Below are 60,000 nucleotides of genomic sequence, written 5' to 3' on the forward strand. Positions count from 1 at the left end.
AGTTCTAATAAATATAACCATATCCTATAGTTATTGAGGACCAACTGACTGGAGGAGCCGGGTCATACAGTAAGAACCATTAGTGCTTCTTCATTAGAGCAGAAGCTTCTAGACGCCAGTTCCCAACTTCCCTCAATTGAAAACGTGAGGAAACCTTTTCAGATTTCCTTTCTTACAACAATCGCTCGGTCTCTGTTGGTTAACACGGCAGCAGGAGCGTCACACCCCCACCTCAGGGGCCCGACGTCATGTCACCGGCCCAGGAGGAGGTGACCTCTGCTGGGGTCTCAGGCTGAGAGGCAGAGGCTGTGCTCCAGCTCCTAACCGTCTGGTTAGAGGAAGGAGCAGGTCTGGTAGCCTTGGGATGACACATTACTATTCACCCAGATAGAGAACCTCCCTGGCCTGACTGACTTCCCTGTTTGTCCCCCCCAAGATGAAATCGGGGAGGGGACTGTGGATCGGTCTCCCTGTCCGTTAATTTGGTCATACCGTAGGTTACACACGATGAATGTCAGATGAATGACAATAAAAAAAAAATACAACCTGTCTCCGTCTGTTCGCCTGTCACAAGTGATGTCTCAGACACCACTGGGACAATTTGGACGAAACTCCGGCATTTACAAAATGATACTGATTGGCCCAAGGATGCTACTACATAATTTGTGGAGGACATGTTTACTGATAGTCTGTAGCTCCTCCCTTCATCTCCCTCGAACGCCCCTCCTTATCCATAACGTCTCTAGACTCCCTCTAAGTGTGTGTGTGTGTGTGTGTGTGTGTGTGTGTGTGTGTGTGTGTAGGTGGCTGCCAGTGGGAGTGTCCTGCGCAGTGAGATCGTGGGCAGCATCAAGCTCAAAGTGTGCCTGTCTGGCATGCCTGAGCTCCGGCTGGGCCTCAACGACAAAGTGCTTTTCCAGATCACAGGCAGTGAGTAGAAACACCTACAGTGGAAACAGAGTGTCACAAATGCATGCGTGCGTGCACACCAACACACACACACACACACACACACACACACACACACACACACACATGCCCCCCCTCACTCATCCCCGTCTCAGAAACCCCTCAACCTCTCACTCTCCTCCCAATCCTTTCCACCTAAGTCCCCCGTCTCCCCTGTCTCCCCTGCCTCCCCTGTCTCCCCCCTCACTCTCATTGGCTTGCTGTCTCTGAGTCTGTAGTGTCTGGTGGATTACTACTCCTCCTCGGTCTAGCCTCAGTGTTAATCCCCCCCCCCAGGCTACTGGAGGCAGATGAAAGATGTCCTCTGTCTGTTCACATGTATGTGTATGCAGCCCACAGCTTTGAGATGCTGGGGTGGGGGGGGGGGTGTGTTTTCTGGAGGAGAGGAGGGGGAATCAGACAAATAATATTTAGATAAATACAAGGATTGTTAAAAAACATTCTGCTGCTCTTAACCATGTATTCATGTCTTGAATTAATGATAAGTATCTTTTCAAGTGGAGTCATCATTTTGCAACAGCTTGCAACACATGTAAACAGACAAAGAAAGTGGGTTAAATAGTGCCCTCTGCTGGTCACAGCCTTTAACTGTTACTACATCAGGAAGAGTCAGTGGAATTTGTGTATGAGGAAATCATGCTGATATGAGACATCCGTGAAGGCTGGTGGAGGTAGAAATCGGAGGACGGGCTCATTGTAATGCATTGAACGGAATGCAAAAAAACAAAAACTGTTTGATGCCATTCCGTATTCCATTCCATACACTACAACAAGCCTGTGTTTGCGTCCCGGGTGAGACATCAAAAAGAAAATACCAAAACAATTGAGCCTAAAGAGTTTTGAAATAGACTTTGAAACATTTACCTTTGAAAGTCCGCTCCAAAATACCGTCATATTTTTTGGTGAGTTGACAGTTGCCTCATGTGAATGAATGACAGGGGACAAGGCAAGGCAAGTTTATTTGTAGAGCACATTTCATACAACAGGGGCAATTCAACGTGCTTTACATATAGCATTATAAAATACAGAAAAAGGAGGATAGTAAGAAGAAAAAAAAAGACAAGAATAGATACATATAATAGAGAAAATAAATAGACAGACATGGACAACCTAATTCCTGCCTCCTCTGGGTACCTGTCTGTCCCTCCACCCCCCTAAGGTCCAGAGATAAAGGACTGTACCTCCTGGTTGACCTTTAAATGGTCACACGTTGATGATGCAACGGGGGGTTTAACACCTCCGCTGATGAATTGCGCTCCAAAGAGCATCACCACTGGGATGTGGGCTGTCTGCTCTCCAAAGACTAGCCTCTGTGTTCCAGCTCTCTCTCATATCTTTCTCTCTCTCTCTCTCTCTCTCTCTCTCTCTCTCTCTCTCTCTCTCTCTCTCTCTCTCAAAGGGAGGTGCTTTTCATAGAAATTTCATACACACACACACACATACACACACACACGCACAAAAGAAAAGACCTTGATTTGGACAGGGTTCCAATCGGAAGAGGAGTGACTGGGTTTAGTTCCCTGTGTGGGATTTAAGTGAATGCCCAAAGGCCCAGAGTCATTCTAACCGCTTTTAACAGCTGAGCTTTCCCCATTTACTTGGTGAAAAGAGAACATTAAGGCCTTTTTCACCAGAGTACACATCCACCTTGCCATGACATTGGTTCCCAACCTGCCGCTGAAGTGCGTGTTCTTCCTTTAAATGTTCCCAGGCAGCTATGATGGATTCAACGCTTATAAAGTACTTAATTCATGAACACGATGTAATGGGTGTCAGGTCTGTTTTTGACAGGTTGCGATGCATACATATCGTGTGTGTGTGTGTGTGTGTGTGTGTGTGTGTGTGTGCGCGCGCGCATGTGTGTGTTAGATGAGTGAGGAGGAGTGTTTCACTAACCCTGTCTTCCTGTCTGTCAGGAGAGAAGAGCAAAGCGGTGGAACTCGAGGATGTCAAGTTCCATCAGTGTGTGCGTCTGTCCCGCTTCGAGAACGACCGCACCATCTCCTTCATACCGCCCGACGGAGAGTCGGAGCTCATGTCTTACCGCCTCAACACCACGGTCTGCACACACACGCACACACACACACACACACACACACACACACACACACACACAGACACACATACAGGCATGTACAAACACACACACACACACACACACACACACACACACTCACTCCTCCACCCCATGCCAATCTGACCTTCTGTCCCTCCTCTCCCCCCTGACAGGTGAAGCCCCTCATATGGATCGAGAGTGTGATCGAGAAGTTCTCCCACAGTCGAGTAGAGATCAAGGTTAAGGTAAACAACGGGGCTGCCTTTCACTGTCAACCTTCCATGTTGATGCGAAAACCATTTTCTTTCCCCCCCCTCCTACCTTGTGCTATTACCATCGTGATGAGGATAGAAAATAGCTTTTGGGGGGGTTGGAGCTCTATATCCTTTAGCCCTTCTCAGATTCTGTAGTGTCGACGATTTCGGTGGTGGGGATGGTTGTAGTAGCAGGGTGCGCCACCTAAAATGACGCCCGCCCCCCCCTCTTCTCTCTATCACTGCAATGTCCCTGCTGGTGAACCCTGCCACCTTTGACCTCCCACCAGGCCAAGAGTCAGTTCAAGTGCCGCTCCACTGCCAACAATGTGAGTATTCTGGTGCCGGTGCCCAGTGATGTCGACTCACCCAAATTCAAGACGAGCACGGGCACTGCCAAGTGGCTTCCGGAGAAGAACGTGGTGCAGTGGAACATCAAGTCCTTCCCTGTGAGTATTACACCCCCAGGCTAACACACGTGTTCTGATACCATTCCAATGGCATTACAATGAGCCAGTGGCGGACTCAGGCTGTTTGAAGGGCAGGGGCGAAAAGAAAAAAAGGGCACCTACTGCACAACATGGGACCCCATCAGTGCACATGGTCAAGTTTAGACCATTGGAAGGGCAGCCAATAGGGCACATCCTCTAATTTTGCCACTCAAAAGGGCATTTTTGCCACTCAAAAGGGCACTTTAGTGCGACGTTTTTGAACTGTGGGGGCACTTGGTCCAATTTAGACCATTGGAGGTGCCCCCCCAATAGGGCACATCCTCTAATTTTCGCCACTCAAAAGGGCATTTTTGCCACTCAAAAGGGCATTTTTGCCACTCTAAAGGGCACTTAAGAGAGACGTTTTTCAACCGTGGGGGCACCAGGAGGGGCGGTCGCCCCCCCCTGAGTCCGCCAGTGCAATGAGCCCAGTCCTCCGATTTCTACCTCCACCAGCCTCCCTTGCTGTTCATTCAACCCCCCTCTCCCCACTATTGCAGGGTAATATACAATGTAGCCGTACAATTCTGATGCCATCATATTAGATACTGTATCGTGGCTGTGTTTAATGTGTATAAATGCATGGTAAATGGGTGAAGATACAGTTCTTACTCCAAAACTGCCTCCCTGTCAACCCGTAAATGCGTTCTCCCAGGAAATAACACTTTCCTGTGTAGATATCTTTTTTATTTATTTTTTTATATTATTTTTTTATCACAGTCACCAGATTAGCAAAGAGACGCTTTGGCACGTAATGGCTGATAAGAGCTAAGGGAAATTGAAATGGACGAATGCTTCACTTTGATAAAGACTGATAAGGAGACTTCACTCATCCCCATCGCCAGTGTGTTCAGCATGGCACTCTGTACTCTGCTGCTGCAAACCACACATACTGTACTTCCTGCTTCGGAGAGAGAACAGAGCCACACACACACACACACACACGTGTACGAGGAAGGTTTAACTAGGACATGAGAGCACACAACCTATATATTCTTTGATAAAAAACTGTTTTTTTTAGGACTTTTGATAAATCATGGGAGTTGACAAAAACCAGATATGACAATAGACTTCAACTAATACAACAGTCTCAAACAGGTCTTCCAGGAGTAATGTAATTTGTGTGTGTGTGTGTGTGTGTGTGTGTGTGTGTGTGTGTGTGTGTATGTTTGTGTAGGGAGGTAAAGAGTACATGATGAGGGCCCACTTTGGGCTGCCTAGTGTGGAGAATGAGGAACTGGAAGGGAAGAGGCCAATCACTGTCAACTTTGAGATCCCCTATTTCACAGTGTCTGGCATCCAGGTAAGCCCCCAATGTTACGCCAAAAAGATTGTCACTATAAACAAACACCAAAATGCAGACGTGTGACTTCCATTGAATAATGTATGCAAGCAGCTGACTCACAATTGTGTATGTTTGTTTGTTTATGTGTGTGTGTGTGTGTGTGTGTGATTACACTGTTTGTAATGGTCCCCTTGCCTTTCCTCCCTCCCCAGGTGCGCTACCTTAAGATCATTGAGAAGAGCGGCTACCACGCGTTGCCATGGGTGCGCTACATCACACAGAGTGGAGGTGAGACCATTCAATCTTTTCCTCAGTTGCACTCTCTCACCTGATCCTCCCAGCAGCCACCTCTGTCACCTGATCCACAGCAGTCGTCTCTCTCAGGGCTACTCACCCTCCGTAATGCCCCAGCAGTGAACTCACCAATCGCATCCATTCATCTCTCTGGGTTGGATGCAGGGGGGCATAAGGGATTTGAATGAGGCCTCACAGAGCCATTAGGTTTCTCTGTGTGTGGCTGTGTGAATGCCAAGGTGACTATCGTCTTTCTGTATGCTCTATATGAGAGAGAGAGAGAGAGTGAGAGAGAGAGAGAGAGAACGAACGAACGAACGAACGAACAAACCGTACCGCACCCAGATCCCTTTCATTGGCAGTGTTCACTTATTCATAAATAGATATGCATGGAGAATGGAGATGCATGAGCATAACTGAATGTTCGGCAAAATATTTTCCCCATTGACCTCGACGAGTCATGAATGTGAAAGTCAGATTCACACAGAGGGAGTCTCATGTTATTCCGGCAAAGAAAACTTAAGCTAACTAACTGTCATTTTAAAGAATAACTACTGGAGCAAGAGCAACCCAGTGTGATCCCAGTAACCCTGCACCCAGCTGTGGGCTAATGATCACTAATTTGGTTGTTGTAAAGCGATTGCCATGATGAAGGGGAGGGTTGATGATGGGCTAGAACGGTGCTAATTTATTGCTGTAACATCTCTACTTTTGGCAGATTATCAACTTCGGACAAACTAAGGGCACGCCTGCTGCCAGACGGAGGGACGTCTCCTCCTTCCTCTCCTCCCTCTCTTCCCTCGCTCCGTCTCTCCTTGGCTCCCTGGCAGAGAGGGACAGCAGAGGACAAGGAGAGGGGAGCAGCACTGCTAACTTCCAATACTTTCTCAACGGGGGGAACAGGCGGACATTTTGGCTCAAACCTCCCAACACTCTCAAAAGGGGAGCAGGTGGACATTTTGGCTCCAACTTTCAACACTCTCAAAGTGGAAACAGGTGGACATTTGGCTCTCCGGAGCCACGGGGCCTCTCAGATTGTGCTTCCTTCAGAACATGACCGTCGTGTCACCTGTGACCTTCTGTTTCATGGTACCTTGAGGAAATGTTTTTAGCAACATAGAATATTGAATGTAGGGTTAGGGGGGTTTGGGTATTAATCACTGTTAAATTGTTTTTGTATGTTAGCATGATTTTTTTAAGTTAGTATGTATAAGAAGGATTCAGGGTAGACGAGAGATTATCATAGTTGAAAGTCTGTGAACATTGAAACCTGAGGCTTTGTTTACAGTGTAATATAAAAATGATATGAGTATGGGTACTATCACTCCCTGTGATCTCATTCCTGTAAGAGCTGTAAGCCTAATCCCCCACTCCATGAAATAAACACCAAGATGACTTGATCAATGATTCATAAGGAATAACATTGTCAGTCACCATGTAACACAATAGTGTTGTCATAGAGAATAGAAGATTAGTGTTCTCCATGGTCACAGTCCTGTAGCTCTGTAACCACAGCAACCTTGTCCTTGTGTTTGCACTCAACTGGCACCAAGGAGGAATCGACTGAAGCATTTCTCTCTCTCACACTTTTTTTAACAGTCCAGGAATTTGATTTCTATCAAATGTTTTCCATCAACTACTTAAAGATACAAGTGTACAATGTGATTGTCAATGTGTGATCAGTGTTTTATTTCTGTGTGTCCCGTCCTCCACCAAACAGCCAGCCTTTCTCCTGCAGGTGTCGATTATGGCTAAAAGGTTCCGTCTTCTTGTGCATGCGTGGCACCACCCCTCCCATCAACCCTGGTCACTGCCAGTGGAATTCAGTCGTTGGGGAGGTTCTTACCCATGCAGCGTTTGTTGTGTATATGGATTCCCAAACACCTATTCCATGTAGAATAGGAATGTGGAACAGGACTGCTTGCCTACTTTACTGTCTGATTGTCATTTCAAGTGTGTTCAGAATTATTCATTTGTGTGGTTTTTTTCAATGGGTTGTGTAATTTATTAACCACTTCTTATCAATGGGAGACAAAAGGGAGCTATTTAGAGAATAAATGACTTTGTACCTTATCTTTGTAAATGGGTATTTTAATCTGTCAGTCGGTCAGGTGCGTGTGCATGTGGCATTCAACGAGAGTGGGATAGGCAAGACCTGCTTACAGCCAACAAGGCAGACTGAATCTGTTCACGGTTGGGCTTGTCTCTCTTTTATATACTACTGTTTTTGCCTCTTTCTCTCTCTCTCTCTCTCTCTCTCTCTCTCTCTCTCTCTCTCTCTCTCTCTCTCTCTCTCTCCATCGTCTCTCTCGCTCTCTATTCCCCTGGTCTCTCTCCCACCTCTCTGTGTCTCGTTCTCCTTCATGCACACACACACACACACACACACACACACACACAGAGTACTTGGCATCTCGTGGACTTCATGTCCAGCACAGACAGAGACAGCAGCTCAGAAAGCAGTCCCTCCTGAATGAGGGTTTACACACTACTGGCACAGTCACTCCTGGTTGTGTGTGTGTGCGTGTGCGTGCGTGTATCCTGCGTATACAGTATGTGTGAGTAAGTGTCAGCGGGTGGTAAGGGTAGGCCGTGCTGGCTGATGCCAGCTCCAACCAACCACAGCGTTGCCCATTGTCCCACCGCCCCCGGCTGTCCGTCACCATACAACAATGGCCGACTCTGTGACCCCATTGTGGGCGCATATGCACAACCCGATAAGGGGGTGTGAGAACCGCACACACACACACGCACACACACACACACACACACACACACACAGCCCTGTCTTTTAACTGTGACAACAATGCTGGACCTTTTACTCAGATTCTTAAAACTGCAAGGCAATTCTGACATTGAGTGACAGAGCAAAGCGAGGGTACCAATCAAGGAGGAGTGTGGTGAGACGGGACAGATCTGAACATCGGAGGATAATTTCCATTTAGTTTGGATCACTTTCATTTAGTTTGGTAATGCAGAAACAACTGTAATGTGTGAGCAAATGGACACTCAGTTACAGTACAATACAGTACATGATTTGGTGATACAGTATGGTCTAGTTCATAGAACTGGTATCTATGGTCTAGTTTCTCTCATACCAGGCTGTTCTGAGCAGATCCGTCCCCCCTACAGCTGTCGTGGATGGAACATTAGGACCACACCGTGTATCTCAGGCTTCATACTGGGCTCAGTGTCTGTGATGTTGTTCTCTTTATTCCAGATCATTAAGTCGTGGTAGGGCTTCATTTCATATATAAAGTGCTGTCCACGGGCTTCATATCCGAGACACAGGATTTGATGAAACTCGGCTCTCTGTCCCATAGGAGATTTCATGGACCTACAAAGAGCAATGCACGGCAGCAGCACAATTAAAATAATAATACTGTGTTGCTTTGGGACCACACTGAAATGTTTGACAAATTGAACATTTCAAAGTGGCTAATTTCAACATTTCAAATTTCAGACGTCTATTAGGTCATTGTGTTGGGTTTCTTCCTCTGTCGGTCAGTGCGCAGTTGACCGCGTGTTTGACCCGCTTGTAAACATTCTAAACCCAACGGTCAACTTTGGGAACGTTGGGATGTGTGGGTCTGTGTTGTGGGTCAGTGTGCAATCCGCTTTCAGATGAGGTTGGCCAGACTGGAGGTGGTCTCTCTCCTGGCCTGGTGGTCCATCTGTCCTGAGATAGTGAACACCCCCACGGCCCTGTCCCTCAGCCTCTGTCCAGGCCTCGTCCTCTCCAGCAGGACCGACACCCCCGCGAACACCCCCACCCCCACCACGGCCACCCCCCCTCCGGCCAGCATCACCACCCCGCTGATGTACATGTCGTTGAGGGCCTGGCCCGGCTTGGGCATGTGGTTCACCAGCGCCAGCTTCAGCAGCACCGCCCCCACCACCAGCAGACAGAGCCCCGTGATCAGGACCACCAGGAGGTCCAACAGCCCCCCGCTCTTCAGCATGTCGATGCGCCTCCGGCTGCGCACGCAGTTCATGTCCTGCACGGCGGAGCTCAGCAGCTGTTTGAGCAGCACGCCCAGCGCCAGCAGGCAGAGGGCGGTGCCGGCGCCCAGACGCCACTCGCTGGACAGGCTGGTGGTGGTGGAGAGGAGGCCCACGCCGCCCAGGCCGCAGCCCAGGATGAGCAGCACGGCCACTGTGTAGCACAGGAGGGACTTCCCCGGGTCACGGAACCACCAGAGCTCCACCTGCTCCTCCAGAACGCTGCGCTGGATCTGGGCCGGGTCAGGGCTGGGCTGGCCCCGCAGGGGGGGGAAGTCCTCCAGCTCCGGCATCCTCCTCCTCGTCCCAGCCTGACGGCCACGCTCACCGCCGACGCAACACTCAGGGGGAGACCAGGAGTCACTGGATCACACGGGGGGTCGGTTCAGGCGATCACAGAAAAGCCGCAGACGACCACACAGACCAGGTCAGACGATCACAGATCCTCCTCACTGGATCCACTGCCACCTCGGTGTTACTTAATAAAGCTGGATACCTGGGGGAGAGGAGATAAAATGGAAAATAAGTTATACACACACACACACGCACACACACACACACACACACACACATATTGCAGCATCTTCAATCTTTACAGTATATCTAATCTGACTGAAACACTGGAACACCATTACACTATGCTAATATGTACCGAGGCATTTGGAGGAAACCACCAGTATCAGCTGCAAACAATGTCCCAACCCTCAACCCACACACACACACGGCAGGATCTCCACAGCATATCTAACCTAATTGAAGCACTGCTGAAGTAGCAACCTGGAAATCCTTAATTTTCACTATGCTAATGTGTAGCGAGGCGTTTGGATGGGACCAGTGTCAGCTGCTAATCGAATTAACAATGCCCACACATACACTCCTCTCTTTCTTTCTCTTTTTCTCTCTCCCTCTCTCTCTCATTCTCTCTCTCTCTCTCTCACACACACACACACACACACACACACACACACACACACACACACACAAGCTCATTAATCGTGGCCTCTCATCTTCTCATGTGACAGTAGGTTTACACTCAGCGGTCCTGAGTGTGCTGCTAACCCCTTCCCTCGTCCTCTGTGCGTACGTGTGTGCGTCCTCCTCTGTTCTCCCCTCAGAGGTGATGTTGTGAAGATAGCGTTGCGCAGCGCTCCCCCCTCTTCTTGCCACAGGGCTCAAGTATTAATCCCTTTATCAATGGGCCGTCCCTGTAGTCCCGGCGACCCTCAAGGTTACGACGCAGACAGCTTCTCTTTAAAAGCCTGTCAGCGCCTTTACTATCAAAGTCAGCAGCGCGGAGCGCGAGGCAGGCACTCTGACAGGAATTACAACTGTCCTCGTGGGCCCCGCCGTGTACACACAAACACACACCCGTTCGGAGCACCACCGTGGCCAGGGAGAGCAGCACTCATCACACAGGGATATTATGACAAGACACGGACAGAAGGTGTGAAATGAAGGGCTATTTAATTACACTGACTATATTGTGTTCACTGGACACATGCTGCTGCTGCTCGCGATGGTTTCATTTCGTACCTGTGATGTGTGTGTGTGTGTGTGTGTGTGTGTGTGTGGGGATGTTCAGAGAGAGAGAGAGAGAGAGAGAGAGAGAGAGGGGGAGAGAGAGAGAGAGAGAGAGAGAGAGAGAGAGAGAGAGAGAGAGAGAGAGAGAGTGTGTGTGTGTGTGTGAGTGTGTGTGTTGTTGGTTCACTAATTAAAGCCCAGCAGGTTTGGACCTGATGTCACTGAGGGGAAGGTAGCACACAGAAATAGAAGCAGTAATTGAGGTGGCATATGAGCTAGAGCAGACAAAAACAATAAGTGTGACACACACTGTCGACCTGTCACACATCGATAGACACAAACACAGTCTTCTTTCTTTCACCATCTCGCTCTTTGACATTCTCTCAATCTCTGTGACATTCTCTCAATCTCCCCTTCTGTCTCTCTTTCTCTCTCTCACACACATGCGCGCACACATATGCAAGCACACAGGCAGGCACGCAGGCAGGCAGGCAGGCACATACACACACACACACGCACAACCCTGAACCACAAGGCAGCATAAGCCACACTGCCTTCACCCTTATCACAGAAATGACCTCTCCATCATATCTATATCCATATCTATAACAGATTGCACAGGCCTCATTAGTACCTTCACCATCAGCATCAGCGTTGATCCTTTCCGGAAGCAGCTCTTCTTCAGGTACAAGATAATGGCTTCCCTCCAGTGAGGCTGATGGTTATGAGCAGGGCAACATAATCTGTTATGCAAATATCCTCTTTAGATGAACAAATCCCAGAGACAATCAGAAGGCTTCCAAATCAATAAATCTAAATGAGTCGGAGATCTCCTTGTTTCCTGAGTTTCTCAGCCTGAAGGTCGATGGTTGGTTGTCGGAGTTTGTGCTTTTTAAAAAATCCCATCTATTCTCTTCTACAATTACCTGCTCTGCTCTTAGGGACTCTGTATTTTCCCCCTCCGTTATCTTGCCCTCCCGAATTCATTTCACCAGCCATTAGTCTCTCTTGTCATGTTGATGTGCCGAGCGTTTTAAAACAGGGAATGCTGTATTATATGCTTATCACGTCGTAGTAATCAAATTCGGCTCGGTTCAAAGAGGAAAAATAATATCCAGTAAAAATGAAAAGTAGCAGCGTTTTTTTCTCGGTGGTTGTTTTTACTTGGCACCTGGCGGGGAGATGAGAGCCAGTCAGATGCGGAGGCGCAGGTTAGATAGTGCAGTGTAATGGATGAGACCGCCGTGACCTCCGCACTGCAGTGGAGTTTGACCTCTGACCTAGCACACCTATCCTCCAATCGGCGGAGGTGTTACAAGGTCTTTAGAGCTCCCCCGCCGCCGAGCCTGGCAGCGGAGCAATCGCTGTCCTTTTAATAATTCATACACACCTGAAAGGCCAGCCGAGACAGATGAGAGAGAGAGAGAGAGATGAGAGAGAGAGAGCGAGAGAGAGGGAGCGAGCAGCAGGGCCCAGTAGGATGAAGTTTCTGCGGGTTTCAGCAAACTTGTGCCAGGGTCCTGGACCGGTCCATCAGCACTTTAATCTAACACTCAACTAAAACAGCCCCAACTGAGGGGGGAAGTCTTACAGGCACAAAGTAGCCATGCCTTTGGAAGGGGTCCTGCTGTGTGAAATGTGTTTATCTTAGGCCCTCGGGGAGGATGTTGGAGTCTGAGTTGCCCTGGCGACAGTGTTCCCACCTCTTCCTCTTCCCGTCCGGCCTCTCTGGGCTGCGCTGTCCCCGCGGGCGAGGAGAGGGGTCAGGGTGAGCACCATCTGTCTGTGTGGTGGGCATCCGTGCCAAGCGCCATGGGGGCCCGGGAGGCGGTTGGCGGTTGGCTTCTGGGGATGGGGCTGTTCTGTGCTTGCTCCGGGTAGTGCTGTCTGTGGAGGGCAGGGGAGGGAGAGAGAGAAAGAGAGGCTGAATGGTTCTTTATTCAGCCTGATGGTGTCTCTGCTCCAGTCACAGGCCAGTCAGGGGCCTCGGGACCACTGTGAGGGGACAATGGGCCGAGTCACTGTCACTGTCACCGTGTCCTCTGCCAACATGGGACCCAGGATGCTTTCTGTCTGCACTGAGAGAGAGAGAGAGAGAGAGAGAGAGAGAGAGAGAGAGAGAGAGAGAGAGAGAGAGAGAGAGAGAGAGGAGGTTCAGTTTCATCATTGTGCACATCAAGTACACCTCACCTCCAAAGCTAAGCTGCTGCTTCTAGACATTACATCATTATACCTCCTTCACTTATTTCTTCTAGCCCCAGTATTTTCTTATCTCTCTCTCTCTCTTTCTTTATGTCCCCCAACTAATCTCCCTTAGTGCTTTTCTCTCACCCCTCTCTCCCACCGACTACTCGATGTTTCTGAATTCCCAGCAGGTGTTTAGGTGAGAGAGAGAGAGAGAGAGAGAGAGAGAGAGAGAGAGAGAGACAGAGAGAGAGAGAGAGAGAGAGAGAGATAGAGAGAGAAAACCTGCTTTAGTCACTCAGACAAAACCAGTAGACAGCCTAACCCCCCCCCCGGTCCTGTCCTGTACCTGAGCCTGGTGTTGTTCTCCGCCTTCTCTCTCTCCGCAGCCAGACCAGTTGATGATGTCACCACCCCTCTCAGATTGCATCGACTCCCTGCCGAGGCCACAGTTTGACTCAGGTGTCTCCCTACAGTTCCTCTGTGTTCCACTGCAGAAGACTGGCTGGAAAAAACAACAACACAAACCATCACAACAATAACCAATCGAGACCAAGAAGGTGGCCAAAACACCACTCTGAAATGCAAACAGAACCTTTTTTTCCGAACAGTTAAGAACTGTTAAGAACTGTAAATAAGAGCATATTTTTCCCCTTCTCCCAAAATGTAGTTTCCTCTCTCTCTCTCTCTCAGCTGGTGTTGTTGGTTGCTGATAATGTTTTGCCCAGACAGACGGCCATTGCCCCCATTGACTCTCTGTATCACGGGGCCAGCCTGAGCCTGCCTCTATCGAGCTCAGCTGCAATATTAAAACGCTAATCAAATCACCAATTAACATGCGCGTCCCCCTTGCTCCACTCTGCTGACGAGAGGAAACTCGTTCACCTCCCCCCCCCCCCCCCCCCCCCCTACCCCACGCAGCTTGGGTACAGAGGCGGCCTTCAGCATATTCAAATGCCCCTGCCTTGTGAAACAGGAGCCTGGGCTAAGTCTAAAACCTGATACAGCCCAAGGCAGCCGTCCAGCGGGCAGAGGTCCCCCTGCACCCAGCACAGCACCAGTCTACTCCTCTCATGTCCCCAGGATCTGTGTCACACAGTGGAGGCGGCTGGTGGAGGTAGAAATTGTGTTTGATACCATTCCTCATTCTGTTGCATGCATTACAATGAGCCTGTAGCTTCGAATTCTACTTCCACCCAGCCTCCTCTGGTGTCACACACACACACACACACACACACACACACACACACACACACACACACATACAGACACAGACACACGGATGCTACTTCTCACATGTCAGGCTGCACTCAGCCATTCACTCTTATTCAATTACTCATTCATTCACTCACTCCCTCACTCACTCACTCCCTCACTCACTCACTCCCTCACTCACTCACTCACGTTGGTCCTTTGGAGAAGCTTCAATATCAAGATTGCCTTCATTTGCCCTCATTGTTGTTTGCTACTTCAGTGTAGTTATGTGTTACACAATGTGTTTTATGGTTTTATGGATGTTCCACAGTGCTAGTGACCTTTGTTTTGTATGCCATATAAATGAAGTCATGATTGAATGGCATAGGCTACATACAGGATCTCGTTTGGGAGTTGGAGGCTAAAACTATGGTGCAAAGGTTAGGGTGTGTGATAGTTACACTATCAACAATAGTTAAATTATCAACAATTTCTACTTCCTCGTACTGAAACAAAACACATGGAACAATTCAGCAATACAGTAAAATGTTCCATTCCTTTCCGCCAAATAAAACTTAATATTTTTCTCAATTTTTTATTAAGGGGGGGGGGGGGGGGGGGGGGGGGGGTGCCAAGTAACCAATTTCCACGATTAAAAAACTTGACAAATGATTAAATGATGAGCTATTCAAAGACTTGACTTTCTGAGGAGATAATAGCTTAATTTGGTGTGTCATTCAGAAAAATAGGCTTTTCAGTTCTTAGGCTATTTGTATTCAATGTGTGACAGCTGCAGTGACTAGCGACCCTCTCTGGGGTAGTTCTCATTCAAGGATCTCTTGGCCGAATTGGTGACATTTTAGAATTTCTGACAGACAGTCAGTCCAACAGTGGAACATGCTCCAAAGTCCTAGTCATAGATCCATGACTTCCATAACTGAGCTGTCATAGCCAAGCCTACATCAACACAACACCTGCTGCTTGGGAGACTGAATAATAACAGAGTTTTGTAGTAGAAATACATAAAATCATCTCCAAATATGGTAGCCTACAAAGCTGTTCTTGAACAGTGGGCAGGTGTGAGCCTGGTCACCCCCAATTCAATAGGTATTAAGCATAAAGTCAATTAAAGTAAAGTAGGTTACTATATCAAATGTGTTTAATTTCCCTGGCAATACAGTAGCCTACACATAACGTGACGTTAGAATTATACGGTTCTATCTCCATTTTTGACAAAATTTAGTTTTTTACATAAGCTGATCCATTAGGTGTTTATTAATGCCTGTGTGGTGTTATTTTAAAAATGTTGACATTTTTGAGTTAGTAATTGATAAAATACAAAGGTTCCATCTCACAAAACATAATGGAATGTAAAAACTTTGATGCTCAATATCTCTGAACTATCCTAAACGGAGATAGAACCTTATCATTCTAAACTCACGATAAGGCATTCGTATGTTTGTGTTTAGCCTACCTGTGCGTTGGAGCTGACCAGCTTTCTGTCGCTCTACGACCCTCCTTCGCACTGATGTTTTGGGGGTCTCTCCGGTCCTCTCAGCTCCGTGCGTGGGCGACCGTAGGACCTCTAATCATCATAACGGGCTGTGGGTTAACGCGTGGATGAACTGTTCTAATCGTCTCGTCCCAAAAAAATCCACGCAACTCTGGCAACACCTTTCTAGTGGAGTGTCCGTGGATGATCTGAGAGAGTCTCTCTCTCTCTCTCTGGTGGAACTGTGCGCAGTTCTAACGGACTTCCCCCGGTGCAGGTGTGGTCACGGAGGCGGCAGGCAGCGACGCCGTGTGAGAGGGGAGGGGGAATCGGTACAGCGCGACCTTTCGCTGCCTGACGTCCCGTGGGGAAAGCTTTGAAAACATCTTTCGTTTAATGGGGCTGTGCGCCGTTGGGATGACATGAAACAACATATATGATTGCCCGACTTTTCACTGCTACTCGTGAAGTTAGAATTATAAGGTTCTATCTCAATTTCTGTCAAAATTGAGTTTTTTACATAATCTGATCCATTAGGTGTTTATTAATGCCTGTGTGGTGTTATTTTTTTAAATGTTTAAATTTTTGAGTTAGTAATTCATAAAATACAAAGGTTCCATCTCACAAAACATAATGGAATGTAAAAACGTTGACGCTCAATATCTCTGAACTACCCTAAACGGAGATAGAACCTTATAATTCTAAGCTCACGAAATTCCAATGGAGAATGAGTATCGCACCATTGTAGCGGTATTAAAACAGTGGCATTATCCGGTCCCGTTTAACACCAGAGCACGCACTGACCGTATCGATGCATTTCATGATCAATATGGGTTGTGTTTTTTTTTTTTATAAAGGAAAATAGGCCACCACTGTCCATAGTCCTAGTTATCGAATAGTCTGGCATAACACATTCATCATTGCTTATCTGACACAATGCTTTTTATTGATTTGTCCCCCTACCAAAAGCAACGCAGAAAAGCCTGATGAAAATAAATTAAATTATATATATATAGGCTATACAACAAAAACATGTTTTTATTATCAAGAAGCTGTACAGAGTTTCATGGGTCCGCTTCAGTGCACTTTCAGTATCTCAAACTCATCTTTATAGACTGCTTATTATTGTGATGCACTGCACACATCCATTCCCCCCTCAGTCTCAGGCTGGGTCTATGTTTGTGTGTGCGTGTGTGTGTGTGTGTGTGTGTGTGTGTGTGTGTGTGTGTGTGTGTGTGTGTGTGTGTGTGTGTGTGTGTGCGTGCGTGTGCGTGTGCGTGTGTGTGTGCGTGTGCGTGTGCGTGTGCGTGTGTGTGCGTGTGCGTGTGTGTGTGTGTGTGTGTCTGTGTGTGGGGGGAGGAGGTGTTATGTGTTGCTAGTGAGGAAGGGCAGTGTGGGGTTAGAGGAGGTCTGTTTCTTGGCCTTGTGGCCACGTCCCGCCAGGCTCCCGTAGTCGCGCACCTGGGAGCGCACCAGACGCAGCTCCCGTCTCAGCTCGTTGATCTCGCAGATCAGCGTCGCGTTCTCCTGCGTAGTCAGGAAGTCATTGAACCAATGAATACTAATCAAACAATCCTTCAATCAGTCAGGTAGTACTTGAGTTAGTATTTTATGAAAAGAGGCGAGAGAGAGAGAGCAGAGAGAAAGAGGGAGGGAGAAAGAAGTAAACTTGAATGCTTTTTTGGCCATGAACAGAATGTACAGTACATGGTGGCAGACCGTCTGACCACTGTGACTGACGAGAAACTGAGGAAGACATTGACTATGTTCAGACTCAGTGAGCACAGCCTGGCAGTAGAAACCACATTGGCAGGCCTGGCTGCCCAGGGAAGACAGGCTGTGTACACTTTGCCCTCAGAAATAAGAGACTACAAGAAAAAGAACTACACTTACTTCCCAAAATGTGTTTTTGTAGGTTGACAATGGTAAGACAATGGTAAAAGCTTAGTGAATTGAATTGAGAGAGAGGGAAAGAGAGAGGGAAAGAGAGAGAGAGAGAGAGATGGTCTCAGTCACCTTCATGAGCTTGATGTTTTTAGCATGGTGGACCGCGTTGTCTTTGGACAGTTTTGTCTTCAGGGTCGCCAGATTCCTCTCCAGGTGATCCCTCTGCCGTGCATACTCTCTGTGGATGTCAGCCTCCCCCCCAACTATATCCACCTGGGGGATAGAGAGAGCAGCCATTTTACAACCTCAGTGTCTTCTCAAACAGGAGACTATGAAAGGACCTTTCTGACCAGCATCCCATTAACAGCCCAACTAGGTCAAAACCTAAAACCTAAAGACCCTGACCGTAATCTCAAACTTAACTAAACCATAACCCTAACCAAATAAAAATCAGTTCAAATTAAAACCAGTTCAATATTGGTTGGCTGGTCAGTGCTTAGTTTTTCAAGGAACACTTAGGCCCAATCCCATTTCTTATTTTTAACCCCTCATTTTCGAGTACCACTCGCTTTTCGGCATGTCCCTCGGAACAGAGTTACAGGTGGGTAGTGGTTGAAATCTTGAACTATGAAATGGGACAACCCTTCAAAACCCTGATACGTCATCAGTAGTATCATAGAAAAGCATGGACGCTAAGTTTCACAACAAGATCAAACAAGTCATCAAATAAAAAAGAACAATGCTTCATTACCAGGCCAGTTCATGACAGAATAGCTGTGCTCTGTACGCTAACAACTCCAGGGAGACTGTCCCTGTAATCTGTAATTGTAAGTCGCTTTGGATAAAAGCATCTGCTAAATGGTTAAAATGTAAATGTAAAATGTTTTTAATTCAGCCTTAAAACAATGTTGTAACGTTAGCTAGCTAGCTAGAGACATCAGCATAGCCTACTAGTGATTTTTGTTGGTATGCTTGTTATAAAGAAAAGGTCTATAATACATTGAAATGACATTAAACTAAGATAATACAAAGGTTATCATAATTTTAAAATCTTTATTAACGAAGACAAAAATTACATTTGTGGTTTTCTTTTGTTGCGTTTGCCACTATCTTGCCGATGATTCGCAAGGCATTCTGGGAGATTTCGCATAACACTCCATTTGGAGTGTGCCTCTGAAAAAACTCTGGGCCATGTAGCCCCTACCACTTCGCCCTTACTCCTCCATCCCAAGTGGTAGGGGCAAGGAGTGAAATGGGATTGGGCCTTTAGCCATAGCGCAATGTAACAAGTCATGTTTAGGAATAGCCACCAGATACTGTAAGGGACTCAGAGAAGGCTGGTGGAGGTAGAAATCTGAGGACTGGTTCATTGCAATGCATGGATGGATGGACTGGCACATTGCAATGCATGGACTTCTACATCCACCAGCCTCCACTGCTGTCACTCACCACCTCACAGTGCTGCACGTAGCGCTCATACAGCTCCCTCAAGCTGTTCTTGAGCTTTTTTGGCTCCTGGATGAAGGCTGCACAGCCGTGGAGGTCCGTCTTGAACCTGCGCACCAAGGCCTCCACATCCCTCACCTTAGGGGGGAGGGGGGGAGGAGAGGGGAAGAAGAGGGGATGAGAGAAGAAGTGAGGAATGGAGGGAGACAATGGTGGACTTACATATACACTGTAATTGCACATGTATAAAGGCATAGGTTAAAATACAAATGTATGAAGTAAACATTCTCTTTTACACACACACTAACTCACACACACACACACTGGATAATAAATACTTTGTTATCACTGTCCACACACCCTCTGCATCTGCTTGTGCATCTCCTTGTCGGTGGTGGAGAGCTTGAGCTTCAGCTTGCCCACGTCCAGCTCCTGCTGGGTGTTCTTCTTGTGGAAGGTGTCCAGCTCCGTCTCCATCTAGAGGACAACAGGAAGCCCAGAGCATTGATACAACCCAGTCCATCTCCCTCCCTACCCAGCCTCCCTCCCCACTGTGTCCATCTCCTCACCCAGCCTCCCTCCCCACCCAGTCCATCTCCTCACCCAGCCTCCCTCCCCACCCAGTCCATCTCCTCACCCAGCCTCCCTCCCCACCCAGTCCATCTCCTCACCCAGCCTCCCTCCCCACCCAGTCCATCTCCTCACCCAGCCTCCCTCCCCACCCAGTCCATCTCCTCACCCAGCCTCCCTCCCCACCCAGTCCATCTCCTCACCCAGCCTCCCTCCCCACCCAGTCCATCTCCTCACCCAGCCTCCCTCCTCACCCAGTCCATCTCCTCACCCAGCCCCCCTCCTCACCCAGTCCATCTCCTTACCCAGCCCCCCTCCCCACCCAGCCCCCCTCCTCACCCAGCCTCCCTCCCCACCCAGTCCATCTCCTTACCCAGTCCCCCTCCCCACCCAGCCCCCCTCCCCACCGAGTCCATCTCCTCACCCAGCCCCTCTCCCTACCCAATCCCTCTCCTCATCCAGTCCCTCTCCTCACTCAGTCCCTCTCCTCACTCAGTCCCTCTCCTCACTCAGTCCCTCTCCTCTCCTCACCCAGCCCTCACGCATGCTGATCTATCACTGGCCTAGCCCCCTGATCCTGGATCTATACAGACCTAAGGCTCATTTCCACTTAAATGAAGAGGAACCTGAAGTTGGCAGGCCCCTTTCTAAAAGTGTAATTGATGACGGTGTAATAACTGTTGTGAGCATTCACAACGTTTGTCCTGATACTGCACAAAGTCCTACCTTTCAAGTCACTATAGATTTGGCTTTGTCATTGATGAGCGACAGACCTTTACCTGAGAATCGTAAAGTTCTTTTTCAAAGGTTAGGCTGTCTCTGAGAAAAAAATTGTATTGATGGTTGAATGGGCAAGTCAGCAGGCGCTGTGATATTCACAACAACGCCTCACCAGACCACTGACCTCTGTAGACCTTCATTTACACTACAGAGCCACACTGTGCTGAGCTTAACTGGACTGGCCTGATTACTCATTCACCAAAGTTGCTGAAACAGTGCTGGAAAGAACAGCATGAAAGGAAAGTCCGCAAGCTAGAGCCATTGTAGTCGGCCCTGGAGTGTGTAGAGAACCCCGAGTGTTGACCAAGAAGGAGGAGTGTTTGTTTTACCTCCTGGATCTGCTCCGTCATCCCTTTGATGTTGCTCTCTCTGGGCTCAATCTGCTTCTTCAGCTCTTTGATCTTGTAGTCCAGCACAAACTTGAACTTTTCTAAGTCCAGGTTCTTCTTCGTCAGCTCATAGATGCGTTTCTCCTTCGTAGGGGGACGAGACAAACAGGTCTTAGATCTCTTAGAGGTTTCACGCTAACCACAACTGATTTGTTTTGAAAATGTTTTATTACATGGTAATTACATGGTTATTACATGGTTATTACACACAGTAATTGTCATGTAACATTCTTATATTGTTTAGATGAACCATGAAATTGGCTCTTGCCGGTCACAAGTCTTTGGGCTAGTTCTCTTTTGAAGTTCCATTATGTTTCATGGTGCTCTTCCAATAAATGCTTTTGATATTTTATCAAACTGAAATGGAAATGTCACTTGTAGTTGAACAACAATACGGCTTCGGTGATCCAGATCTAATGTTCAGCTTAACGTCGCCGACACCTCTAATGTTTAAATGAATTATCATTAGCGTCTGCAAGCAAATCTGACAACAAAACCGTCTCAACAGATGCTACAGTATACCCAGAGCAAATCTTTATTCATGAAGTGAGGGACCAGCATTTGAACTGAGGCTCCTAGTTTCATGCATAACATTTGTACAATTAACAAAGCAATCCAATTACCTATTTGAAAGCGTTCCGTCCGGCTAATCATGCCATAGGCAGCATTTGTGGCATTTACACACTAAAGCCAGTTATCTACGTTTTTCCTTCCACACAAAGAGAGGGCAGACTCTGAGAGTGCACCCATAGGATGCAAGTGCCTCATAGCACTGATAAATATTGATAAATGAATAACGTACACAGGCAGGTGAAATGCCATGGCGTCTCTCATGTCAGTTGTGCCAACGACAGAAAATAAATGCTTTGTTGAAGGGGGGTATTTATGCTTGTAACACAAACACACCTGGATCCTAGGGATTTGACTGTTAGATTCAAGCGACAACAACACGTGACGCCACTCTGGCAGAGATGCAAGAGGTATGAATATGCAACAACAAAAAAGACAGAGATGGAGGGGAGAGACAGACAGACAGAGAGAGAGAGAGAGAGAGAGACACACACAAATACAGAAAGAGAGAGAGAGACCGACAGACATATATATATATATATATATACATAGAGAGAGAGAGAGAGAGAAAGAGAGAGAGAGAGAGATAGATAGAGAGTGACAGAGAGAGAGAATATGGATGTTTGTGTGTACAGAGGGAGATGGAGCAGGTGTCTGAGACGGTGGCCACATGCTGATGCGGTGTGATTATTCATGGCTGGGCCTTCACACTCAAGGCGGGCACTGGGGGGAGGAGTCTCACAGTCACCTTGCCTGAAGTGATACATGACACTGTGAGACTCATTTAGTTCAAACAGGGAGAAAACCTTTTTGGCCCATCTGTAATGGTGTATGTGTGTGTTACGCTTTGTATATAAAACGATAAGCTTTATATACACACACCTAGCTTCACACACCTACCTATATACACACACACACACACACACACACACACACACACACACACACACAGAGACACCTTATGATAAATGTAAACAAACTAACTGCTGGAGTAGTTTTCCTTTTTTTTTTGCCATGCTTTGGGGGAGGGGGGCTGCCCACTCTGTCACACAGTCACACACACACACACACACACACACACACACACACGTACACACGTACACACCTCTCCCTGTACCCCACGTCCCACCAGCCACCCACCTTATCCAGGAGGGTCTCGCCCCTCTCCTGGATGTCCTTCTTCAGAGCCAGGATGTCCTTCTCCAGGGACTTGATCACAGCCTGCAGTTTCTGCTGCTCACACTTGAGCTTTTCTATCTCCACATTCCTGTCATCTATGTCCTTCTGCAGGTTGCTGAACTGCAGGAGGGAGACGGGGAGACAGAGTGAGACAAGGGGGGAGAGGGGAGTGCAGACAGAGAGTGCGGGAGGGAGAAGAAATGTCATCAGTCATTGTCATAACTTATATGACACTTCACATCACATATTCTTATTCTTCATATTCTTCAGAATAGGACCATATCCAACAGCATAATTAGGGAGGTAAAAAAATGGCGTTCCTTACAAATGTGGAGAACACTACATTTAGACATTTTGAGGGAAGATCTCTTTTAAACTGACAACCCAATGTGGAGACAAAGCCAGGAGAGGAGGTACAAGACAAGACACGAGACAGAAACACACGGCACACCAGGACGGGGAACTGCATCATCTGTGAAAGGGATCGGTAACTGAGTTGGACCGGAACCAACATCATCCCTCTGAATTAAACCAATCCGTCTACTATTGAGTGAGTGAACGGAGCGCATTAGTCCCAAAGTGTGGACAGATGGACAGGCTCGCTCACAGCAAACAGGCCGTATGCTGCCTCTGATTGGCTGTAATGATGATCTACCGGGCCAGAGAGAAGAGAAGAGCTGACTAGGGGGATGGAGAGAAACGGGGTTTGGACTTTGGACAGAGAGAAGAGAAGAGAAGAGAAGAGGTATGAGTATGGGGGAGAAACAGGGTTCGGAGGTGAGGTGCGACTGTGAAGGAGACTAGGCGGGGTCTATGTGTCGGTATGTAGGTGGTTGAGTGTGAAAATCTAGGGGGAGATTGACATTCATGAGTGTGTGTGTGTGTGTGTGTGTGTATGTTTGTGTGTGAGTTTGTGTGTGTTCGCACGTGTGTGTTTGGGTGTGTGTTAAGTGGTGCAGAGGGAGGCACATGCTGTACACAGTAGGAAGTGGTCATAAGGCTTGGCTGTGTGTTTACCTTCTTCTTCATAATACTAGTGTCTCCCTTCATGTGCATGTTGGTCTCCCTCTCGTCCTTCAGCCACCTCTCGTAGCGGATGCGGATGTCCTGGATCTCCCTGTCACCGTCCTCCTCCATCTGCTTCCTGGACTCCTCAGACTCGCGCACCTGGATCCTCGACTCCTCGTGACACTGGGGGGAGGAAGAGAGAGAGGGGAGGGAGGGGAGAGAGAGAAAAGTGAATTTAATTGAGAGAGAGAGTGGGGGGGGTGGGGGAGAGAAAGAGAGAGGGAGAGAGGGAGAGAGGGACGAAGGTAGGGAGAGAGAGAGGGAGGGAGAGAAAGTGGAGAGAGAGGGGTACATGGAGAACAAGGATGGGGGGGGTGTGAACAAGAAGAAAAGAGAGCGAGAGACAGAAAAGAGAAAGAGACATAAGGAGGATGAAGGGGAGCTCTCCAAACAACAGAGAGGTCATGACATCCCAGGGTTAATCCCATTGTTTAGTGTTTATGCACCTTTAGTAACCTATATCCTCCATGATCCCAGTACAGGGGGGGGGGGGCTGCCTCAGCTGCTCTGAATGCGCCGCCTCCCTCCTCCCACCCACCGTTCCTCACATCAATTCAGGGTTTAGTTCAGAGCGAAATAATAAGGTGATTAATGCAGGCTCCTCCGCAGCTCACACACACGCACGCCTCACACACACCCACATGCAGCTCACACTCACGGCGACTCACACACATGTGGCTCACACACACACACGCACGGCTCACACACACGCACGGCTCGCACACACGCACGGCTCACACGCGCGTGGCTAGCACACACGTGGTTCACACAGACGCAGCTCACACAGACACGGCTCACACACACACACACACACACACACGCCGTTAGCGGTGATGGGAGTCGACGTCCCATTTCCTTAAATATTCTGAGGATGTCCTCCGCAGAGAACCTGGCACTCCCGGATTAATTTGTCTCTTCGCTTCCAATCAGTGTCACCGCAGGGAAGCGGGCAGGGAAGGAGGGATGGATGGAGGGAGGGAGAGAGAGAGTGTGTGAAGGTGTCACTAAACGCCTGACTACACTACATCTCCTCAGAGGGATTCTCTGGACCCAACCCAAACCCCAAAACATACCCCAAAAAAAACTCCTAACTTCTGCTCCGATCCATACACACTAGAACACAGTAGTACCATCTTCTCCTACCTGTTCCAGCACCAGTAGTTTCTCCTGCATCTTGTTCTCGTAGTACAGCGTGAGCTCCTCCAGGGCGGCGATCTTCATGTTCTCCATCTTCTGCAGCTGCTTCTCGTAGTCCTCCTGCATGTGTTGGGACTTGAGCTGCAGCTCTTGGTACTTCTGATACTCCAGCATCAGCTTCTGGCTGTTGGCCGTCTCTTGGGAGAGAGCACAGGGGACACAGATTTGATTGGATGTATTAGGATCAGAATCAGAATCAGAATCAGAAGACTTTATTGCCATGACATGTAAACATGTTAGGAATTTGGTTTGGGACAATGGAGCACGGTTTACAGCAGGACAGGTGCAAGACAGGACAAGACAGTGCAAACCAACATCAAAGTGCAAGAGCCATAATTAATATAAATATAAAGTGCAGAGATCAAGTGTTCAAGTGTTCATGTCCATTAGCTGATGCTAATTAGTGAGTTTAAGTGAGTTTGTGTGTTTAGCTATTCTGAGTAACTATTAGTTTTGGGGGTACAACTATTAGCCTGCAAACAGGTTTTCAACTGAAACCAATTGGGGTTGAAGCCTAATAGAACCTCAACTTGCATTGGGAGGAGTCTTGGACACCTCGTTTAAAGCCAGTGCCTACTGACGACTAGTGTGCTACATTTGGACTAAGTGAGTGGAGACATCTATTATACAGCCTAGTAAGTGAGTCTGTGACAACGAGACAAGGGAGCGTGTCTGTGGGAGTCCATCGAGGAAGGCCAGGGCACTAAGAATACTAAGTGTCTTCTCTTCCATTTTGGTTGTTCTCTTATCATATTTGTCTACTTTGAGTACGCTTAGCAAATCCAACTCTGTTTGTCTATTATGAATGAATGAATGAATGAATGAATGAATGAATGAATGAATGAATGAATGAATGAATGGTCTTTATTGTCATTGCTATAGTACAGGTACCAAACAACGATATTTGGGAGGGGTGGCTCCCCTGGTGCTAGGAAAGAAAGAAAAACAAAAACAAAAAAGGAAAAAAAAAAGAAGGGAAAGGAGCTGGTTTACATAAATAAAGGCTATGTACACTATCCACTATACTATACTGTACAGATAAGATGACTAGGGTTGTCATATTGCACATAGTGTTATTGCACATTCATTTAAAGTGTCGCAGTTTGCAGGCTTGAAATGTACACATTTGTGCCTCAGCACTACACCTGATTTTTTCAATCCAGCAGCTGCCAATCAATTAACCCTCTACCCCTCTACTGACTAATATTACAATGTGCTTTCTCCCTATTCCTGTTCTTCTGACACTCAGGAGGACACATAGACGCTACACCCATATCCTCCTTCGAATTCCATGCTGCTCCTCCTGAGACATTACCACCCCCCAGCACTGCGTCTCCTGAGACACCTGCTTTTCCCCTATAATATGCCTCCTAAAACGTGTACTGTCTCTTCAGTGCCCCCCTTGTACTGTCTTTCCAGTGTCTACATTTTTATTTTATTTGTATTATTTCACGACAACTGCCTGTGGCCCCTGGCCTGAGCTAGATTACTCTCCCGAGGAGAGGCCCGCAGACCACCGGCGCATAGTAAGCAAGCAAGGGCGAAAAACCTGTACACCTACAATATTCTGTTGATCAATATCTTTTAGCCAATCATCTGTCATTTGAGTGAGTGCTGTGCAGGTTGAGTGCCCTTTCCTATAAGCGTGCTGGTAGTTGCTTGTTAAATTGTTCATAGAGAAATAGCATTGTGTCTGGCCAAATAAATGTTTTGCCAACAGTTTTCTTATAACAGGCTAATTGGTCTGCTGTTAGAGCCAGAAAAGGCAGCATGAGCATTTTTTGGTAGAGTGATTACCTTAGCCTCTTTCCAGGTTTGTGGGCACATATTACAGTCAAAACTAAGATTGAAGATGTGGCATATGGGAGTGGCAATATGGTCTGCTACCATCCTTAATAGCTTTCCATCCAGGTTATCAATACCCGGTGGTTTCTCATTTTTCACTTCTTCTAAAGTCACTTTACAGAATTCAAAGGAGCAGTTCTTCTCTTTCATTATTTGGTGAGATCCTTGGGATGACTCTACCCTAAACCCTAAACACTAACCCTAACAACAAACCATAACCCTTACCCTAACCCTGACCCTTTACCTTACCTTTACCCCTTTACCTCAGTCGGGCCTCACCACGCATCCCAGTTAGCATTTACTGTATAACTCTCTGAATGAAGGACAGCAATGACAGAATAGAAATAGAAAGAATAGAATAGAACCAAACAGAACATAAAAGAAAACAATCTAATAATAATACAGCATAATCCCTAAGACCCTGATTACCTAAATCGTGCTGCTCTTTGGAGTGTTTCTCCAAGCCTTCACACATGGCCTCCTGGTGTAAAGCCTCTGTCTTGTCTTTCTCCGTCTTGCTAATCTGCTCCAGAGAGAGAGAGAGAGAGAGAGAGAGAGAGAGAGAGAGAGAGAGAGAGAGAGAGAGAGAGAGAGAGAGAGAGAGAGAGAGAGAGAGAGAGAGAGAGAGAGAGAGAGACAGAGAGACAGAGAGAGAGAGAGAGAGAGAGAGAGAGAGAGAGAGAGAGAGAGAGAGAGAGAGAGAGAGAGAGAGAGAGAGAGAGATAGAGAGAGAGAGAGAGAGAGAGGGGAGAATGTCTCTACAGATGCACCTCACTAGTGGCCATCTTACACCCCTGCCAGAGACACTCTAAAACCCTCATTTCCATTTTATTGATCTAGAAGTTTCTCTTATCAGACCCAACTTACAAACCAAAGGACACTGGGTGCATACGATAAGGAGAGCTGACCACCTCTGAAAAATGTATTGTTACCTCTATACAGTTATAGTGGTGGCATAAAAATAGGTACAGTATTTCCATTCATTGGCTTTAAATATTTAAATAACTATTTCATCGCTATGCTAGTGTTAACCATACACAACCCATTCAAATGATACTGTATAATCACAATCATGTATTTTAAGTATTTTGTAAACACTATTCTAGTTTGTTTACACCTGCTTTAATGATTTTTTTTAAACTGTGCACTTTAAATAACTTGACAAATCTAACTTGACATTCACTGTTTGCTTTGCTCATACACCGTTATTGGTTGTATGTCACTTTGGATAAAGCCAACCCTAAGAAGTAAGTCACTTTGGATAAAGGCGTCTGCTAAGTAGCAAAAGTGTGAATGTAAATGTAAATTAACTGAGGTAGTGATTGTGTTGAGATGGTCTGACCTGGATCTTGGTCTTCAGTGACTCTATCTCCTGGACATATTTGTCTATGGTCTCCTTCATCTTGTCATTGTAGTTCATGTCCTTTAGACGCAGCTGGTACTCGTTCTCCATTTTCAGCCATTTTCAGTTCCTCCACCCGGGTCTTCAGCTCCATCATGATCTGGTTCTGTTTGAGAGGGAGAGAGAGGGAGAGAGAGGGAGAGAGAGAGGGAGAGAGAGGGAGACAGAGGGAGAGAGAGGGAGAGAGAGAGGGAGAGAGAGAGGGAGAGAGAGGGAGAGAGAGAGGGAGAGAGAGGGAGAGAGAGAGGGAGAGAGAGAGGGAGAGAGAGAGGGAGAGAGAGGGAGAGAGAGAGGGAGAGAGAGGGAGAGAGAGAGGGAGAGAGAGAGGGAGAGAGAGGGAGAGAGAGGGAGAGAGAGAGGGAGAGAGAGAGGGAGAGAGAGGGAGAGAGAGAGGGAGAGAGAGAGGGAGAGAGAGGGGGAAAGAGAGAGGGAGAGAGAGGGGAAGAGAGTGGGAGAGAAGAGAAAGGCGGCCACCTGTACCTCAATATGCAATACGAAACAATCCAATGGGAGATCTGAAAATGGTGTCTAGCGTTTCCATGATAAGCGAATGCATTTTTCAGACTGTTTACTTAAACTCTGGTTGAATAATCAGCATTTTCTCAGAAACATTGTTAAAGACAAAGCAATAAAAAAAATCATGCTGTAGTAGACTATTCTGAGTTGTTAGTAATGTTTTGCTCTGCTTCTTCCTCCAGCAAATTGGGGCCCTATAATACTGCATGTCTCTAGAACTCCCCCATGCGTTACCTTCTCCATCAGATCAGACTTGGTGATGAGGATCTCCTCAGCGTACATGATCTCCTTGTCTCTCTTCAGACCGCGGCCCTCCTTGTCGATGATCTTCCAGATGAGCAGACAGCCGTCCTCAGACACTGACAGAAGGTACTGGTCGTCGAATGTGATCACAATCTGAAGGGCGGCACAGAGTAGATGGAAGACCCGAGTGTCTACAATTAGGCCAAGGGGACATCCTCAAGGCCTTTGCACGACACATGAGGCCCTTGCTTCATTCAGTATGCCAGTAGTAGTCAGTAGCATGTGCTATCTGAAAATAGATAGGATGAATAAATAGATGTACAACAACCCCCCCCCCCCCCTCTCCCCGTCCAGGGGAGGCTAGTGGAAGTAGAAGAGGACAGGTCTATTATATAGAATGGTTTGAGGAATTGTCTCAAACACATACTTATCCAACACGTGTTTCTCATTCTGTTCCATCCATTACAATGAGCCTTTTCTCTGGTTTCTACCTCCCACGCCCCCCTAATGAGACTCAGACCTTGGTGACAGGTGCGGCATGGCCCTGGAACTCCACCCAGTCCTTCTGGATGGACAGGGGGTACTTGATGACACGGATGGTGCCGGTGGAGGTCCCCGTGAAGAGCGTGCGGCCAGAGCGGGAAATGGCGATGGTGGTGTAGACCACGTCCTCAGCAGGCACCTCACGCAGAATCTGACAGAGACAGAGAGAGAGAGAGAGGTAGAGGAGAGATAAAGAGAGAGAGAGAAATAGGGATATGGGGGACAGCCAGGCATGAAACCACCACAATTTATTCTAAAATTAATACTTAAAGCATTGTTTTCATGTCACAACTTTCTGTGTATGTATAAAAGCATTAATGTCGGAGAGGCTGTGATTTATCGCCAATATTGTCACAGGTAGGGGGGATTGTGTAGGCACGACGATGTAGATTAAAACATGCTATCTTCTCTGTCGGTAAAGGTTGTCTCCTTCACCACCATGAGGAAGGAAAACAGCCTAATTGAGAGGCCTGCATATATATAAAACCACTTATGTTCAGGGCTGCCTATAAAAGCCTTTTTCCCCCAAGCTCCAGCAGCCAGGAATAGCTCAAAGGGTTCCTGATTGACGGAATGGGGATTGTTTTCAGAGGACTGTCAGAACGATGGCTGTCATTCCTCAAAAAGAACTGACAGCTGAGTGTGAATTTAATGGACTCTCTGGCTGAAGTGATGATAATGAATATGGAAATAGCACTTTTCCCTTTGAGAACTTCACACAGCGGGGAAACTGACACCACAAATGGTGGATTAAGTGTAATAAATGGAGAACCATCAATATTCACTCAAAACTGACAGCTCATTTCTAGGGAAAGCTTGTCTAGTGTAGACCTATGAAGTGACAATGAGAAGAATGTTGAATAAAACAGTTTGATGATACCTCGTTTGAACCCGTCAGTTATTAAAGTCTAAAACCATCAGCTCGATTTCATGAGATAATACATAATAGATGTTGATCAAATCCATTCTCAAAACTGACTTAAATGCAACTTATATGCGGGTTGCCAGTTGCTAAAGCAGCCGTGTCCTACTGCATATGATTGCGTCTCACTTGACAGTCTTGGATCTCTTTCAGAGTACAGTCATCGCCCACGGCGAAGATGGTCCTGGCGTCTGTGGACATGGTGACGCCGGTGTAGCTGCAGGACTTGAGGACGCTCTCGGACTCTCTCTTGCTGGTCAGGGTGTTCCATTCGTACACGGCCCCCTCCATACCACACGTCACCAGCCTACTGTCATCCATGCTCCATGCTATGGAGCGCACCTGCATTTAACGCACACACAGCATAACATCAGTGGCCTCCACACCACGAGAGGCTGGTGGGGGAAGAAATCGGAAGACGGACTCGTTGTAATGCATGGAATGGAATGAGTGATGGTAACAAATGCCCATTGATACCATTCCATTTTCCGTTCCATGCATTATGAGTTTTATCTACCTCAACCAGTCTCCCCTGCTCCAGACGTGTATCTCACTGACCTTCCCATTATGGCCCTTGAGGTTGAGGATGTTCTCACAGGTGGTGGTGGAGTAGATGTGGATGACGTTCCCATTGACAGCAGCAAACAGGTGTCCTCCATGACTGAAGGCACACTGAAGACAACATTTAACAAATGTTATGTTTTTACTGATTGACAGTTAGATCACTGCATAATGTTTCCATACTGTATTCAATTATTGTAGCCATGAAGAGTCAGATCGCTTCTTGTCCCTCTCCCTGATTGGCTGACCTCTCGACAGCCGCGCACGGTGAACTCCTTGAAGGTCCTGATGTCATCGATCAGCAGATTCATCAGACGCAGCTTGTCTGAGAAGCCCACCAGGACAAATAGCCCTGAGGGGTGCAGAGCAACGCTGCACGCCTCCTCCTGGAACTCCTTATACAGCTCCAGGGTGCTAGGGGGAAGTGAATAGGAGACGGACAAAGGGCTCACACTGTTAACTTCTGAAATCAAACCTAAAAACTTGACTTAACTATATGGGTCATATTTTCCTACATTTTGGTGCAGAAACATAGCACAGGGACAGTGAGGATCATAGTTTCGACCGTTTTAAAGACTTTATATACAAACTTTATATAACGTTTTCAAGAGACTGTGAGCTACGATACGGCCAGCTCTTACTTGGTCTCAAAGTTCCAGATGCGCACAGAATGGTCCAGGGAGCAGGTTGCGATGATGGGCTTGCGGATGCAAATGGAGAGACCGGTAATGGACCGAGAGTGGAAGGAATGGGACAGGAACTCAAAGCGGGCTTGCTCCCACTGAATACACACATATACACACACACACACACACACACACAAACAACTATTTATGAGAATGTATTTTCCTTGCAATGTCATAAAGGGATATTAGAAGTGGAGGTGCGGGGGTAGGGAGTTGGCTATAGATAACTCCAGAACAGTATGTACTGTCAACAGAAGGCTGTGGGTGTTCAAAGTGACCTTGCTCATCTCAGCAGAGGACAGGGTGATGCTGTAGAGCTGGCCACGGTCTGTACTGGCCACCACAGTCTCCTCTGACGGACTGATCACCAGAGAGACTATCTGCTGCTGCTCTGCCTGGCTGGGCTCATGACTGCAGTAGTCTGGGGGGATCTGAGCGGGACCGTGCACCGCACACACACAGACACAGACACAGACACAGACACAGAGACACACACACACACACACACACACACACACACAGATACAACGGCAGACATATTCACAATGAAAAATGTAAATAGAAAGACATAATAAGAGAGTGGACATATAATAGAACTTCAGTTTGAGTGAAAGAGTGATGGAAACGTAGTATAGTGAGACTTGTCACCTTTATCTCCCTGGTCTTCTTGTAGTTGTCCTTGTCATCGGTTCTCTCAAACAGACACATTGTCCCTGGGCCAGCAGAGCAGGCGAAACCTTTGGAGTACACTGTGATAACCGTAACCCGTGGCAACTGGGGAGGTCCATCTCCATTATCTCCCTCCGCTGTACTGTAAAAGGTAAAGCAATAACAAGAAAATGGTAACATGAACATCGGAATTATTCTGACCTCCTGATATCCGTTCTGTGTCCTGTTCAATTAAAGAAAAGGCCCAAGTGGAACTATTAACCGCCTATGCAATATCCAAGACACTCTAATAACTAGTCTAACTTGTCATAACAGCTCATTCCATGTGTCTTTTTTAAAAGCCCCAATTATTCTTCTCCCTCTGCCCACCTCTCTGGGTCATTGGAGGTGGTGAGCTTTGTGGTCACACTCATTTCCCACCGCAGGTCCCCAGACTCAAACACCATCAGCCTGCCTGTCTCTGTTCCAGCAATAACCCTCTCCTCAGACATCCAGGCATGGGAGAGGAAGTTATAGGACTCCAGCTTCTGGGAGGTGGACTGCTTTAGTACCCCCTCTGCATAGCGGAAGAGCTTGAATACCCCATTCCCAGTCACACAGAGCTGGGTGTTGTCATAGGGGTTGAAGCTGATCTAGAAAAGTGAAGTGTCGGACAGGGGCAATCAAAGCATGCAGGTTAATATGCTGTTGAATGTGTGTGAACAGCTCGAGAGTTGATACTACAGTACGAGGGTAAGACTCAAGACATGTTATGTGTTGTCAATAGAACACTAACACAATGATCATTCAACACTTTCCCCAAAATTGTTGTGAAAGAATCTAACCAGAGCACCGTCCCCTCCCTCCTCACCTGTGTGACTGGGAAAGCACCCACTGTAGTCTTCACCGTGGCCATGACCTTCTGCTTCTCCCACATCCAGTAGAACAGGGTCCAGTCTGGTCCCCCTGACTGGCCAATGAAGTACTTGGAGTCGGCGGAGAAGCTCATAGAGACAAACTCCTGGACGGGGATCTCTCCTCCGTTCAGCACCTTCCTCTTCCTGCTCTGCTCGTGCTGCAGGTCGTACACAGTGACGGTGGCTTTGTCCCCGCGCTCAGACACCGCCAGGTAGCGGCGATTTGAGCTGATGGCCAGGGCATGCATTCCTTGGCTTCTCTCCAAGCCTGAAAAAGCACAGAAACACATGAATGAATGAATGAATGAATGAATGAATGAATGAATGGTCTTTATTGTCATTAATATAGTACAGGTACCATACAACGAAATTTGGGAGGGGGGGCTCCCCTGGTGCTAGGAAAAACATACTAAAAACAAGAAGGGAAAAGAGCTGGTTTACATAAATAAAGGCTATATACACTATCCACTATATTATACTATACAAATAAAACACTGTGCTGTACTCTATGCTATGCTATAAATATCCTAACATTTCCTATCTCTGAACCTTATGTACACATCAGCATATATGGATGAATCGTAGTGACTCTAGTGAGTCAGGCTACTTGACAGGCAAATTGTGCACCTTTACGAAGGGCCACAGGCTTGAGGATTTACCTGGGATAAACCTCTGCCATTTCTGATCGATGTTGTAGCGTACACAGTTGTTTCCAGATGGGAAGATCACAGTCTGCTCATCGAAGTAGCACAGGTTATTGGCCACACCTGTCCTCAGACCAAAGATGTGATGACACTGGGCCACCACTGTAGACATCTCACAGTCCTGTCACGTCAACGCTGATTAATACAAATCTGCAAATGAAGGGATAGAGAAAAAATAAACTAATTAAGAGGGGGGTTTGATCTTCATGAAGTGGCAAGCAAAAACCTCAGGATTCGAAGAAGAAACTAATTAAATGTGTTAAGACTATTGATCCTAGACTTTGATTTGCAATTTCCCCCAGGGCCATGTAAGCCTTCCCAAGTAGCAACCTCTTTAATCTACCTGCAAAGACTTGCAAGACTGCACAACTGCCAACAACATGTTCTAATCATACCTTTATCTGAGACACTAAATATTAGTTCAACTTCTTATTCATGTTTTCTCTTGAAGCCACGGTACTCATCGGTTATTTTTGTCGAAGCATTGAGATCATTCAAAAATCATCAATGATAACAGAATGTTATGATGCCATTCTGTCAAATGTTCTCGTTTCCAGGGATACTTTGAGGCCAAACTGTAGGAACAAATATATACGGCGCATAAAATCGTGTGTGTCTGAAACGTTATGGTGATGATCGGGTTATCATTTGCAACATTTATTATGTCTGCTTCTGATTCAAGAATGTTTGACAGCCTGTAAAGACGAGAGACCTTCGCTAAATGCGAACATTGCATAGGAACCTTTCTTTCGCTTTCGTTGTACCACCGGAAGATTTATCGCGAAGGACTCCCTTAACACGTGAAGAGCTCCATGTGAGAGTTTACAGTGTAGCTCTTTAGTTAGATTCGAACGTGTGAAATATAGCATTTATAGTATTTGTAAATCTTATGATTGTCGCTAACAACACAATGGAGGTTGTTGAAGACGAGGAGCAGTTTAGTGAGGAGTCTGAAGAGGAGGATGAGCAGTTAGGGGAGTCTGAGGAGGAGAACAGCGAGCTATCAGATGGAGCGGTAAGTCATTTCCACTAGCTAGCTAGCAGTCACGTTAGGCAACCAACTTGCTAGTTCGTGACGTTAGAATGATCAGGTTCTATCTCCATTTTTGTCAAAATTGAGTTTTGTTCATAATCTGATCCATTAGGTGTTTATTAATGCCTGTGTGGTGTTATTATTAAAATGTTGACATTTTTGAGTTAGCAAAGGTTCCATCTCACAAAACATAATGGAATGTAAAAACGTTGACGCTCAATATCTCTGAACTACCCTAAACGGAGATAGAACCTTATAATTCTAAGGTCACGAGTTGCTAAAGTAGCAAGCCTTGTCAAAAATATATATTTGGGACGGGCAACTATGTTATTACTTTATTTTTTGCTAAAAGACGGTTTACGTCTACTTTGTTATTCTTATATTTCCTTTAGCTACAAGAAGCTTTCGCAAAGGGCTTGTTGAAACCTGGAATGAATGTTCCCGCAGAAGAACCGAAGAAGATTGTCAATAATACGGTGAGAAAGAGACAAAATATCATATAATAAATGATATACTAATAATATATATAAAATACTTCACGTAATCTGTCTTCACTGTAGTCTGAAAATGACGTCATGAGTCTCTACTCCTAAACATCACACAATGCCTCCCCATGCCTCTTAAATACGTTTCTAAACAGCGCCGTATTTACTCTCTGCTTTGAACAGGTGGGTTTGAAACAGTGCCTCGCAGATTTCAGCAGGGCCAACCTTCCTTGGGTAGAAAGGCTGGACATGGTCAACCTCCCCGCAGAGGACATTGTGGCCAAGGCGGAGGGCCGACTGACCGACAAGCCCAGCGGAGAGATCAACGCAGACGACGACTTCCAGAGAGAGATGTTCTTGTGAGTAGTGCACATACACGTTCATACTAAGCTGGAGAGACTTGTCCGATCGATTGTGAAGATTCATCATCTTTCATGGGTGTGTTTACAGCTACCGCCAAGCCCAAGCTGCTGTTCTCGACGCGATGCCCCGTCTGCTGAAACTGAAGATAGCCACGAAGAGACCGGACGACTACTTTGCTGAAATGGCCAAGACAGACCAACAAATGCAGAAGGTAGGCCCCACTTATCTCTAAGAGGTATTCTATCCATCTCTTTTAGTGTCTTTGTGTTAAATGTGGCAGACGGTTTGTCAGCTAAAGATTTAACCAACTAACTAAAAGATTTATCTATGAAAATCAGATGTGTTTTTGTTTAATGATTGTTTAACTTGTTTTTGTAGATCAGGAAAAAGCTCATCATGAAGCAGGCGATCATGGAGAAGTCAGAAAAGGCCAAGAAACTGAGAGAACAGAGGAAGTATGGCAAGAAGGTTCGTATCACCCGAAAATATTTCCCGACAGGACAATACCATAGCTTCATTTTTCATGTGAAGGAACTTCTTGTGATGAGTGGTAAGCTAAAAAAGTGGCAGCACTAATCGAAACCACTTTACACCTGTGCTCAAAGCCCTGTACATTGTTTGGGGGAACTCACCTCATCCTCTACCAATGTGGAGCACCCACATGGGTGATGCCACGACGGCCATTATTGTGCCAGAAAGCTCACCACACATCAGCTGTCAGTGGATTATTATTATGTTTATGTCTTCTTGTTTATGTGTGAGTCTATTGAGTCATGTTATTCCTCTGTTCTAGGTGCAAGTGGAGGTTCTTCAGAAGAGACAGAAAGATAAGAAGGCAATGATGACAAATGTGAAGAAGTATCAAAAAGGTGGGTTCTCCATTCTAACAGTGGAGGTAGAAATCGGAGGACATGCTCATTATAATGCATGGCATGTGGAATATTATACCATTCCATGCATTACAATGATGTGTTGTGTTCTCTGATTTCTACCATCACCAGCCTCCGCTGTGATGTTGTGTTCATTGCCTGACTTTCTCTTGCTATTCTGTAGATTGCTCTGGATCTAACCATCTTCATGTGTACATTTCACATTTACATCACATCTTTACTTGTAGGAATGACCGACAAACTGGATTTCTTGGACGACAAGAACACAAAAGGTCCAGGAGCGGGCAAAGGTCAAGGAGCAGCCAAAGGTCCAGGAGCTGGGCAAGCGGCTAAGAATCAAAAGAAACAAAAAGGGTAAGACACCCAGTAGAGAGATTTAGGGTTGGGTATCGTTTGGGTTTTATCCGGTACCGGTACCTAACCGATACTTTAAAAACGGTACCGGTACTTAATTCGGTACTTTAGATTTTTTTAAATGACATATATATATATATATATATATAATAATAACACAGTCGACAACATTAAACAGCTTTTCACTTTTTTATTGCTGAGGCACAATATATATTAGTGAAATAAAAATAAATAAAAATAAAACTCCCACCTCAGCAATTCTTTTGCAAAAAGATCAGCATATTTGCCTTCTCTGGCAAAATACGACACCTCTCTTGACTATGACTAGTCTATGACTAGTAGCATAGAACCGAATCTGCTCTGCCTGAAGATGCCTCCGTCACTTTCCCGTCCGTATCCCCCGACATCCACCATGGTAAACCCGACATCCACCATGATAAACCCGACATCCACCATGGTGAACCGATATCTGGCGTCGCAGGGAGCCATCAGGACAATGGAGTGGGCACCCTTGTAGTTGAAGTAGTCGCTGCCGGCGTGCGGCGGTGCCTTGATGTTCACGTGTTTTCCATCTACGCTGCCGACACAGTTCGGAAAGTTCCACGGTCTACTATGACTTTATCCCGTGAGTTGCCAGGTGTTTCATCAAGTTAGATGTGTTCCCTGCTTTACACGGGAATGATTTTAAGCATTTTGAACACATTTTGTTTTCGTCGAGTCGGGTGAAATGCAGCCACACTTTAGAACGCTGCTTCATTAGGGGCTTCGGCATTCTCGGTGACCTCGTAGCTAGGCTAGCTAGCGAAATTCGATAATATGATTATGATGATGATAATAATAATAATAATACAATTCAGATAATATAATAATTTAGTATAAATTCACTAACTATATTACTACACTTACTATAAACTCACTCTTCTTAACTCGTAACACAACTGCTCAGCTCACTACCACGACACGCACTGATTGGAAATTTAACAGGCGATGTCACTTCACGACTCAGTCACGGGTGGTTGACTGTTGCATGACACCGGACACCAGGGGGGAAAAAAATAGAAAAGTACCGAAATGAGGTACCGAAATCTCCTTTGCAATTCGGTACGGTAAATACCGAATGTAAAGTAACCGGTACTTACCGGTACCGATTTTCGGTACCCAACCCTAGAGAGATTATGATGTTGTGGTCATTGCTGATACTCCTCCTGTCTCTGTATTCAGTTGTTTTATCCCACCTGCTGTTATGGTTATGTTGTACTTCACTAGAGTGCAAAAAAACAGCATCCGCACACCAGGGTTTCCGTTAGAAAAATTTGCCGTCGGACATCGTGTCCGGGAAGAATTCGATTTACCGGACAAACGTGATATATTCCGGTCATCATATTAAAATATAATAAAAAATATTTTTTTCAAAATCATATTTCTTTTTTTCAAATCTAATATAGCTGTTTGTCGCGGTGATTACTGTTGTGTAGCGGCCTATATATGCCATTTAATGTCTATTTCTCATCCGATACGATTAGATGCGAGCTATATAATATATAATAATATAACATGATTTGACGCATGCGCGCTATGCCATGCGTCAAATCCACTCACTGGGAACTGAACAGACAGCATCGATCAATGAACGGACTCCACATTACGTTAACTGAAGTTTGTTAAATTGTTTGGGATTAATGTGAGTTTTCTATTTTCTCTTTCCAGTTTTACCCTTTTTTTAAATCAATAAAACAACGTCATTTCTATAACCAGGTCTCGCTGGTTGGGAAGGCATTTCGTTTAGCTCGGGAGTATGACAATGGGGAGAACATAACTGTTTATTGAGAAACAATTGATAGGCAGTCTGGGATACGTATATGAAGAAATACCACATACCATATCCGTTCGATGTTACAGCCTAGGCTATGCCTTTTCTCAGATAGATAGGGGATAGCCCTGTAAGCTCATACGGGTCTGTATGTCGTCCTGAAGACCGGCTGTTAGATCATATCGCTGAAGTTTGTCTCCATCTTAGTGTAAATGTTGTCCGTTTTGTTTGTTATCCTTGTTATTGTGCGATAAAGTTTCGCTTCGGGACACCATTTTCAGCTGAGCACCAAACACAGACAAAACACTGCCCGAGAGAGAAGGACCCGCCCCCTTTAGTTAGCCTATAGGCTAACTAAAGGGGGCGGGTCCTTCTCTCTCGGGCAGTGTGGTGTGTGTGTGTTTGGTGCTCAGCTGAAAATGGTTAGAGGGAATTATTTTCACCGGACATTTATGTCCGACGAGTTTTCAACTTGTCGGACTTCCACTAATTTTACCGGACAAAGACCGGTAATTACCGGTTAACGGAAACCCTGCCGCACACTCAAATCAGTTGTTTATTGCGCAAGCTTTCGGTCATAGACCTTCTTCAGGCATAAAGCAGACAAGTGAATGCAGTGGTATAAAGGGTTCAAACAACATCACTTGATTAGCCAATGCACAACACCTGTGTCATGGGAATTGTAGTCCTAGATTTAGTGGACTACAAAAAACACATACACAACAAAAAACAATAGAGAATGTTACAAACATGCAGACATCAGGCAGTAGCCATCATATAGCATAGAACATATAGGGCCGGTTTCACAGACAAGGCTTAAGCCTAGTCCTGGACTAAATCACACTTTCAATGTAAAATCTCCATTGAAGATGCGTTTTAGTCCAGGATTAGGCTTAAGCCTTGTCTGTGAAACTGGCCCATAGTGTCTAAAGTAATTTATTCATAGCACAACACTCATGTGAAATCCTCATTCAAACCTAGCCGTTGTAGATTTTCTAGGGTGTGCATCCCAAAAAGCTCTCTGGCATAACGTCCTGTCAACATCACCCCCTCTCTGAAGGGTAATCTGCCCTATGCCCTGGAACCTAAGGGAGGAAATGGGGTGGGAGTGGTTATTAAAATGACAGGCTACAAGCTACATGCTTGCGCAATAAACAATGTTTTTTGCACAGATTTGAGTGTGTGGATGCTGTTTTTTTTTTCCCACTCTGTTGATACTCTTCAGTTCTAGCACCTCAGCTCAGTCTGATCACGGTTGAGCGATGGTATTTTCACTATGTTGTACTTCACTAAAACCCTGAAACCTTATTTACAGCCCCAACGCTAAGAGGAAGTCCAAGGACGAGAGGTTTGGCTTTGGAGGAAAGAAGAGCGGCAAAAAGTGGAACACCAAGGACAGCCACAACGACGTGTCAGGGTTCAAAGCCAGGACGGCCCATGGGAAAGGGGGTAAAGGCGCAAAGGGTGCAAAAGGAGCAAAGGGACCAAAGGGTGCTAAAGGAGGAAAACAGAATGTAAGTCACTGCCGGCTACCGATAGGTTACAATAATTATTGTTATTTAGAAGAAGAAAACATGACAATGCATATGTCTGATGTTGTTTTTTTGACTCATTCCTTTTATCTTCAGAAACGGCCGGGCAAGACAGTACGCAAGAATATGAAGGGTCGCTCATAACGGGTCTGCCTCCGAGGATCCTGCTGTCTGAAGGTTTGCACCTTGTCTTGGATTTCAGGATAACTACGCATCCCTTCCCCATTTCCCCCTGCTCAGCTTCACAGACACATGTTAGAGAGAAGTAAACTCTCTTCCTGTACACACACTCACACACACCCTTCATGGAGCCTGTGGGACAGTGGACTGATATGGAGGAGTCTCATCGTTGACCCAAGATATCCACCTCCATTCTACCACTGAGTTTTCCAGGCATGTTGGCAACTGCCATGGTGTGGACATGTGGGTGTTTGAGTTTTAGAATGTGTGTCTTCTTATGCAAGATCTGAGAGAGCTGTACCATCACAAATTCAATAACTGTAATGCTGCCTTCCTCCAGGGATGGTTTGAAAAGCAAATATGGAGTATCAAGAGACGGACATTTTGTTTTCCCCTTTTATTATTGTATTAAAAAAAAAAGTTTTATGTACATTATAATGCCTGTGGTTTCTTGGAATGAATTGCTGTTATTTACAATGATCAAGCCAGCTCAACAATGTAATATCTAATGTCTATGTTAATATGATTTCTGTTGGAATGAATGTTGAATTTTTCAAAATGCATACGTTGCAAGTGAGCTCTTTGACTCTGTGATTCATTTCCCTCTGACATGACATTTTAATATTGAACATCTGTCATTTTTGCCCTTTTCCATTTATCAATATCATGTATTTGTGATGGATGAGATTGTTTCCTTAGATCTGGCTGAATGTCTCCTCTGCAAACATGGTTTTCTTCAGTTGTTGAGATGGAATAGTTGACAACCTTAGGCAAGGATATCTCTTCTACGTGTCTTTTCTTTTGATAAACAATTAAAGTGTGTATTCATGCTGCTCTGAGCTTTTATTAATGTTTTATCGTCCATATGTAAGTCTAAACATTGTATTTTCCTTGAACATCAAAGCATCATAGCAAAAAATTGTCACTGATATTTCTTCATTTATATCCATCAAAAAGGCTGATCCAGTTAGTCAGAGCAGTCTTATGGGTTGTAAGGAGCTCATCTAGCCCAGGTTCTGTGTCTGCTCCTTCAGACGCCACGCAGCCTCCATGTACTTGGTTATCTCAGAATTCTGGCGAGGGACTTTTCCCAGTCTCCTGTCGCTCCTGTCTGAGGCAACCTGGCGGCAGAAGAGAAATAAATGAGTTACAGGCTGCTCCAGATGTGAAATACGAAATACTACGCCTCAATTGCAGGCAGCATCGACAACTACAGTACTGTCACATATCTGCAAACCTGCCATGGCCAATCAACATAGCATCTTCCTTACCAGAGGTGTGGAGAACCAGCCTATCTCTTGGCTCTCTGTTTGTGGGTGGGTGTATTTCTTAGTTGGTTCCAAACGGCTTGAGTGGATGGTTTTTAGGAAAGCAGCTGAGGGTAGGACATGAATTGTCATTGTGGAACATTTTGCACATCCATGCACACACGTGACGTCACTAGTCTTAACAAAACCATAGAAGTCGTGCTAACTGGTGTGTACTTACGGTCTTCTACGACGTCCTCGTGCGTGCTCTTGGACATGGGCTTGTCAGTCAGAATGTGAACTGAAAGGTCGAAAAACAACACGAATAGTGGTATTGTATAATGAATGAATGCATGAATGGTCTTTAATGGTCTTTATTGTCATTAATACAGTACAGGTACCATACAACGACATTTAGGAGAATTAGAAAAAAAAATAAAAAAAATAACTCAGTATCAGTTAGTTTATAAGTAGTTAGAAATCATTACTTACGTCTCTTGTACGGGTTGATGGTAAATTGTGTGTACAACTTTAGCGACCGTGTTTCTTTCTTGATCGTTTCAACGTGAATTGCATTCAGGTGAACAAGGGTCACAGGGTCCTTCTCCTTTTGCTTAGCCGCTGCCATCCTTGTGATCGTCAATTCGGACTAAATACAATCGTAGGCAGGATTAAAATCTCTTGAGCTCGGCAACTTTGTAACAAGTTATTACAATGTATCAATCGCGAAAGGACTTCTTCGTTTTCTCGTTGCTAAGAAACCGTAAACATAGGCTCTGTATTAGAATGTGCAGGTATTTAGTATAACCACACGAGGGCGCAATGTATCTAGTTTAGGCAGAGCCTTTCTGACGCCAGAGAACGCTATATCATGTGCTATTTTGCAGCCCCTTATTGATTCCGTTTATTTCAAAATGAACTTTACATTAATATTATGTGAACATGATGCAGGCGCGTCGCAGTGGGGAGTTGCCGACACTCACTCTCCATAAAGCCTCCACAGAGATATAGTTGTTCAATAACTGAATAAAATATAAATTCCGGTTGACTTTTCCATAACAAAATAAAGCAATATCGAATGCAGGACTCAGGGTAATTTCAAGACATGCAATGAATGTGCGGTCGGAAAACTGTTGCTCTGCGTCATCTAACCCAGCAAACATTTCAATCACCGACTTAAAAGGCCGCTACCGGCAGGAGGAGCAACTGCCTACGTCACGGCCACACATGTCATCAGGTAAGGTATCAGACCAATCTCATTCTCAATGTCCTTTAGAGTACACAATCATAATGGTAAACAAACACATTTCATATTAATATATTTCATAATTTAGAATCTCATAATCTAACTCAAAATATGTCTCTTACAGGTTGTCTTATCTAAACTCATAATCTCTCATGAATATGGCTCCAACAGTCCTGCCACCCTACTTGCCACCCCAGTTACACAGACCAACTGATATAATTTGTTGTATTATTGTTATTGGTTCTTTATTTTTTTTATTTTTTAAAATCAGAATTCAGTGTAAAATCCCAAAATTCTCAAAGTTTGAAAAAGAAACTCACTGTTCCACCCCTCCGTCCCGAATGGTTGCACCCTATTTCACGTGGAGAGATTTGAGTTTGCCTGCTGAGCCTCTCTGTGGAGCCTGTTCAGGGCATGTTAAATGTGGTTTTAACTAATTATGTTATTACGTTTAGAATTCATTACCTAATGGATATGTTTAGTAAATTAATGAACATAGGTGAAAGTGGGCCGGAACGGTCCGGTGCGGCGTTCCGGCAAGACTTTCTGTGCCGGAACGCCGTTGGGGGAAGAGATGCAGCTGCCTGTCAATCAAAATCCGATTGCTGCAGAGTGCAGAAGCAATCACGATTCACGATCCATAATTTCCAACAAGGAAACACATGGCTGACGTTATGTTTCGTTGCGTCTATTTTAATACCTTTGAAAAGGACATGTTAACCCGCTTTACAGTAGACCCGACGCGACGCGACGTGGTTGGGTGGGCAGCACTGGGCACTGAGACAGTCCGACCGGGATTACAGTCGCGCCGTACGGAAGCATATAGTGGACTTAATTCAAATGTTAATGCAATTTGAGATTGCATTTGTATGTTCCACTTTTGCATGCATTCTTTCAGACAATATTCAAATTCAAATGCAATTCTAATGATTTGCATTTTCATTTTCATGTACCTGATGTGCACATTCGCTGTCAATATTAAAATGATAATGCAAAGCCATTTGACATTTAATTTTCAAAGTCATGCGCTGCTTTGTAACTGACAAAACTGACAAGTTCATTCTAATGTAAAAATTACTATGCAATCCCAAAATAGCATATTCATTTGCCACTTTTGCCTGCGTTATTTGAGTCAATATTCAAATTGTAATGCAATAATGTGATACGCAATTGCATTTACATGTTCTAGTAAACACATCCGCTTTGTAGCTGACAAAATTCAAATTTTCATTCTAATGTGAAAATGACTATGCAATCCCAAAATAGCATATTCATTTGCCATTTTTGCCTGCGTTATTTGAGTCAATATTCAAATTGTAATGCAATAATGTGATTAGCAATTGCATTTATATGTTCTAGGAAACACATCCGCTCATTAGAATTGCATTTGAATTTGAATATTGTCTGAAAGAATGCATGCAAAAGTGGAACATGGAAATGCAATCTCAAATTGCATTAACATTTGAACTTAGTCCACTATATGCTTCCATAAGCAAGCCGTGTTGCCAGATTGGGCTACTTTTGGTCACACTGGACGGGTGGATTCGGCAGCTTGTAGACTGGTTGGGCTGGAAATTGTCAATTCCATCTGGCAACCCTGGTAGCAAAATATGTGCATACGTATCTGGTAGCCTACTGGTACTTTCAAATCGCATCGTATTATTATTATTATTATTATTAATAATAATAATTACAATTTACAATACAAATACAACAATTGGAGGTCTCTCAAAGAAAATTTGGGCGCACTGCGCGTGCACAACATCAACCTCCAAGGCTTGATTTTGACCCAGGAAAAACCCTGGTATGTACTGTATAACATGATAGCCATCTATGCACTGTATATAAGATGATGACCAAGGGTCTTTCTGCTGCTGACCAAGGGGTTGAGTTCACTTGATGAGGCCCAATTTTGTTTTAGACTCTGTAGGCTACTGTATTTGTTTATTAAGACTTAAGATATATTATCTGAATTTCTCTTGTTTTATCAAATGTTCCAATTATTTTCATTTCTTGTGCTGGTTTAAAATTGCAGGAAACTAGCACAAATAATTGTGTGGGAGAGAGGGGCCGCCGCTACCAAAACGTGCACAGTTTTGGGTCGCTCCACCACCAAAAACTCTCACTCCAAACTTTTGGTGAAACATGGCAGCCCTAAAGTGTTTCTAATTTCGACACCAACACCACGATGTGTGTGTTCAGGGATGCATGAAGCTGGGGGCAGGAGGAGAACAATATGAAACGATGAAGGTTGGGGTAGTAGCCTATAGTTCCTGTAAGAAACTCAAACCACTTTCACCCCTGTTAATGAATGTTTTTATTCATCAATGTAGCTAACGTTATTTGTTGAGTTATGAAGCGAAGACGTTTTTGCAGTTCAGCTGTTACCACTAGCTAAGTTAGATAGCTAGCTATCGTTAGCTGACTAATCAGGCTTTCCAACGATATAAAATACAATACCAATTGGTATTATTAAAGGGGAGCAAGAATCGACTGAAATAACGTTTCCAAACTTTTTTTGAGGGGTTTAGTAGTTCATTCACCAGGAGTCAGGAGGTAGAGCCGCCGTCTAATGATCGCAAGGTTGGCAGATCGGTGGTTCGAGTCCCCGGCTGGGCACATGTCGAAGCGTCCTTGGGCAAGACACTGAACCCCAAATTGCTCCCAGTGAGTGAGCGGGCCGGCGACCTTGCATGGTAGCTTGCCGCCGTTGGTGTGTGAATGTGTGTGTGAATGGGTGAATGAGAGGCCGTTGTAAAGCACTTTGGATAAAGGCGCTGTATAAGTGCAGTCCAGTTACCACTTAGGAGGCCTTGTTGTTGGTCTATCTAGTCCAACCAGGGTTTTTACTTTTATCGTCAAGGTCCAGTTTACCCTTTTCTAGACACAGCCGAGTCCATCAATTTAATTTCCTAATGAAATAATTTATTCATTTCGTAATCGTTTTTTTTCAATGCTAACATTTTATTTCATCGGTGAATCGGTATTGTTTCATAGTCCGGGTCTCCTTTTTTATGCGTTAGCCGCTTGGAACTCTGGGAAGTGGCCAATTTTCTGTGCAGCCTCCTCAGCCCAGTGGGCCTCCAGCGCAGCGACCGCTTCATCCACCTGGTAGCGCAGCGCCTCAGGAGACGCCAGCAGGCGCAGCAGATCACGGTTGTCCATCTCCAGCAGCATGCCCGTGACCTTGGGGGCGATGCTGGGGTGCATGCTGAGGATGGATGGGAAGAGACGCTCACCTGGAGGGAGGGGGGAGTAAATATCAGTAACAGTAACTGTTGTAACTTTATAGGTTACCTGATCGATTGACAGTTAAAAGAGATTGATTAATATGTTACATGATTGATTGACAGTTAAAAGAGTTATTATTTATCGTTAAGGTAGTTAAAAAAAAAGAAGTACATTTCTGTTGTATTAGTTAAAGAATGGGTTTCAGAACTGCAGGTTCCAGAATGCCTTGCAGCAAGACGTCTCACAGAAGTTGACAGTTTGTTGTTTTTGAGAAATGCGAATTGTACCGTCCAGAATATGAAAGTGAATATCTAACAGCTTGTTTTATTGAATTGAAAGTGATCACAAGTGCATGTCAGCAGATTTGTATATAAAGAACCTTTCGCTTGATAACACCAGTCCTAGCCATCATTTCAGGAGGTAGAAATTCCACAGTAACTGTAACAGCTAATGGGTATCCATAGAAACAGACAAATAGACTCGCCTATCATCTGCTTCTGGTCCTCATGGGGAACTGTAGCCAGTATGGAGGCAGTCAGTGTCTCCTGGTCCTGGTCCTGGACATGGACAGCAGGCTGCTGCACGGGGACTTGTAGCTGGGGAGCCGTGTGCTGCTGGCGGTCGTGTACACCAGCTGTGGACTTGTTCTGGGGCACAGCGTGCAGCCGTGCCATAGCTGGATCACCATCTGCAACGGCAGGGTGCTTTCTCAAGGCCTGGGTAGCTGAGAGGGGAAGATAAGCATAACCAAAGGGATATTTATGGCAAATGTTTGGATAGTGCTCTTGTCTCTATGTCAGGGGTCCCCACACCTTCTGAAACATCCCATTCAAGCACCTTTCAAGGACTTTCAAGACTCGATTCCCTCAAATTCAAGGACCCAACACGGCAAAGTTTGAGACGGAGCTAGTTGACGAGCTGAGTAAAACATTTTTGAATATATATTATTTATTTTTTAGCGAGAGAGAGAGGGGAATTCAAGCACTTTCAATGGCCCATGTCTATTTTCAAAAAACTTTTAAGACCTTGATTTATTTTTCTCAAACTCACAAACTTTCAAGGGTTTCAAGGACCCGTGGGAACCTTGCTATGCGCAGGGATGCTTCACTAAATAAACTGACCTATGTGCTGAGACGTCATCCTACGGGGCACCTGGGAAGGTGTGGCGGGGGTCATAGCATCGAAGGTCTGAGGCCCGGTAGCCCATGGAGACATGGTGGTGTCGTCGGGCGTGTTCTGGAAGTGCTGAGGTTTCGCCTCAGGTTCGAGGGTAGCCAGGTGATGAGTGGGTCTCAGCTGAGCTGAGGAGTATTGGGCGGTTCCACAGTCCTGGGTCTGTGGAATGTGAGAAGCCATGAAGAGTCCAGGTGGGGGAGCAACCTGGTAGGGTAAGTTAGGTAGGAAGTCTGGGTCGGGAACGGCGCAGACACTGGCCATCCTTAGTGGCATGTTCCGGTTGGTTCTGAGAGCCTGGCGCTCCTCCTTGCTCTGGGCCAGGGCCACGTACAGGGGCTTGGTGGCCACGATGCGGCCGTTCATCTCGGTCACGGCCTTGGTGGCCGCCTCGGGGGAGGAGAAGCACACGAAGCCGAATCCCTTGCTGGTGATGGTTCCGAAGCGGGAGAACTCTTTGTGCAGTTGGTCGTCGTCCAAGCGGTCGTGCAAGTTCTTCACGTACAGGTTGACACCCTGCTGGTAGAGAGAGAGCATGTTTAGTGAGATGTTTTTATACCTCAAATACATCAGCAATGTTTACCGAGACTATCAGCTTCTTTTTCTTATACACATAATAATGTTAGCTGTAGCTATCTCACCCAGTGACTAACACTGACAGATATTGACAGCTGTCAATCTAGAGGGGGAGTGGTTGTGTTACCGCCCATTAGCTGGCTGTGTGAAGGTGTGAAAAACAACCAACTCTTTAAACAGCTTTTTCTCTGGATTGTGATTGTATGACACATCATTCGAAAGCGTACAATCTGTAGTTTAAGCACATGTCTACTGGTTGCTTTGACTACTTTTCACCAGCAGCTGTCACAGTTTTTCCTTCATAAACACACACCTGGTATGTGGTCCTGTGGCCCTGGTTCAGTTGCTCAAACTGGCTTTTCAGGACAGCCTGGCGCTCTCCTCTCTTCTGGGCCCGGCCCACGTAGACCCGCCTCCCGTTTATCTCCTGGCCGTTCATCTCCTCGACGGCCCTCTTGGCGTTCTCGTGCCTCTCGAAGTTGACGAATCCAAAACCCACGGATCTACCAGCGCCATCAGTCATGACCCGGACGCTCAGGGCCGGTCCGAATCTCTCAAACCTCTCCTTCAGGCGTCGGTCGTCCATATCCTCCCCAAAGTTCTTGACGTACACGTTAGTGAACTCTCGCTCTTTGCGAGACTTCCAGTGTCCGACAAACACTTTTTGGTCGTTCAACAACGTGCCGTCGAGTCTCTCGATAGCTCTCTCTGCGGCCTCCTGGGTGTTATACTGGACGAAGCCGAAGCGTTTAGAGAAGCCGTTCTCGTCAGACGCTACCTTGCAGGAAAGGATGTCCCCGAACTCGGAGAGCGTGTCGTAGAGGTCCTTGCTGTCGAAAGCCTTCGCTAAATTCTTGATGAAGATGTTGCCGACTCCACTGTTCCTTCTAGAGGGGTCACGCTGACACCACATGATGCGCATGGGTCTCCCGTTGACGTCGTCGAAGTTCATGGTGTCCAAGGCGCGCTCGGCGTCAGCTCGCTGTTGGAAGTTGACGAAAGCGTACCCGAGAGACCGGCGTGTCCTCATGTCCCTGCACACTCTTATAGAGGTGATCGGTCCAGAAGGGCTGAATTTCTCACATAGCATTCCTTCAGTGGTGTCCATGTGGAGATCTCCTACATACAAGGAGGCCGTCGGTTGAATAGGCGCACTAGGATTCATTGTCTGGTGACTTTCGGATAGCGAGAGTTGGAGAAAAACTGTGAGAAGAACGAATAACTAATCTATCTATCTAGCTCTTCACAGAGGAATGGCAGGTAAATGAACGGCATGTGTACTGCAGCTGGATTCTAGAACCCCAGCTGCATGTTCTACATTGTTATGTCATCACATGGTGACATCCTTAATGACTGGATGTGATGTGGGGAATGTTTTAGAAGAATTCTAACTTTGGTCATTGTTACATCACAGACCATAGCCAGGGTCCATTTTGTATAGAGGTCAGCAAACCCATATTAATAATAATAAAGTTTATTTGTATAGCACTTTTCCTGCAAACGTTGCAGCTCAAAGTGCTTAGGCTAACGCATAAGTTAGAATCTCATAATCTAACTCAAAATATGTCTCTTACAGGTTGTCTTATCTTAACTCAAAATCTCTCAATATGGCTCCAACAGTGGCGAAGCTACCATGGCAGCTGCCACCCTTGAAAAAAGTCCTGCCACCCTACTTGCCACCCCAGTTACACAGACCAACTGATATCATTTGTTGTATTATTGTTATTGGATCTTTATTTTTATTATTTTTTAAAATCAGAATTCAGTGTAAAATCCCCAAATTCTCAAAGTTTGAAAAATAAACTCACTGTTCCACCCCTCCGTCCCGAATGGTTGCACCCTATTTCACGTGGAGAGATTAGAGTTTGCCTGCTGAGCCTCTCTGTGGAGCCTGTTCAGGGCATGTTAAATGTGGTTTTAACTAATTATGTTATTACGTTTAGAATTCATTACCTAATGGATATGTTTAGTAAATTAATGAATGTTTTGTTCATCAATGTAGCTAACGTTATTTGTTGAGTTATGAAGCGAAGACGTTTTTGCAGTTCAGCTGTTACCCCTAGCTAAGTTAGATAGCTGGCTATCGTTAGCTACACAACCTTTACTTACTGTTTAGCTAACGTTAGAGTCATTATAGTTATGTTTAACAAGATTTTAATGTATGTTGAAAATATGTTGTAGGAAGCAAAATGAAGAGGAAGGGTGACATTAGTATTTTTTTTCTCTTCAAAGTGACATCAGCTCCTTTAGGTAGGCCTGTTAGTAGACCAGCTCCTGATAGGCCTGTTAGTAGACCAGCCTGTTCGTAGACCATTACAATAATCAAGTCTACTCGAAACAAATGCATGGATGAGTTTTTCAAGGTCTTGCATGGACATGAAACCTCTCATTCTTGTTATGTTTGTTCTAACGATCAAGTTCAGCGCGCCCACACTCTGTCGCGCATTGTTCATGTTCCTTGTTTATTGTCTTCGAATGAAAGAGATAATAAAATGATTTTTTTCTCCCACAAACCTATGTCTTTGTAATAATTTACTGGATGAGAGAGAAACCTGTACACATACACACTGGTGTGCACACACTAGTTCTATATGTAGAACAGGCAATAAGGGATGATAAATATACATACATATTATATTACTCACATATTAAGATGGCCCCAAATTATGGCCTCACTAAAATATCTGCTTGCCAACCCATGGATAAATCTCTAGAATCGCCACTGGGCTCCAACAATAGATTTGTGTATTGTGATTTGGGAATATGGGAATTAGATGAGTGACTTTGTACATTTGGGAATAAGATTAAGTAGCGTTACAAAAATATATTTTGTAAGAAGAATTAACATGTAATGTATATTTGTAATGTGAAAGCTGCTGTGTTGCCAATTTTTACCCACGACATGTTGTGTATCATGGATGAAATAATAATTAAGAGAATTCAAGTATTTCTCTTAATATTATTATTATTATTTTTTTTATTTTTTTTACTAAAAAGTCTAAAGTCATTGCTATGGTATGTGAATGCTGGTGAATATAGTATCTTGGGGTGAAGGGTGTGGCGGTGAAGAACATGCCTGTCATTCATTTGATTTGGCATGTTGTGTTGAGACTGGAATGGTAAAATGGTAAATGGATTGCACTTATATAGCGCCTTTTTTGCTGCTCCAAAGCGCTTTACAACAGCCTCTCATTCACCCATTCACACACACATTCACACTCCAATGGCGGCAAGCTGCCATGCAAGGCGCTGGCCCGCTCACTGGGAGCAATTTTGGGGTTCAGTGTCTTGCCCAAGGACACTTCGACATGTGGCCAGCCGGAGCTCGAACCGCTGATCTGCCAACCTTGTGATCATTAGACGCCGACTCTACCTCCTGCGCCACAGCCGCCCCGGAATAGGGACCGTTGAGACCTGGCATGGGGTTGCGATGCTCATGTTCCGCCCACCCCTAGAAACCGCCGCTCCACCCCTGTGAACATGCCATCTTCATAAGAACTCTGAAATTCTCCCTTTGTAGAATTGGTATTATTACAGCTTTGTCTCAAAGTACCAGGGATGGGCAAGAGCCATTTCTGCTGTGTTCAAACACTGCCAAAGCAGGAACAAATCCCTGCACACACTGTCCAAGATCTCAAGCTTATACTGAGATTTACTGTACAGCCTGTACATACATTTGATGTCAAACACCAACGACCGAAGCCTATATTTTTACATAAGCTGCTCTTATCAGGGTGTGTGGTGGGGGTTGTTGCAGTAGTTGGGGGTTGTTGCATGGGAATGGGTAGAATGTGATGACACGGCCATAGGTCTGTATTGACATCTTGAGTCACACGGACTCTCCCTCCATGTCACCCTGCCAGTGGTGGTGTCCACTTGGATGTCCTTGACTGTTTTCCTGCTCTCTAGGTCTCTAATGGCTTTTGGAATTGTTCTTTGTGTAATTTGATTGTGGCTTTTTAAAATGTTTTTTTATGTTTATTTTAAATGATAAAATATGTCTTCCATTTGTTGTGTTAAAATAGTCATGATCTTTAGTGTACCATTTTTTAAGGTTGAGTCATTCTGGTTTGTGCGACCTGGCTCGCTTATTTACTTTTACTTTTCTTTTTTGAACCCATCAGAATAGATTAGATGTAGTAAATGTAAGGCAGATAATACTTGGAGCATTTTCCTGGAGAGGCTAGTGAAGGTAGAATGGCCTCATGGTAATACATAGAACAGAATGAGGAATAGTATCAAATCATACATGTTTGATACCATTCCTTAAACCGTTCCATACATTACAATGAGCTCATTATCAGATTTCTACCTCCACCAGCCTCCACTGTCACTGTCTCCATCTGTTCAAACTTCTCCTCTGTGGTTGATGTAGTCTGCTGGGCTAATAGTTGTATGAATATTTAACAGTAACAGGAGTCAAACTTTTAGAAAGTACAACCACTGGTGACTGCACAATGCTCTGGAATGGGGTTTTGTGTTGTTTAGACCTGCGCTTGAGTTACCCTGCCATCTGCAGTGTCACACACGCTTTCTTGAAAATGCCACATTTTGTTTAGGTCCCTCTTCTGGGAACACTGTTCTATCTGCCAAGCAGCGTTGAGAATCTGGGGCTGTGGAGCCGGCACTTGTCTCCTCACATAAGGCCTCTTATTTAATTTCCCTTTCAAAATATTTCTCCTCTCCAGCTTTCCACTGTGTCCCATCTGGCCTCGTCCTCCGAGGTAATTATCTTGCTGGCCTAGCTGTCCCCATCGGAGGGTTTCTGTAGCAGCGTCTGCTGTCATGTCAACGCTTCTCTCATGACAGGAGACAGGTTAATAAAGACAGATCCTCCACTCTTCATCCCATCCTCATAACCTGATTTAAGGGTTATTGTCTCTGAAAAATAATGAAAGCAATAACAGGAAATATGGGGAAAGCAGCTGTGTGTGTGTGTGTGTGTGTGTGTGTGTGTGTTTGTGTATGCGTACGTGTCTCAGGGTCTGTGTGTGTGTGTGTGTGTGTAAATATGTGTGCGTGTGAGGCACATAGGACTTGTCATGTCAGTAAGTTGGCTCTGGCCCCTGTCACAATGTCCTACCATGTTACTGTCAAGACAGCCCTTGCCTCCCCCTTTGCATTCTGGGTCGTAGAACAGTGAGAGGGCTATTTGTAGGTTGTCAGGTACGAATTGTAATTAAGCACACAGCCGTAGCCGCAATAGTGCCAAATTGGACTATTATGCATGGTTTGAATATGCCTATTAGGTTGAAACTGCAGTCTAAATGAACATCAGATTTGATTGCGATGATACACAACGTGGAGTGTTTTTACAACTACTGATGTGTGTGCAGATAAGAAAGAGAGAATGAGAGTGTGTGCCCTCAGACGTGCCTCAGCTCAATATTCAGGATGCGTGTGAGAGTCCTTTTGTAGTACACAGGCCAACTCCTCGTGCCATGGCAACAGCTTTTGACCTTTCCTAACGAGGCCGCATTTTAATTACACCATGCCCTCCAAGCCTGCTAATTAAACATCATGTAATGGATGATTCAGACATTTTCTCCACGATTAATCCCCCATAGAACAAACAAGAGACGTTTATTCCTTCACACTGGAGATTGAGATTGAGATTGAGATTGAGATTGAGATAACGTTTATTGCCACTATGCATTACACATATAGGAATTTGCTTCGTCACCACAGCAAGTGCGTTTATACTTTTTTCACATATCAAAAAACAGGACAACACAACAACAGCACAAGACAGACAACAGTGCATTGGATAGTGCGGTATAAAGTAAAGTGCAGTGCAGAGTTTTTTTTGAGTCCATTTCAGTCCTGGGCAGACTTGGGGGCGGGGGGGGGGGGAAGCCAGAGTCATTTAACAGCCTGGCGGCTGAGGGGTAGAAGCTGAGCCTGTGGCGGGCCTTAAGTGCCTTAGGCAGCCGCAACCTTCTTCCAGAGGGAAGCAGGGTGAGGAGGCCGTGGCCGGGGTGGAAGGGGTCAGCCATGATCTTCCTTGCCCTCCTCAGAGCCCTGGTGTCATGCAGGGAGTTGAGGGAGGGCAAGGGACAGCCGATCACCCTCTCTGCTGAACGTCGCACCCGCTGCAACTTGGCCTTGTCCTTGGTCGTTGCAGCAGGGAACCAGGTGATGATGGAGTGGGTGAGGATGGATTCTATGATGGCCGTGTAGAACTGGACCATCATGGACCTCGGCAGCCTGAGTTTCCTCAGCTGCCGGAGGAAGAACATCCTCTTCTGGGCCTTCTTTGTGAGGACCTCGGTGTTCTGCTCCCACTTTAGGTCCCGGGAGATGGTCATGCCTAGAAAGCGGCATGACTCCACGGAGGCCACCGGGGTACCTCCCAGCGTGATGGGAGGGGGCAGGGCTGCTTTCCTTCGGAAGTCCACCACCATCTCCACTGTTTTTAGAGCATTTAGCTCCAGATTGTTTAAACTGCACCATCTCTGCAGCCCCTCGATCTCACCCCTGTAGGCAGATTCGTCCCCCCCGGAGATGAGGCCCACCAGGGTGGTGTCGTCTGCAAACTTCAGGAGCTTGACCGAGGGGTGGCGGGAGACACAGCTGTTGGTGTAGAGGGAGAATAGTGCTGGAGACAGGACGCAGCCCTGCGGGGAGCCCGTGCTGGTGGTCCTGGAGCTGGAAATGCTCTTCCCCAGCTTCACCCGCTGAGACCTGTCAGTCAGGAAGTCCGTGATCCACCTGCAGGTGGAGACCGGCACCTGCAGCAGGGATAGCTGGTGCTCCAGGATGTGTGGGAGGATCGTGTTGAAGGCCGAGCTGAAGTCCACGAACAGGATCCTGGCGTAGTTGCCTGCAGTGTCTAGGTGTTCTAGTACGTAGTGCAGAGCCATGTTCACGGCGTCCTCCGTGGATCTATTGGCTCTGTACGCGAACTGCAGGGGGTCCAGCACAGGATCCGTGATGAGCTTCAGGTAGGCCAGGACAAGGCGCTCCAGGACCTTCATGACGACGGAGGTCAGAGCGACGGGTCTGTAGTCGTTGAGGCCTATGGGAACCACTCGCTTATGATCGCTAATGAACTCCGCTGGTATTTACCGAGGAGAGGGTAGAACATTGGTAGAACTGAAATCCGCCGGTAGCATTTTCAATTACTACACGTGACCTTTGGTTTAAGTGGCTGTGGCAGAGATTCAAAGGGAACTGCAAAATGTATTTCTGACTTAAGTACCACTTGAAATGTAAATTATTGTGTTTTCATGAACTGATGGGTATGCATGTCATGCACACAAACAAGCATGCATGCACGCATGCACACACGCACGCACACAAACACACACACACACACACACACACGCACAAACATACTGTACACACACACACACACAGACGCACACACATACTGTACACACACACACACACCCACATGCACACACATACTGTACACACACACACATGCTGTACACACACACACTGTACACACACACACATGCTGTACACACACACACACATACTGTACACACACACTCACACGCACACATGTATACTGTACACACACACACACACACACATATTGTACACACACACACGCACACACATACTGTACACACACACACACACTGTACACACACGCACACATACACTGTACACACACACACACACACACACACACACACAGGACAGTGTTTGTCCTCTCCAGTGTAGACCGTGAGAAAGTAGTGTGTAGTGCCTGGAGCCCCTGAGCCGGCTCTGTCTGTGGCTGCCAGTCAACCACAACAACAGATAAGAATGCCTCTCATAACAAATCCCACTCCTCTCCACCTATTGTCTCCACACACACCATGATAATACCTTATCTCATTTACATCTTCTATGTTACGACCCCCGTGAAGTGTGTGTGTGTGTGTGTGTGTGTGTGTGTGTGTGTGTGTGTACAGCACAGTATGCGTGTGTGTGTGTGTGTGTATCAATCAGATTATGATTTTCCAGTCTCCATTCCACCTATGTTTGGAGGAGCAGGGCACCTTCACCCACACATTCAGTGTCTGCTGGTCTAGCCATCTATAATAAAGAACTCTGAACGCTGGAGCCAGCAGGTGATAGTAGGAGACCGTTTATCTAGACACACAGACACACACACACACACACACTGATGGTTCTGATTGTTTTGGATCCCTGAGACCCAGAGTGGCGACACCCCAGTGGTGGGAAACCCTGTTCTCAGATCAGATCTTAGTGTTGTGTCACCCCTGCTCCTTTCTCTAATCTCCCTGTTTTGTCTCAGTGAATTCAAGTTAGACTTTCTCAGGTTGAACACACACACCATAGATTACAGATAGATGACACAGATTAGGACAGACCTCGCTGAAGTAGATAACCCTAAACCACGTTACTCTGGTCTCCCTTTGCAGTCTGCGGTATGCCTTAACTTTATGGTGGCAGAAGGCCAAACGGTTTAATTGGAGGTGTTGCTCATGGATGCACACACACACACACACACACACACACACACACACACATACTGTACACACATACCGTACACACACACACACACACACACACACATAAGTGTTGCTCATGGATGTTTTCTCTCCTGCAGAGGCATGGTTCCTCCACTGGAGGACAATAGTGGGCGATGAGCGCTCAGGTGTGTGAGCTCAGGGCCCCTGCCCTCCACGCTGTAAGAGTATTCTAATCTAATTTGTCCCCATATTTGCCCTCCTGACTGCACTAGCTCATCTTCATTAATACTGCTGGCCCGGAGTGAATGTAAGGCTGATGATTCTCTCTGCCTCGCTTGCTAGTGGAAGCGATTAGCCTGACATTAGCTGAGGAGGTGGCGAGACAGGGCACCCTCGGGTGTGCGTGTGTGTGTGTGTGTGTGGGGGGGTCCGATCTCTGCTGAACACCCCATTGATTTGGTTAACGCTGGAAAAAATGAAAAAAAACGCTCTCCGGATCGACGCCCCACTTATCACCCACTTCAGTAACGGTCCGAAGACAGGTGAGGACAACGCCACCCGGAGCGCGTATTAAAGGCAGTGTTGCATGAGGTTTCATTTGTCCTCATACAGCCCCCCCCCCCCCCCCATCTGTGCCAGCTGTGTCATTGTCATCATCCCTGAAGGGTGTGTTGTTGGGATCTTACAGTAGGCTTACACAGAGCCAGGTATCCCAATAGACGAGACCTTGTGAACAATCACACACACAATCACACACATCATTGGGTTTTCTGCAGTGGATGACAGTGAACTCTTTGCAAGGACATCCAGGTGTTAATGTGGGCCTGGTCTCTTAAATGTGCTGCCTGGGTTAGGATGCCAACGAGAGAGAGAGAATTAAAGAGAGAGAGCGAGAGATGAAGGGAGAGAGAGAGAGGGAGATGAAGGGAGAGGGCGAGAGAGAGAGAGAGAGAGATATTAGGTCACAGATCATAATGTTATGAGGCCTTGAAGTCTCATTTAGAATGAGAGAAAATGCGTTCGAGGCGCGTCCTACCTTTTAATTTGTTTGCCAAAACATTATCCAAATGAATTCCTATTCAGGAAGACGTGCCTAAGGGACAGGAAAAACAATTTCCGTCCTGTTGGGGACCAGCAGCATTACAGAGGGTTTGACGCAACACCAAGCAATCCTCCTTTTGCTTTTATGATTCCCCATTACATTTTATGTGTCAATTTTTTACTCTGTGAAATTAAGAGAGTGGATTATCTCTGACATAAAACGCAGGTTTCTTTCCCCCTTTTAAAAAATATGTCTCAGTGTGAACGTTATCAACTGGGAGCTTATTTTGAAGGATTTCATTTGTTAATTTTTTAATTTATTTATTTATTTTATGATGTAGCCCAACAGTGTGAGACGGTTCATGAATCCGATTCATTTGGGCATTGAATGATCTTCCCCATGATTGGTAGTTAACCCACCACCACCTCAATGACGCAGGTCAGTCATTTTAGAGAACTTGTTGTGGTTGTGTGTGTGTGTGTGTGCGTGTGCGCATGCGTGTGTGTGGTTTGCTCTAGTGGTCTCCCTGGCTCTGGGTTAATGCCACTAGCGTCGCGTCACGTCCACGGCTCACCTCCTCTGAATGGAGGGGCCGCCGTGTTGAGAGAGGGATGGGAGGCATCCCTCCATCCGTGTCACATTCCCGGTCAGAGTGGCCTTTGTTTGGGAAAGGGATCTACCTGTCTACCAGGGCCCACGCCCTGTCTGCCCCCCCTCTCGACAGGTGAGAGGAAGTCACCGCAGCAGAACAAGACCCCAAGGACAGGAGTCACTGAAAGTGAAGAGGAAACTTAATCACTCCTCAGCCTGCTTCAGTGAAAGGCTGAGAACAGACTCTGTCAGGCATAGGGCGTCATCATATTGAACCCATGTGTCCCTCCGTCGATCATGGATGGGTACGACCAAAAGGGGCAGTTCACAATATTATTAAAAAAAAATCCACTTAGCAGACACCTTTTTCGAAAAGCAACTTACAACAAATGTGTTTGTGTAAGTAAGTGAAGTAATATAACCATCGCGAGACAAAGTAAGGGGCCAGTGGCTATTGGCAGTCATAATACTAGAGGAAGGAAGAATTAACTTTTTATTTTTTTATACAATACACTTTTTTATACAATACACTAATGCCATGTGAGCCACCCAGACAAGCACAGGTGACATACTTAAGTCATCCATCCAATATTCTGTATTAAACCTACTGAAAGGTGATCTCCAGCTGTAACTGGTTGGCTGTTGTTCCCCTCTAAGCCCCAGGTGTGTAATCTCTACAGGTATGCCGCCACTCGAGCCATTAGGAGCCATGTCCCACGTTAAATAAACACCAGCGTCGCTTATGTAAGATGGTGAAGAAATCAGAATGCGGAGTGGGACTCTCCCTCTGCCTGTGACTGGCCAGCTAAATGTCACATCTGTCCACAGCTCCCACTTATGCTGGGCGACAAAAGAGGGATTGGGTTTCCACTGAGTGTGTGTCACTGAGAACCAGTCAGGGCTTGACCCTGTCTCTTTCTCTGAGGTGTGGGGGGGTGGAGAGGTGGGTCAGGACGGGGGGAGGGGAGGGTGAAGGAGGGGGGACAGTTGGCTATCGGCAGAGTAGTGGTGAGGAGGTGGGAGGAAGTGATGTGGGATAAGGTCGGGGGGTCCAAGTGGGTGAGGAGAAGGTGGGGGAGAGATGAGGGTGAGGCTAATGGGGGAGGAGGGGGGTGGATTGTAGGTGAGGGTTGGGGGTGTGTGATGTGCGTGAGGGATAATCGGGTGGTTAGACCGCCACTCTCTTATTCTCATTCACACAGACAGGGGGCGGCCAAACAGACACTTTTAAAAGATGTTGTCAAGCCTCAGGTTTTAAAAGCATCACATCACCGCTGGAAAACCTGGCATGTCTGATCAAAATGCCCAAATTATGTTTTGTATCTCCCATCTCTCAATTTTTTCATCTGCTCTCTCTCTCTCTCTCTCTCTCTCTCTCTCTCTCTCTCTCACTCTCTCTCTCTCTCTCTCTCTCTCTCTCTCTCTCTCTCTCTCTCTCTCTCTCTCTCTCTCTCTCTATCTCTCTCTCCATTAACTTTTCCTCAGAAATTGGGTACGCTGTGCTATTGACCAAGTTGAGCAATCATCGCTCGTACAAAACACTCAAAAGACGAAAAAGCCTCGAGCATTTCTTTCAGAGGTGCCGTGTAAAGCAAGAGAAAAAGACAAACAAACACCATTTGGACTTCAATCGAATGAATTATTGATAAAAGTGTCAGAATCGTATGAAGGATCGGACCACCCCTATTGTTTCACGCCGCCGAGTCCGAGCAGATCAAATGGAGATTGATATTGTTATTAAGAAAATCAAAACAGACTCCTAGACAACTTATTATAAAATGACATGGGGTCTTTATGTTTACCCTCAAGTCCACTTTTTTGAAACTGTGCTTGTCCTTTGTACAATATTTATAATAATTGCTTATATTGCAATGGGGTGGGGGATACATATATTATTGTATAATAACAGTGTTTCTTTCCGGGGGGACAGGAGAGAGAGGGGTTAACTGAGGTATCCGCAGAGTGTTTCATGTTGCTAGGCTCTTTTAGTCTTTTAGTGT

The 60,000-nt window shown here is 45.9% G+C and overlaps 4 protein-coding genes and 1 pseudogene across 5 annotated transcripts in view; 2 read left to right on the forward strand and 3 right to left on the reverse strand.

Annotated features, from left to right (window-relative positions):
* ap1m3 (adaptor related protein complex 1 subunit mu 3) overlaps positions 1–6,090 on the forward strand; it is a gene marked incomplete at its 3' end in the record, with an annotated part of 15,389 nt that extends 9,299 nt beyond the window's left edge. Inside the window, exons 6-12 of the mRNA XM_080534373.1 lie at positions 804–930; positions 2,886–3,028; positions 3,199–3,270; positions 3,570–3,728; positions 4,948–5,073; positions 5,268–5,343; positions 6,068–6,090. Coding sequence (XP_080390499.1) covers positions 804–930; positions 2,886–3,028; positions 3,199–3,270; positions 3,570–3,728; positions 4,948–5,073; positions 5,268–5,343; positions 6,068–6,090 — 726 coding nt within the window. The remainder of the gene's footprint in view (positions 1–803; positions 931–2,885; positions 3,029–3,198; positions 3,271–3,569; positions 3,729–4,947; positions 5,074–5,267; positions 5,344–6,067) is intronic.
* A 2,879-nt stretch (positions 6,091–8,969) lies between these two features.
* Positions 8,970–9,644, reverse strand: tmem125a (transmembrane protein 125a; the record flags this gene model as incomplete). The annotated part of the gene is made up of 1 exon (XM_080535681.1): positions 8,970–9,644. The coding sequence occupies one exon, from the start codon at positions 9,642–9,644 to the stop codon at positions 8,970–8,972; it is 675 nt and encodes a 224-aa protein (XP_080391807.1).
* A 7,463-nt stretch (positions 9,645–17,107) lies between these two features.
* Positions 17,108–33,927, reverse strand: LOC308154957 (cilia- and flagella-associated protein 57-like; annotated as a pseudogene). Its single transcript has 20 exons — positions 33,771–33,927; positions 33,066–33,379; positions 32,585–32,847; positions 32,195–32,357; positions 31,825–31,977; positions 31,502–31,641; positions 31,109–31,274; positions 30,858–30,971; positions 30,429–30,641; positions 29,355–29,528; positions 28,826–28,987; positions 28,016–28,181; positions 24,775–24,963; positions 23,581–23,754; positions 22,525–22,683; positions 20,755–20,898; positions 19,436–19,552; positions 19,079–19,213; positions 17,759–17,902; positions 17,108–17,269 (listed from the first exon to the last, which is right to left on the reverse strand). The product of its transcript is annotated as a cilia- and flagella-associated protein 57-like (transcript).
* Positions 33,928–34,635: 708 nt separating this feature from the next.
* On the forward strand, positions 34,636–41,295 carry ebna1bp2 (EBNA1 binding protein 2). The gene is made up of 9 exons (XM_080532234.1): positions 34,636–34,830; positions 35,241–35,324; positions 35,517–35,692; positions 35,784–35,907; positions 36,075–36,164; positions 36,490–36,565; positions 36,814–36,940; positions 40,066–40,264; positions 40,379–41,295. The coding sequence occupies exons 1-9, from the start codon at positions 34,705–34,707 to the stop codon at positions 40,424–40,426; spliced, it is 1,050 nt and encodes a 349-aa protein (XP_080388360.1). The 5' UTR covers positions 34,636–34,704; the 3' UTR covers positions 40,427–41,295.
* A 171-nt stretch (positions 41,296–41,466) lies between these two features.
* Positions 41,467–42,352, reverse strand: cfap144 (cilia and flagella associated protein 144; the record flags this gene model as incomplete). Its single annotated transcript, XM_080538670.1, has 4 exons — positions 42,202–42,352; positions 41,951–42,010; positions 41,734–41,837; positions 41,467–41,583 (listed from the first exon to the last, which is right to left on the reverse strand). Exons 1-4 carry the CDS (start codon positions 42,335–42,337, stop codon positions 41,467–41,469), a joined length of 417 nt encoding a protein of 138 aa, XP_080394796.1. The 5' UTR covers positions 42,338–42,352.
* Positions 42,353–60,000: the final 17,648 nt, after the last annotated feature.

Source organism: Nansenia antarctica (genome assembly GCF_963989245.1).
Source record: "Nansenia antarctica genome assembly, chromosome: 1".
NCBI classification, from domain to species: domain Eukaryota; kingdom Metazoa; phylum Chordata; class Actinopteri; order Argentiniformes; family Microstomatidae; genus Nansenia; species Nansenia antarctica.

Coding starts and splice junctions, on each gene's coding strand:
- ebna1bp2 (XM_080532234.1), top strand. CDS start 34,705: ATGATTGTCGCTAACAACACAATGGAGGTTGTTGAAGACGAGGAGCAG. Junction 36,165..36,489: donor AGAGGAAGTATGGCAAGAAG/GTTCGTATCACC, acceptor CCTCTGTTCTAG/GTGCAAGTGGAGGTTCTTCA. Junction 36,566..36,813: donor TGTGAAGAAGTATCAAAAAG/GTGGGTTCTCCA, acceptor CTTTACTTGTAG/GAATGACCGACAAACTGGAT.